Genomic DNA, 72,089 nt, shown 5'->3' with positions numbered 1-72,089 from the left:
ATATTAAGGAATATAAAATTCAAATATTTGTCCCTGGCACAATTCAAATAGAAGTTGTGCCAGCAAGCATGACTTTGACAAGAAACTGATTTTAAGAACTTCCTATTAGTTATATCTATGCAACAGCACTCAGAAATCTCTCTAACCAATTGTTAGACTTGGCATCTTTTGCTGTGTTTTCCCTGTTTTTTTGCTTTCTGACCTCCTAGTTTTGACTCTGTTTTTGCTGGTGTAATGATTGTGCACACTTTTCTCACTGCTGACCAGTGGTAAAATGCAAGTGCTCCTGTGGTAAAATGTGTTATGGATTGGTGATTCCAGGACTGGCTTATTTGATTATTGTGTCAGTCCATAGTAAAGGGTACTGCGCATGCCAGGGCCCATAAATCAAATGCTGTTGGTTGGCTGCAACACGGGATTGTGCCACCCACGCAAACAGCCCGTAAAGTGTAACTTTGGCCTGCCATTGCGGAGCCTGTGTGCAGTCTGGGGCTGCCATGTCAACTTGGCAAGTGCACCCACTTGCCAGTCCCTAAACTTTCCCATTCCTACATGTTAGTCACCACTAAGGTAGGCCCAAGGTACCCCTGTGGGCAGGGTGCATTGTATGTGAAAGGTAGGACATGCTCTGGTGTGTGTGGCATGTCCTGGTAGTGAATTCAATTTCCAGCCACTTTCATTTTCCACTATTGCAAGGCCTCTGTTTCCATAGGCCAGTATGGGCAGTTTGAATATAACAGCTTATAATCCTAACTGAGCCAGGGAAAATTTTAGAAAAACGAATTCCGTATGCCTGAACTTGGAATGATAAAATACATATTTTAGTGAAGTTGGTTTTAATATTCTGTGTTTGAAAATACCACTTTTAGAAAGTAGTTATTTTCCTGCCTAACCATCCAGCCTGCCACTGCTAGGTTGTGTGTTGCAGGTCTGGTTTGTGAGTGACAGGGCGGGGGTGGCTCCAGGAGGCAGGGTGAGTCAGCACTAGGCTGAATAGACCTATCTGCATTGGGAGTGGTGGGAGGAGCAGCACTTGGACCTGAATAGGGCTGTGCCTGCCTTCCACAATGCTGGCTCCACCTCCTGTGGTGCGTCTGATGACCCTAGCCCACAATGACAAAGGAAGAAGTTGTGCACTGGCAGAATGCACCCAGAACTGGTTTGGATTAGGTACAGACACTCTCTGCCTTCAGAGGCCAACACCACACCTCGATCCTGGTTTCACCAACGACTCCTACTGATGCCGCCACCAAACCACTACTCGCACTGCGACCTGTGGGCACCACACTCTGCACCACCTCGCTTCAAGACGACGCCTTGGTATCCCTGATGCCGCCGCTCCATGCCAGAATCAAAGCCGCTGCTTGCACCGTGGTCGAGGGCACTGCTCGTAAAGTTGCACAATGCACTGCCCTCATCCCGCACCGCAGCCTTGGCCTACCAACGGTGGTGCCATCGACTCCAGTTCGCCAGACGATGACAGCGCTTCAGCAACAATTACGCTGCTCCTTGCACCACGGCCTGCCAGCACCGCGATGAGCACCCCATTCACTTTGGACCATGACCCTAGTCTCACCGACGACACCATCTGATGCTGCCACAAACCGCTGCTCACACTGCAATCTGAGGGCACCTCACGCCGCACCGCTGCACTTCGCACACCAGCACCCGACGCCTGCCGATGCCAGCACTCCTAACTTCAACAAAGAGGAGTTTGACCTGCAACGTGTGTGACTTCGAGGGCCCAGACGACTCCTGCTCCAACATCCCGAGCCGACGCCTGCAGACGCCGTGCTTTTGGAAGCTCAACAAGAGGTTGCCGAAACACTGCATTTCTAAAAGGTACTGTTTGCGGGTCTTCCCGACACCGTAGTTGGCCTGCGATGCCACAATCAGCCAGAACTGTTTGGATATGTTTGCTCACAATGCTGTGATAGCCCCGGACTGAGCTATCGACATTAAGGAACCGTTTTTCTAGGTTATATTGATAACTGAAGATTTTTAAGTAGTGTATTGTGGATTTTTATCATTTTTGATCTTGTCTTAAGTATATAAAAATATTGGATATTTTTCTAAACTGGTAGGGTGTCCTTTTTTAGTACTTACCCTGTATTACTGTTGGTTATGTGCAAATGCTTTACACACTGCCTCTAAGATAGGCTACCAAGGAGGAGAGCAGGGCTTTTATTAGGAGCATAACTCCTGTATCCTGACTAGGAAGAAGGGTCCCTAGATAGACAAAGGTGCAAGCCCTTACCAACTAGAGACCCCCATTTCTAACACCAATCTTCAGTATCTGCAAACTTTCACTGACTTTACTGCAAGCATTTGCTTTTAAACTGAGTTTTAACAAGAATATAAGTCTCTCTACCTGTAACAACCTGATTACCCGGGATTGGAGGAAGGACAAGATAGCACCAGAGACCAGACTCCAATCAGCAAATGGTGTCCAATTGTATTTATTGGATAAACGTAATGAGAAGAAAGGATAAATTAAGTAAACCAATAGTAGCAAGTTATTAGGTAATAATAGTCACAACTGAGAAGAAAGAAATAGCCAAGGTCAATGATATCCATTAGCAGCCGTGCTCCCTTAGTCCTTCATGGGCTCACACCATCCTCCGCATGTACACCAATCCCGGTGTTCACCAACGGAGAGCACCATGCTAAGTAACAGCCGAAAATGCCGTTCGAATGCTGCTAATGGTGGAGGGTATCTTTGGGTCTGCTGCTGTGCCTGGGGAAGCTCTTACTTGGTATGCAAGAAACTTGGGAATGTCCAGCCGGATACTCAAGCACGCATTTCGTGCCTTTGATGAAGGGAGCAGCCGCTCGACCTTCTATACTTAGAGCAAGGCACAGAGTACCTGTACACGCTCCCGTGTATTTATCTTTCTTCTTAGCAGAGACGCGGAAAACACCTCCGTGGTGTGCGTCTCTGCTTCTGCCACGCTAGGGAACAAGACAAAGAATGGAATTAGTGCGGGCAAAGAGCAGCCGCTATATCATGCCTCAGTAATCCGCTGTTCCTGTCTGCAACGATACACTGTAGATGCGGGGGAGACGCGGCAAACACCTCCGTGGTGTGCGTCTCCTCCGAAGTATACAATCAAGCGTGTCTGACTAACACATTAACGAGCAGTCGCTCGTAGTTACCTCGCTCCTTAAATCGGGTCCGCTGCGGCCAAAGAACGCCTCGATTCCTCTCCCTAAGGCTGCAGACAAGGTCGGCATGGATCTCAATATCCGACGCCAAGTCTTTGCCGAGAACGCTATTTGAAGGCATTTCCCGGTCCGCGCTTAGCTCGCTAAGCATGCTGGTCATTGTAGTTCCTGGTACATGGCAACTCCGCTCCTCATATGCTGAATCGTGGTAACCTTAGCATAGTGCACAAGTGTGGAGGGGAAACATGACACTACCTCACAAAACCTCATACATTTATACTTTATATTCTAAATGTATTTCTTAAGGAACATGCTACCACTCCTGTCGGAGCTATTTTCTTCTCCCAAAAGTTGTTGACACTAAATTATCATTCATATGCACTCTTTTTCTGGACTGGGGTCTTTGTATGAGTCCCAAAGGATGATGGCCCTTTAACAGAGATAAACCAAGTCAAATCAATCTTACACCAGACAAGGTTCAAAGTTAAAACCATACAGGTGTATTTAGACTTTGAAATCCTTACAGACAGCAAAAACAGTTAGTAGTTCAAATGAAATTGTCAAATAAAGTCACTATTCTAGTTAAATAGCCAGAACAAGATACATTCTAACACAAGGCAAAATAATGGAAAGTTATTCCTAATATAATGTCAAATAAAAATCTGACAAAGAGACTGCTCATTATCAAATCAAGGTGCAATCTTGGCTCACTTCCCAAAACAGCATGTTGTATAGTCTTTCAAATAGAGGAATTTTATAGTGAGTACAGTGTGACACAAAGTTTATATCACAATATCCACTGATATAACAGAAAGGTATAACACAAATCACATCACATGTAAAACGACTTCTGCCTAATACTAATGAATAATTCTGTACTATGTACTATGCCACAAGAAAGAAAAGAAAGACATCTCTGAAATTACATACACAACCTCTGTTAGCTAGAGGAAGCAGCCTTGAAAAGATACCGATGAGCTGCTCACCTTCATCTAGGACATCAGATACAACAAAAAGAGTACAGTAAAATTAATTTAAATAATGACATTTTCCAAAATGCTGAAGGACACTTTTTTAACTAGAGCTGCCCAGACATAGAAATGAGAAAGCACAATTATTTAAAAATCGTTAAAGTAAACACATGCAAGTAATTTGGAGACCTATTCCTGGCAACCCAAAAACGTTGTTATGTTGTTATGTCAAATACATTTCAAATATATTATTTAGGTTTACTATCCATGCTATCTAAGCAGACTTTATTTGCTAGCTCCAAAATCACTCTCACAACATTTCCCTCTGATTATTTAAATCATCACAAATCATACTACTTAAAACAATGCATTAATCATTCTCCAATATACTTATTTCATCAAACACTCTGGATTTAAAAACGTGCATTAAAATGTTGTCCTTTTTCTGTTTTCTGATTGTCATCATCTCTTCCTTCTTGCACTGACAATTTGATCTATTCCGACATTATATATTATAAATATTTAAACAACTTTAATGTGAGAAGTAGACCAAATATACATAACAAAAAGATAGGGGTTAGAATTTTAAGCATCATACTTTCACCCACATCAACAAATCAATCCCTTTATTTTCCAATCAACTATGAACCAACTCTTTCCCACATACAAATATCTTCAAGAGCTTTTGAGCTCAAGCCAAATATTTGTCATTAACAAATTGCTTAGTGATTTTATTAGCTTGATATTATCAGGCACAAGCGTGCAACACTGCTGGACTTTTATTACATAGCACACCATCTTCATTCAAAAGAAGAATATCTAATGCAAGCCTGTTTAGTATAATCATAGCATGTATGCCAACCATCTTTTCGAACATTTGTGTTAGTTTCTCAGCAATATTATTTGCTAAACAATTAGCTAAAGTATACAACTTTCAAAACTTCACATCTTTCAAAGCAACAACAATAGGAGGAAAACACACACCAAAATATCAAAATTCGTGGTTCACTCTTCTACGAGTAATTTTACTCATTTCATTCACATGATACATTCTAGAGAAAAGTAAATTTGTCTTCCCACAGGCATAATAATAAAGTAGTCTACGCATAGGTTCTTTACCCTTCATATATTCATCATGCACGTAACTCCTTTCTTTTTCTATTCATTTCCTATGGTAGAATGCATATTTGATGTTCTGAATCTGTCTTCAGCTTCTGCTTGCAACACAATCTTTTTCATTTCACCCATATTTCTACAAATTTTCACTCTTTCCTCTTTGAACTTTTCAATAAAAATGTGTTCTACATTAGTCAATCTACACACATTCCTTTCATAAATGTTGTTATCCTTTATGTTACTTGTTGTTTTTGGTCAAATGTCATCTATAATAACTTCCCAATTTTAACTAGATTTTACATATGAAATATTTACAATTACCTCCAAGAAATTTTGACCATGTTGAATCTACATGAAGTCACTACATGACAAACTATAGGAGATTCAAAGTTGACTGTAAGTCGCCCCCCTGAAGCAGATGTTTACAAGTACCCACAGATGTAGCAGTTTGTTGCGTACATTATAATAAGCCATGAATTTAACAAAATGGCATGCGTATGCTCACTTAAATTACTCTTAGAAACATATCTGTGATCTAATCTTTTATCTCTAGAAGCATTGTTATTTTTGTAAGCATTTTATATAGAGCTAACTCGCCCTGAAGCTAACAGAGAACTTTATGTGAGCACCAGTTGCACTACAGATGGACACATTCATTTTGTTAGGCACAGGGAGATGAAGTAATTTGCATAAAATCACAGGATGTGAGCGTTGCTGCCAAGATTTGAATCCGGTCACCCTCTTTGAAGCCAACTGCTCTATCCATGAGGTTACATCCTCACCCCATAATATGCGATTCAATTTTAGATTTAGCAGAAACCTGTCCAAATGAGGTATGAAGGCTAACTAAGTTGCATTTGAAAATTACCAATACAAAAAATATGAAAATTATTCTTAGTTCGAAACAATAGATCTAATCAATTATGGCCATACTATTTCTATTAACACAAAAAACAAAAATCTAAACTACTAGGTATAGCAAAAAAATATTAAAGAACTTCTAAGTTTTCAAATGGTATTATGTCACTAATGATTAGCTCAGTTCAAGATAAATAAGAAACCTACTATCGTCCACTAGATATCTAAGGTACAAAATAAAAATCTTCTTTGATTGTGAGGAATCCGAATCTAAGTAAGGAAATAATGTAGGCAGTTTTAAAATTTCAAAAATTCCAACTTCAACTTCATCATTCTATCAAACACTACCATACAATCATCGACAGTGGAACACTATAAGAACTAGCACCTAACCTTCTATCCCCTATACAAAAGAATGTTTAACAAAACAGAAGCAAACGGTGCACCACTTATTGAACATTAACACAAACGTTATGAGGTCTGTGTCCAAGGTGGCTCTTCAAATCTTCCTTTATTTATTCATAGTTAGTTTAAACATATCAAGTAGAGTAGAAGAGTCAACGTGTTTAGTCCAAAGAGATGGACTTCGTCAGGGCATATGCAAGGCACTTGCAACCTATCACATGAGGGTGTCCATGGTACATAAGAAGGACCACCATATGGAAATAGAAAATTCTGTAATCAGTCTATTTAGTCTGGATAAAACAATACTATGTATTAAAGGTACAAACCGGACTCCAAAGATGTCCAAGTAAAAGCAAATTCTTATGGTCACACGCATATGGGATGGGCCAAACCAGGAGTAATCAAGCGTTCCACACCAAAGTAAGTGTTGGGAGCCGCAACAAAGTCTTGCCTCCTTTCGCTGTGTCATGGGGATATTATTTCCTTTTTCATTTTACAACAGGTACTTAGAGGTACTTTTAAAACATTCTGATGGTCTTTCCTGTTAAACCTTTTGATCTGATTCAATCATAGTCTACATGCCCAGGCTGGTGCTGGATACAGCTTATTTGGTACTCCATTTCTTGTAGATCTACTACAAGATCTACTACTACTACTACTAGTACTACTGGCTGTCTGTCACTCAAATCTGCTTCTCTTTTTCTTTCTCTTGTTGTGGCCCTTCTTCAATTTTTTCTAGTCTTTGATCATACTTTGATAATCCTTTTCTCCCTCTAATACTCTCAGGACATTCATCTTGGATGTAGCTTTCATCTTTGGGCTCACTATGATGAATGTTGCATCTTCACTGGATGCTTGATCTCTGTGGTTTTGACTGGAACAGCTAGAATTACTTTAAGTTAATTGAACGTTTGCCTTCTGATTTTCTTGAGTTTGAAAAGTTGGATATGTGCTTGTTCTTCTTTTTCTTCCTGTTACACAATCTGATCTTCTTGTTTTCAGTCCCCACTGTATCTATGTAGATACATGTCACAGACTTGACTTTGAACCTGTAAGTCAATGGTAGAGTGTAACCACTTCTTCATCTGCAGTCTTCACTCGTTTTGCATCATAGGCTTAGATCCACAGTGCCTAGTCTGCACACTCACAGCAATATCCGTCTCAGTATAACCTCACAGCAATATCCGTCTCAGTATAACATGTTCAGGTCCAAGCCACCTCAGCTCTAGGCAGCTCTTTAAGCTCAAGCTTTGGTAACTATGACATAGTGCTGGCAGGCTTGACTTCAGAAAATGTGTAAAGCATTTAGAAGTATCAAAACTGTTTCAAAGTCAAAAACACAACACAATAAAAATCATACTCTAATTTGTAAAAATAGAGAATATTTAAATGAATAATATGACACCAAAAAAAAGGTGAATGTGAGATATGAATTTTTTAAATTGTACATAAAAATAGGGCTAAAAAGTGCAAAGATCTTAACTCATGCCCCTAGTTGCGGTAGACTTGGGACAAAGGTAAGGTTTAGGCTAATCACGATGGCCGAATACAGAAGTCAGGTTTGTCCCTGTTGGAAGTTTTACCTTATAACTTAGTCTCTGAAATGGAAATCCAAAAATCCTTAGTCGGGCAAGGCAGTAGGTTATGACTGAGATGGATTCCACTAGACAGGATAACCATTGGACGAAGTCCCGGTAAAGCTGGTGACTTTTGGCAGTAAAACTTCAAGCAAGTGAAGCTCCAAATTTGTGCCCAGGGACAGTCCCTCATCTGCCGGATACTTTTATTACCTTCGGCCGGTGAAGATTTCGGACCTAGGGCCTGATTAGGATCTTTGTGGACAGGTGGAGAGTGTTACTCCATCGCAAATGTGACAGATGTCCTGTTCGCCCTATTACAATTCCATTACATCCTATGGAACTTGTAATACGGCGGACAGTATATCATTCACATTTGTGAAGGAGAATCCCATCTGGCAAGTTTGTAATCATGCTCTTAATCCCTTTTTTGGAGATTGGATGTTTCAAGTGGGGTAAGGCTACATGCTGTAGTCAAACTGGGCTCCAAGAGGCTGAGTAACTTCTCTGTATTGTCCTATTGAAACAGGTTTGCTGCTGCGGACAAGCTCAGAGCAGAAGTATTCTGAATGCTTTGCCCAGCTCCAATACACCTTCATCAGATTGCCTTGTCAGCTTTGCCCCAGTCTCAAGTCTGTTCTTAAGACAAAGAATCCTTGAACAAATCTCTAAGTTCCAGATTTTAAGGTTAGGCAGGAGGAATACACACTGACTCGTATCTAGTGATCCTAGGGCCTCCGGTGCACCACTCAGATGTCAGGACTCCAGTAGAAAACACCAGTGGGGTCCAGGGCACGTACAGCTGGAACTGATCAGGTTCTTCAGGAAAGTGGGCTTCATGAGGCTTTTTTGTCCCTGAATCTTAACATGAGGTCAGCCAACTGAGCCTTGTAGTCCACTTCTTGCTCCTGTGCACAAGCAGAAGCTGGTCCAGCCCTTAAGTGTGGAAACTATGATGCCATATTTATGCCCAGTAAAAGTCTGTTGGTGGGGATAAATCTTGGCCATTCCTTAACCAATCTGGTATATGTTCACAGGGTATACCCTACCCATTTGTGCAGCACTTCCTGTGTGTTTTACTGGAAACTGTCCCAAAGCGCCCCCATCTACCTTAGAGCAACATGGCATAACATTTCTTCTCCTTTACAGTGCTCCCTGTGCTGCACAGGTGTGACAATGATAATGGGCAAACCCTCCTTTTGGGTGACTCAAAACCAGATCTGAGGGAAGTGCCACTCCCACTGGGATTAGTGCCTAGCTGGCTAGCAGGTCAATAAAATGGGCAGGTCCAGGTGTGAGCTACATCTGCCTGTCATACGGTAGGAATCCTTTAAAGTTAATTAATAGCATGGGAACAAGTCAGATGGCCATCCTGTCAAGGGAAGGTTAGCCCTTCTTCATTTGTCTCAGCTCTGGGAGCCAGTTTACACCTAATCAAGGAGCCATTCAGCTCCTGGGCAACAGTGAACACTGGCTGAAAAGCTCATTAAACTTAGAGTCCCTGGGTACACTTTTTACCTAATATTAGAGACTTATAGGTAAGTTAACTAAGTCAATTAGGTGTATACCAATTTGACATGTTTTAAGGGTTGCAATACATACACTCAGCACTGAACAGCAGTCTCTCAGTGCACCGTGACAAAAAACAGCAACACAATCTAGAAAAAAATGAAGGGTGACCACGTAAAAATGGTATTTTCCTACAAGTACCGTTGTCTCTCTCAACAACACCTGAAGCTTCTGGTGAAGAACTACCGTGAAACATATCTTACTTAAGTGCTGTATGTATGATTTTCATGAATTCACTTTTAAGGTGACCGTCCCTATCTGACTTTAAAGAAGTAAGTAAACCAAATCTCGGGATCACTTTCATCAACAAGAGCTTAGCTACAGTTAAGCTATCACACCTTCAATTTATGCAGACTTCTACCCACCTGGAAAAAAGACAGACAATAATCAGGATATCTCAGAGCCCATTACATAGAGGCATTTCCACAAAGTCAATCTGTAATCTCGAGAAAGGGCCTTCTGCGTGTCTAATGTCTCTAAAAGTATCATGTGTCTTTTTTACAACTCCTGAAAAGTAATACAAAACTGAAACAAGCTTTCAGCTACAGCTCTGAAATGAGGATTAAACCAAGACGTTTTTTAAAGCATCTCCTCTCATCCAACATGTGTGAGTCCATGCATATATTTGGCAATTTGATTCAAAATACTGTTTAGTCCAAAACATCTTTTATAAGTTGATCTCCACATACCATTGTCATCTTTAGTACAACCTGCTGTAGTCCACTGTTTTGTTTCATCCTTCAGGGTCATTGCTCTGCAGATTTTTCAGTTCCTCCAAAGTCTAAACTAATGTAGACAAAAAAACAATTGATGTCTTTCTATTCAGAATTATAGTCTTCATTTGATCATAATATATCAAATGCAAATTTATACACCTTTTGGTTGCTAGAGGTAACTATATCATCCCCACTCTTATGTGCAGCGTATTTTGGAACAGTAACTTCCATTGGTAGCTGCAATGCATTTACCAAGCCCAAATTGCATGGCCCTTTTTTTAACAGTGTGCCACAGAAGGCCAAGAAAATCCTTTGTGACCACAGCTGCCCAAATTCATGGACCACTCCAAAATCATACTGATTATAGGTGTAGATTTTAACACTTAAACCTTAGGACACAGGCATCCTCTAGTGAAATAAATAATTCTGCAACTCGCACTGAAGAAACAATATACACGTATGATGCTTCAACAATGTATGTTGTTGTGCTACCCTCATATGCTGTTCCCAATATTTCTTGATGGTCTCTCAGACGAGAACTATCCACAAATAGAATTAAATCATCTAATTCAAGTGGTAACCCTGAATATCTTGTCTTGGTGTGGTACACAATTCTGTTATAGCAATGCAGTCATGATCACAATTATTGTCTCCGTCATCAGTATCTTCTCCATCATGCACTGGTGAAAGTTTGGCTGGATGCACAGCATTGCAATTTGTAATTTAAATGTTCTGATGTTCAAGAATATTTTGTTCATGCATTGTTAGGTAACTGTTTGTCGGTAAACAGTCAAAATATCGATTTTTTAATTTCGACTTACACTTATATCGAGTTGCTAATATCGATGGGACAGAATATTGATGTCCAGAATATCGATGGCCAGAATATCGACACTAAGGTAAGTAATATCGAAATTACTTATATCGATAGCATATATATCGATGTAAGTAATTTCGATTTACTAATATGTGTTAGAAATTTTAGTTAAGTATTTAAATTAATTGTTATAATATGTGTTTAATATGGTTTTATAAATAAAAAATATATAAAAGTAAATAATATGTTTTACTACCAGAGCGGGTTGTGGGTTTTTAGGGGAATAGGGTGGGAAGTAATTTATTTGTAATTAAATAATTGTTTTTTAATGATTAATTTATTTTGCAATGAAATATTAATTGGCAATGAATTATTTTAATTAATTAATTGATTAATTAATTGATAATTTATGTATATTTTTAAGTAAATTATATGTTTTACTACTGGAGTGGTTTGTGGGTTTATAGGGGAATAGGGTGGGAAGTAATTTATTTGTAATTAAATAATTATTTTTTAATGATTAATTTATTTTGGAATTCAATATTAATTGGCAATGAATTATTTTCATTGATTAATTGATTAATTAATTATTTGATAATTTATGTATTTTTTTAAGTAAATTATATGTTTTACTACTGGAGCGGGTTGTGGGTTTATAGGGGAATAGGGTGGGAAGTAATTTATTTGTAATGAAAAAATAATTTTTTAATGATTAATTTGTTTTGCTATGAAATATTAATTAGTGGAAAACAACTACGGGGAGGCTCTGATCAGCAAGGCTGAGCCGGAATATCAATGAACAAAAGAAGGTGCCAGTGCTGATGTGAATAATATTCAAACAACTAATGACCAAAACAGAACTCGAAAAAATCAAGAACGGGATTAACTATTTAATAGTTTTTTTATTTTAACAAATTTTTAGAAAAGGCGGAAATTCTCAAATTTTTCATTTACAAAAGGACACATGAAACTAGGGGAAGTGTTTGGTGTTCATCAATCATACAATATTACATGCATATCACATACATTCGAGACACATTCGTACCACTCAGGGACAGGGGAAGTGTGGGGCACAAATAGCAATAAAATCTGTACACTAAGATATACTACAAAATCAACTAAGCAATAGGCCACTGTCTGCGGACACAATTTACAGAAAAAATGACAAAAAACAATCACTGTATACTGTAAAATCCTAATATGGTCTACAAACAAAACTTTTTAATAGTAGAGCTCGGTATTGTACTAGCGACTAAGGAAAACCTATAAACTCTTGTCGCTCTCGCAGACACCGTGTGGCAGGGGCCTACGCGTTTCGAATCCCACTGACTTTCCTGGGATTCTCTTCAGGGCCTTATGTAGTATCTGAATAAAAAAAAAAAGGATAAGACAAAAATACAAAAATTACAAACAGAAAAGGTTGTTTTTTAAGTAATCAAGAGACCACACATCAGTGAACCTGGCACAGTGAAGTTCCATATCTCTATTGTCTTACTGGTGGAGACGAATCCAACTTAGAATGGAACGTGGGGGCACAATACAGTTGTCTTTATATCTATAAGTGTAAAGGCATATGTTTAGAATAACCTCCTGGAGAGTAGTAAAAAGCGGGGTTTAAGCACAATCTACGGGCCTACTTGCCTGGTGTCCTTGCTTTGTAGGCCTTCGTCCTAGGAACTGAGGATAATGGAAACGCAAGCTGAAAACCGGAGCTGAGCTCGGAGTTTTTCTGTTGGAAAAATGATACTTTTTAGATTCGGCTCCTATTTGTAACCCAGCAATTGGTCTGCATTTAAAATCAAGCTTACCATCGGCACAAGGTAGCCTTGGTTTTCAAGCTTCAAACCGGAGTACGATAGTTTGTACAGTCGTTCTATAAAGTAGAGAAAACGACGATTATAGGGGCACATAAAATGCCGTGTTTTAGTGTAAAACAGCTGTTGAATCGTTGTTACCTAAGCCGGTCTGAAGATGGACCATAGAGCAGTTTATCAATTCCTTACAGATGCAGGAAGTTAGCAATCTAAAGGAAAAGAAGCGATAACAAGATCGGTTGGTTAAAAAGTCAAACGACTAAGTATTTCTAAAAAGTAGCCGTCACCTAACTCTGCTTACCGCTAACTGTAACCAAGGTATGGTATAGTCAAGGGTCCGAAGTTTACTTTTGCCTATGCCTGGGAAAGTAAATAGAAAGTGGTATAAATACAGGCACATCAGTTACCATAAACTGGAGCTTACTATAAGCAAAAGCGCTTACCGCCTGGTGCATGTATTATCACTTCCGGCAAGCACTGGATTAACACGCTGGTGAAAACTTAATTTAAGTCCGGCCTGCAAAGAAGCAAGCGGAGTCTTAGAGATATAAAGTACAAATGACAAAGGATCAAGAGCAAGAGAAGTTTGGACTTACTCGTAAAGTTAGCCGGCAGCCGCCGGTCAACTGGCGTTGTGGAAGGTACTAATCTCTAGCGCATGCGTGTCGCAGATCCTAGGTTACTGCTCTCTGACCTATATAGGGTCGAGAGGCGCGCTTTAGCGGCGAATGAAAAAGCCTGGGCTGGATTTCGGCACATTACGCAGCTGAACTTTGCGGAACCTGCCGTCAACATCTACACCGACCCACCTGGTGAGGTAATCGAAAGGTTGCTACACCAGGGAGGATCGCAGGAGGAATGGTATTGCGGATTTAACAAGAAAAGTATCCATGGTTATAATGAAGTTCTCACAGTTTAAAAATTTCACTCAGTTCATTAAGACCAGATGTGGTCGTGTCGAATTTAACAATAAGATATGCCTCCCTTTTAGACAGTTGTAAGTTCATGTCCCCCCCACGGGGATCCTTTTCAATCCTAATCTTATGCTGCATTTGTGTCCAATGTTGCACCAATGGTGCGTTCTCAGTTTTATGTCTCAGTCTTGATTTATGTTGTGAAATGCGTTGCCGCACTTCTTGGCTGGTTTTTCCTATATACAAAAGTAGACAGGCGCATATTATGCCATATACAACATATTTGCTTTTACAATTGCTGAATGAATTGTGTTTCCACGATATTCCATTATGTTGGAAAAGGGAGCCTTCCAATGTGGACTCACAACACAGACAACTACCACATTTGTGGTGTCCCGTCACCGGAGGCATTCCCATCATTTGTCACAGTGTGGGCGGTTTAGATGTTGGCAAGGCCGCACGTACGATGTGGTTGGCAATGTTATTTTCCTTCTTGAATGCGAACAGGGGCAGCTCTTGAAGGCTGTCATCCAAGTTGTTCACTAGATGCCAATTTTGCTTAATAATTTTTTTGAGCTGATTGGCGTTGGGGCAGAAAGTTGTCACGCATACCTGTCGTTTCAAGTCGGGTTTCTCTTTACGTTCTAGAAGGGTTTCACGCGGGGTCCACTGGGCTCGCTTTTTGCAATTTTTTACTAGCTTTTCAGGGTAGCCTCTATCGCAAAGCTTAGATAATAATTTCTCTGAGTGTAGGTGGAAATCCTCATTGTACGTGCAGTTTCGGCGAACCCGCAGAAACTGCCCGTAGGGGAGATTTTCCTTGAGGCTACGGGGATGGTTGCTGTTAAACATCAAAGATTTATTGCGGTCAGTGGGTTTGGTAAACAGCGTGGTGGCTAACTTACCTTCTCTCGGAAAGACCTCGACATCCAAAAAAGAAACTTTACTCATGGACTGAGTTAGGCTGAATTTTATGTCAGCTGTCCTGGAGTTTAGCCATTGATAGAACAGGGACAAGGTGTTACTGTCTCCTGTCCATATCATGAACACATCGTCAATAAATCGGAGCCAAGTTCCGATGTATTGATGGAATGGGTTGTTGTTATGTATAAAGGTATCCTCATACAGGGACATAAAGAGCACCGCTAATTCGGGCGCAAAGGGGCAGCCCATTGCTACACCTTTCACTTGGAAGAAGAACTCCTTGTTAAAACTAAAGTAATTCTTCTTCAAGGCAAATGTAGCGAGGTCGAGTAAGAATTTAGTAGGTACTCGCACTGGGCGGGGTCTTGAATCCAAAAAATGGGACAATACAGCAATCGCCTCGTCCTGAGGAATCTGTGTGTACAAGGATGTCACATCTAAGGTGACCAAGATATCCCGATGTTCACAAAAATCAATCTTGGACAATTTGTTAATAAAGTCTGTGGTGTCCTGCAAGTAAGATATCACCTGGCACATAAATTCCTTCAAGAAACAGTCTACGTATTTTGAAATAGGCTCAAGCAGAGAACCACATCCTGCCACGATGGGTCTGCCTGGCGGATGGTTATCATCTTTGTGAATTTTAGGTAATACGTAGAACACCGGAGTCTCGGGGTGTTTGGTCTTAAGATATTCCAGTTCTTTAAAGAACTGGAATAATTATTATAATTGATTAATAGAATAATTAATTGATAATTTATGTATATTTTTAACTAAATTATATGTTTTACTACTGGAGCGGGTTGTGGGTTTATAGGGGAATAGGGTGGGAAGTAATTTAATTGTAATATTAATTAATTTTGGGTAAAGGAGTATTTTTAGGGTTCAGGGTCAGTTTTCAGTTTTTGGGTAAAGGGGTATTTTTAGGGTTCAGGGTCAGTTTTCAGTTTTTGGGTAAAGGGGTATTTTTAGGGTGCAGGGTCAGTTTTCAGTTTTTGGGTAAAGGGGTATTTTTGGGGTTCAGGGTCAGTTTTCAGTTTTTGGGTAAAGGGGTATTTTTAGGGTTCAGGGTCAGTTTTTAGTTTTTGGGTAAAGGGGTCTTTTACGGGTTCAGGGTCAGTTTTCAGTTTTTGGGTAAAGGGGTATTTTTAGGGTTCAGGGTCAGTTTTCAGTTTTTGGGTAAAGGGGTATTTTTAGGGTTCAGGGTCAGTTTTCAGTTTTTGGGTAAAGGGGTATTTTTTGGGTTCAGGGTCAGTTTTCAGTTCTTGGGTAAAGGGGTATTTTTTGTGTTCAGGGTCAGTTTTCAGTTTTTGGGTAAAGGGGTATTTTTAGGGTTCAGGGTCAGTTTTAGGTTTTTGGGTAAAGGGGTATTTTTAGGGTTCAGGGTCAGTTTTCCCTACTGTTGCACCCACTGGAGTGGGATTAGTAATTATTGTTAAGTAATTATATATTATATATGATTTTTAATTATTATTTTTTAATTAAATATGTATTATTATTTTTTTTAACATTATTACATATATTTAAATATGTTTAAGTAATTAATAAGTATTATTTACAGTATTTTTTATGTTATTTTAAATTTAAAAAAATCGATATATTTAACAACGATATTTTTAACATCGATATTATGTTTTCGATATTTTGGTACTTACCATGTTGTACATAGGGCGTCGATATTTTTGCTATCGATATAATTACGCCGATATTTGTGTAGGTCGAAATTCTGTCTGTCGAAATTCTGTCATAGATCCCTGTTTGTCAGATGCTGAGTTTGAGACAAGTCAGCCAAATCTCAACCAAATGAGGTACTGAAACAGTAAGTGTATAACCCTTCACAATCCCTTCTCTTTGCTGAATAGCAAGCCATTTTGCAGCAATACTTATCAAATAGCAAAGAAGTGCAGCAGCTACTGGATTTAATGTACCAGAAATAATAGCTATAGGCTACTTTGCTCCTCCTTGTTGCTGAGTGATTACAGAAAGTTAAAATCAATCTTAATCATGAGAAAATAAATTAAAATATTTTTGGTAATTAGGAATTCCAAGAGTGAATGCACATAGGGTTTATGCCTGGACTCAAGGAAGAGCATTTATTGGTCCATGGCCCCCATCACTCACATCAGTCTTAGTAAGCCTCTACAAAGGTTTTGCAATCAGAGAAATATTTGGAATTCACTGATGAGCATTCATTTCATTAGGTCACATTAGGTAATTAGCAGCACATTTCTAAGTTAACCACATTGTTTTTAAACAAGTATCTATATTTCATGATCATTAACTGTTTCTATGCTCTCTTTATCTATGTTTTTCACATGTTTAAGTTTCAGAACATGTCTGCATGCTTTTATGATGCAATAAAAGATCGCATGTTTTTGTCATCATTTCATTTTGCACATTTTGATAAACTTATTGTCATATGGCCGAGATACCCGCCACCCCCTCTCAACACAATCCCCAAAGGAGGGAAACCGGAGACAGTTCTTGAGTTTTTGGAAGTGGGATGGAGTGACCATCCCAGCCGTATTTATTAAAACAAAATTTAAAACATTAAACGTTTCATGTTATGTACAATTTCATTACCATATTGCGATGTTTGGCTAACCTTAACAGATTCTCTAATACAGAGGTTCTCCTAGCCGAACTAGCATCCTACAAAACATTTCTTGACATATTGAAATTGTACAACCTAACGTTTAAGGGCCAACGGCAAGGTCATAACCGGTGTCAAGATCCCTAACCAGACTTACCCCTCCCACTTGGGCTGGGCGACAGCACGGAGGCGTACCTCAAGTGCAACTATTACCAATTTCCCTTGACTTGACGGGGGCACCTAAAGACTCGACGCCAGTTAAAGGTCGTTCGAATACTCGTGTGAGGTATCTAGAAGGTACCGTAGACCTTATCCCAACCCCACACAACTTACCGCATCTGCCGTCGCAGATGTCACTGGCCCCGGGAAATTCCCCAGGAGGGGGCTGTAACCCCTCCTACAAAGGAAGGGGCCTTGACCGCCTTTCCTTTACTTCCGGCGACCCATCCTTAGAAGGGACCGCCTCCCCATTGAGGGGCCAATGGCCACCTCTCCCGAGCGCTCCCATCCGTGTTGGGTGACGCCCACTCATAGGGATCTACTAATTAGTGCTCACCGATCATGACCTTACCGCCTACCAAATAAATACGACAGTGCTAACTAAAACTCAGAATACATTGGCCACTATGACCGACAGGGCATGCATAAAATTCAACACTAAATCTGAATCTCTTCAATGGTAAAACGTACTCAAACAGACCATTCTTTATTAACTCAATATCAACATGATACTCCAACCTGGAAACGAAAACACAAGCAAAATTAATCAACTTTATTAAAAACAACTGGCTGTCTTCAGGGGCTGGTGGGTGGGTCAAAATTGGCTCTTCGTTCTGTCCCGAGCTCACGTGCAGCGAGGAGGTGCAGCTTCAGAGCACAAGAACAAGAGGATGTCTTCTGGTCTTGCGTCCCTTTTTATCCGTCTTCAGGGCGGGCGTATACCCGCCCCTGCCTGCCCCGAGGGCGTGGCTGGCTGCGTCAGTGTCTAGGCCAGCCCACTCTAGGGCGGGAACAGGCGCGCCCCGGCTACGCCGCTTCGGGCATACCAGCCGAGACGCGCCTCCCGCCCAAAAATGGCTTCCCGGGGGGATCGAGGCACTCAGCCATACGTTCGGGGGGACCAAGTTGGTCGCCCCTTTCCATATGGCCGAGATACCCGCCACCCCCTCTCAACACAATCCCCAAAGGAGGGAAACCGGAGACAGTTCTTGAGTTTTTGGAAGTGGGATGGAGTGACCATCCCGGCCGTATTTATTAAAACAAAATTTAAAACATTAAACGTTTCATGTTATGTACAATTTCATTACCATATTGCGATGTTTGGCTAACCTTAACAGATTCTCTAATACAGAGGTTCTCCTAGCCGAACTAGCATCCTACAAAACATTTCTTGACATATTGAAATTGTACAACCTAACGTTTAAGGGCCAACGGCAAGGTCATAACCGGTGTCAAGATCCCTAACCAGACTTACCCCTCCCACTTGGGCTGGGCGACAGCACGGAGGCGTACCTCAAGTGCAACTATTACCAATTTCCCTTGACTTGACGGGGGCACCTAAAGACTCGACGCCAGTTAAAGGTCGTTCGAATACTCGTGTGAGGTATCTAGAAGGTACCGTAGACCTTATCCCAACCCCACACAACTTACCGCATCTGCCGTCGCAGATGTCACTGGCCCCGGGAAATTCCCCAGGAGGGGGCTGTAACCCCTCCTACAAAGGAAGGGGCCTTGACCGCCTTTCCTTTACTTCCGGCGACCCATCCTTAGAAGGGACCGCCTCCCCATTGAGGGGCCAATGGCCACCTCTCCCGAGCGCTCCCATCCGTGTTGGGTGACGCCCACTCATAGGGATGTACTAATTAGTGCTCACCGATCATGACCTTACCGCCACAGGCCCGGATAGTTGACCGGCTATCCGGGCCCCCCACAAAACTCCTAGCTAAAGGTCATGTTTCAACGTTTTTAACCATGCTAAGAAGTCTCCTATGAGTAACTCATTCCCCACCCGAGACAAATGCACACCATCCCCTAGATACATACTGTCATCATTAATACAACCGTGCGAGATAGAATGCAATGTCCTGGAACGAAACAACCGACTCACTTTGTTATTAAGTTTTCTAACAGAATGGTTCAAAGCAGGAATCGAAACAGCCCCCCGCCACACTTTTCGTGGGATCATATGAGACCACCCAATTATGCACCCCGGAACTTTCCTCGCCCACCAACTTACAGTGGAAAGCATTGCCTCCAGGAGAAGTCGTCTACCGGTGGTGACCAAATCATTGCCCCCTAAATGTACTATGACTATAGACGGCGGTGACCTCGTCCGCCCTAACAAACCCTCAAAGAATGCCTGAAACTGGTCAATACAGAGACCGCCCCTTCCGTAGAAGGACATTCTGTACCCGTATTCCCCAGCTACGTGAATCATGTCACCTGCTTCGAATACGTCTGCGGCACGCCTCACGTATGAGTGGCCCACGACCCACACCTCCTTTCTCACAGCCGGTGATGTCTGACCGCTGGCCTGGTGTTGGGTCGACTGCATAGTCCGCCCCGCCTCGAAGGCTTGCGTAACTGAAAACCAAACAAAAGACAAGAAGCGTGAGTACATTATTACAGCTTCACAACATGTGCAACCGCACATACCTCTTATAACAATTGGAGGACCAACGCCCCACTCGTTTTACTTGTTCCACATTAAGACCCCTGGCTGTAGCTTCAGTGGCAGCCCCTATCCGAAAGGAATGGGTCCCAAACTCACCCGGGTCCAAGCCCGCTGCGGTAATTGACATCGCGAGCACCCGCTGAAACTGAAACTTCGTCAGTGGGGTGGCGTCCGCGTGTCTCAACAATGTCCCCCCCCATGATGCCACCCTTCGTGCTAGGTAATCTTCTAAACACTTCACCGGACACATGGAGGACCCTGGAATCCTGCGAATGACTATGCAGTCCCCCACCCCACCTTGATCGGTTTTTGACTTGACAAAGGATACAGTCATCGTCTCACCCCTGATCTGAACGTGTTCCCGGCACAGACCCCCCACCACATCCCGCTTGCTCCTTGCTACCAGCTCACTTATCCTCATTGCCCCGTGAAATGCAAGCGTAAAAGCAGCTCGGAACAAACAGGCCTCGAACTGAGACGAGCATGTGGCGGGGAGTGTGGCCAGCAACTGGGACAACCTATCCAGACCTATCGGGCGCCTCTCATCTACTTTGCGACCCTCAAGGCGTTGCCACCCACGCAGCGCTTTCTGTACCACAAAAGACGCTGTCGGGTCCTGGATATTATGAGCCCTGGCAACAAAGGAAATGGCAGCACGATGCCTCTGGGCTGTAGCCACCGACTTCCCAGCCTTACGCAAGGACATCAGAAAATGTACTACCCAATCCTCATGCCCCCAAAGCCCCCCTCTCTCAGTCCCCAAAAAGGCTAAATAAGCCCGAAACGCCCCTTCGTATGCCTTCCTCGTCCTTGGTGCTAGACTCTCTCCCACGAGGTAACGAAGTTCGGGGCACCGAGAGACCAGAGAGCTTCGGGAAAGGGTGCTGGCTCTGGGTCCGCTGAGGGAAGGAAACCCGAGAAAGCCTGCATTTGAAAACGAGACAGTGCATCAGCAGCCTGATTCATCACCCCTGGGACATGTTTTGCTCTGAATACCACGTTCAGTTGCATACACAGTAAGACAATTTCTTTAAGCAGCCTTAAAATCATTTTACAACGTGCTGCCTGACTATTGATGCATTCTACAACGGTCATATTGTCAGACCAAAATATGACAGAGTGATTTTTGAATCCATCGGGCCAGGTTCTGAGGGCCACCAAAATGGGAAACAGTTCAAGGAAAGCAATATTACTCGTCAGCCCCTCTTCATGCCACCATGTTGGCCACCTTTGTGCCGACCATTTTGTGCCGAAGATGGCGCCGAAACCCATGCTTCCCGCTGAATCCGTCCATAGACCCAGCTCTTCAGAGGACAAGGCCGGTTTGTTCCAGACGACTCGACCATTGAAATCCGCCAAAAATGCTAACCAAATACGCATGTCTTGGCGGACCTCGGCCGATAATCTCGTGCGATGATGACCCTCTTTTAGGCCGACCATCGCCTGGGCAATTGAACGGGAGAAGGGGCGGGCCATCGGGATCACCCTTAGGGCAAAATTCAACTTCCCCACCAATTGCTGCAATTGATGCAGCGTAACTTTAGATGCAGTAATACACATTTGCAGGGCTGCCCTGAATTTCGACACTTTGGCAGCTGGTAAACGAAAACAACCCTCACTAGAGTCCAACTCAATCCCGAGAAACTCGAGGCAAGTCGTGGGACCCACAGTTTTACCTGGTGCCAATGGCACGCCAAATTGATTCATTAAAACACAAAAGTCAGTCAAGGCCCGGGCACATTCATCATCCCCAGCGGCCCCAAGGAACAGAAAGTCATCGAGGTAATGCATCACATTTCGAAAACCCGTTTTCTTCGTGTAAACCCATTGTAGAAAACTACTGAATTTCTCGAAATATGCACAAGATATAGAGCACCCCATCGGCATACACCTATCCATGTAATACGAACCTTGAAACATGAATCCCAAAAGACGTTGGTCTTCCGGGTATACCGGGAGCAAACGGAACGCTGACTCGATATCTGATTTCGCCATCAGCGTCCCGGGCCCCAGGCGATTCAAAATGGCTACGGCCTCATCGAATGATGCGTACCGCACCGAACATATCTCTGGATCAATTGCATCGTTCACAGAAAGGCCATGAGGAGCTGATAAATTGTGAATCAATCGAAACTCACCTGGGTCCTTCTTGGGGACCACCCCTAAAGGAGAACAAACAAAATTCGGTACCGGGGGAACTCTAAACGGGCCGGCAACCCGACCTCGGGTAACCTCTTTCCGGATCTTATCCTGTACTACAGTCGTATGCTGCAAGACGGAAAGTTGGTTTTTGCACGTCCCGACACCCTGAAAGTTCCCCACCGGGATGCGGAAACCATATGAAAAACCGTTTCGTAGCACCCCAGCAGAAGTACGATCTGGGTATTCGCTGAGCCAGGGAATCATCGCCAGGGTATCAATCGGGGTTGGTAAAGGCGCCCCTCGGACTATATTAGACCTGTTTGGCGCCTCCTCTACCCCCATTTTCACCCGATTTGGCTCTGCACGAGGACTCAGGATGGGGTGCCCCACAACCACTACATTCGTGTTTGAATTTACAAGATCCCGGGGGCCTAGTACATTTACTTCTGTTGAAATTGAAACAGAAACCCCTCTTCCCTGTATTGCCGGCGGGTCTCGGGTAATCGTCTGTACCCGTACCCGACCGAAAGGGCGTCCCCCCATTTTGGCGGGAGGACTCACCAACAGTACTCCCCACCAACGGCACTTTCAACATCCCCGACTCTTTCATTTTATTCCATGTCAAAGAATCGTAACAGTCCCAGGTTAAACTTTTGTTATGCTCCATCGCTTTCCTGAAAAGGTTGTCATAACAGAACCATTGGTTACCTTGGTGCGATGTCGAATACCCCATAATTCGTGACTGATATACTGGAAATTCAGGGAGCAATTCAGGCCTACGTTCCCCCAAAATTGACGTAAAAATTCCCCAAGCATTACCCCAGTTGCCAATATTCTCATTCACTTTAAAGGCGGCCATTTTGGCGCGCCAAACACTCGGATGCATCAGATCCTTTTGACCCTTAACAGTTTCGACCTCATAGTGATCAACGAGCAGGGAGAAAATGTTTACGTATTCCCCCGCCCAAATCTTTTCCTTTATTGCCAAAGGAACATGTTGCCCCAATTTTTCTCTACGAGAGGGTGTTGACTCATCCCTTGCGATCGGCAATGGCCGCTTACCTGCACCGGACGCTACTTCCGCCCCTCGTGGCTTGTCTATCACCGCATCCGGCGCGGGCACCTTGGCTGCATCACGTTTCTCGCGCAACTGTTTCATGAGTGCTTGCGCTTCGGCAGCCGTGGCGCCCTCGGTACTGTCCCCCAACCACGCTGCTAGCTGTGCCGCCAACTCGGGAGGCATACCCTCAGCGGATGTCGGGGTGACTACGACCGGAATCGGGTTCCCTTCCTGCGGTACCGGGGCCGGTACCGGGGCTGGCGGTTCGAGCGGGGAACAGGGAACCGGGACGTCTCCCCCGACCGGCCCCCTTCTCGGCCTCTTAGGCCTCCCTCCGGCCGGTGGACGCCCCGATCCCTCCTCGCGTCTCGCCCCGCCAACTGCTTCTTTATCTCGGACATTTCCTTCATGAGAACCCGAACCATCTGGTCAGTCGACATTCTCTTCGCGCCTTTCTTGGGCATCTTTCAAACGAAGTATCTAGAAGACAAAAAGAAAGATTAAAACGCTCAAAATTGGCTCTTCGTTCTGTCCCGAGCTCACGTGCAGCGAGGAGGTGCAGCTTCAGAGCACAAGAACAAGAGGATGTCTTCTGGTCTTGCGTCCCTTTTTATCCGTCTTCAGGGCGGGCGTATACCCGCCCCTGCCTGCCCCGAGGGCGTAGCTGGCTGCGTCAGTGTCTAGGCCAGCCCACTCTAGGGCGGGAACAGGCGCGCCCCGGCTACGCCGCTTCAGGCATACCAGCCGAGACGCGCCTCCCGCCCAAAAATGGCTTCCCGGGGGGATCGAGGCACTCAGCCATACGTTCGGGGGGACCAAGTTGGTCGCCCCTTTCCATAAATCATGTCTAATAGTGAGAATTGATAGAGGCAACAGTTTTTAAACTCTTACGCTCCATCACACTTCATGAACATTTTCTGCTAAATGGTTCAACAGTGCACTTATGTCTAGCTTACAAGCTTCTTTCAATCTGAATGTGAACATCACCAGTATTGCACCAGCACTGAATTGTAGGGTATTTTCAAACTTTCTGAATCTTTATTTAGATTTTGAGAGAGCATTTATTTACTTTCTATATATCTGTGGGATCCTACACCAGCCCATTGCTTTATTTAAATATCTGAACTTAAAGTGATACTCACTATCCTCATGCAAAGAATGAAGAAACATGCTTGACACAATCAATAATTCTAACCACTCTGAATTTGTGGAAATTTGTAGCAAAAAGACAGCAGGATTCAATACCACATGACAACATGAGATTACAATATTGATGCTTTTGGGGATGTTTTGTATGATGCCCCATTTTTCATGTTGTTTATTTCAAGCACATTAATGCTGAGCTGCATGTACTTCCTAGAACTTCTTTTAAAATACTTAGCTCAATCATCTTTTCATTGACAGATGCCATCCCTCCCCCTGCTTCATGAGTAAGTGTGTACTATGGAGTAAGAGGATATACAGCATTTGTTTTTTACTGTACTCTCTAGGGGTTTTGCACTTTTCATTATTGCAATTTATTTTCCTGTAAAATCCCAAAACTCCTCATGCCACATGTTATGAACTGATAATCATTTTCTATTGAACCATTTTTTACAGGGACTTTTGCTAACACCTTATTAGAGTAAGCTCGGATGATTTTTCATTACCACTGTGTAATGAAATATCCCTGTTTTTTGAGAGCAAAATCAACACGATTTACGATAAAATCCTGAAGACCACCAGTACCAACTGTGGAAACCCTGTCCCCTTGGCACCGCAACAAAATAAACTATCACCCTTACTTTCCTTCCCCCCAGTGTCCAACACCAATCTCCCTCCCCTAACTAACCACATAAAATCCGGCTCCCCTAATGATCTCATACCAGCGAAAATGATGGCCCCTCTAAACTCCCTCTTAGGTCCATCCATACAAGCTATCATAAATCAATCCCTTAGTGAAGGACAGGTACCTACTGAATGGAAACAAGCAGTAGTCAATCCTATTGGGAAAAACACCACACTGACTTGGTCTGACCTATCAAACCTCAGACCCATTTCCCTCCTACCCTACCTCAGTAAACTCACAGAGAAGCATGTCAACACTCACCTGTCGAAATATATCGAAGCAGCGGAAGGCCTGGACCCATCTCAATCCGGTTTTAGGCCTAATCACAGCACTGAATCAGCCCTCCTCTCCGTGACCGACAACATCAGGATGTCACTGGACAGGGGGGAATCCGTGATTCTAGTGCTGTTAGATTTATCCGCTGCTTTCGACACGGTATCACATGAACTTCTCCTCGAAAGTCTGAGTGATGCGGGAGTAGGAGGAACGGCTCTCTCATGGCTGCAAAGCTTTCTCTCTGGCCGCACCCAAGGGGTCAGACTGGGCTCCCACTCTTCTCCATCAAGAGTGCTAACTAAGGGTGTGCCACAGGGCTCATGCCTTAGCCCTACGCTTTTTAACATTTATGTAGCCCCCTTAGCAAACATGATAAGATCCTTCGGATTCACTCCGGGGTCATACGTTGATGACACCCAACTTCTGTTTCCCTTTCAAACTCTCACGCCCGCCATTCTATCATCATTTGCCAATGGGATGAGAACAGTAGCACACTGGATGGCAAAAAATTTTCTTCAATGCAACGTGACCAAAACCGAGGTCATGTTGTTTGGAGGGGCGACTCATCTCTGGTCACCAGAATGGTGGCCTTTGGAGCTAGGCCCTGTCCCTAACCCTAAACCTGTAGCAAAAAACCTTGGCGTCAAATTAGACCAGGCACTCCTGCTCAAAGAGCACACCACACAAGTGGCAGGTGCCTGCCTCCATGTGGTGGGGCTTTTAAGACGAGTCTTTCCATTTCTGCCGGACAACCACAGAAAGACCCTGATTCAAACTCTAATTATAGGCAGAATGGACTACTGCAACGGACTATACCTGTCGGCGAATGAAGAACAACTAGATAAACTCCAGGTTGTCCAAAATACAGCAGCTAGACTGGCCCTCAATGCCCCCCCCAGAACGCCATCCCGCCCTTTACTTCGCCAACTTCATTGGCTTCCTGTAAAGCAGCGCATCAAATTTAAAATCTGTAACATTATACACAGATGCTTGTATGGTACCAGCCCCAAATATCTAAGAGAAAAATTTGTACCATACAACCATAGACGCACACTTCGCTCTAGTAACCATCTGCTGCTACAGGTCCCAAAGATAAGAAGAGCTAGACAGGGAGGCCGAGCCCTGTCCTACAAAGGGCCCGTACTCTGGAACTCCCTACCCACTGAACTGAAACAGATCAGGAATTTAGTATTATTCAGGAAAAAATTGAAAACTTACCTTTTCACCAGGCCATAGTTTTTCATCCTCCTTCCTCAGCTTCAACTCACAAAGTAATCTGCCCTACATTGCAAGCAACAGCGCAGAGATATCCCTTCGGGAATTGACTCAGGCGCTTTATAAGCAAATAAATAAATAAATAGGAATATGGCTGTTACTAAAGCATACATTCTGGCCACCTTTTCCAGAGAGGGGTAGATTGGGAATCTAACTGTTGAAATGGTAGCATCCATACCCACAAAAAATTATACTGGGTGGCTATTCACCTCTCCATTTACATATGGATCACTCTGGTTTATCTCTAGGATACCACCTGGCATACCATCGGCCCCCCGCTCATTCATTGTGCCTGACTAGGTTCAGTAGGAATTCCGACTGTAGCTGCAAGAAACAGATCTGGATTAAATATCTAACTGTGCAAACACTGTATCTACTGCTTTTCCCATAAAATGGATTAGTGTGATTTCTATATAATGGCATCAACATGTTACATACCTTAAATCGGTGTCAGTATTTAAAATGAGAACAAAATATATTATACCTTTGATGAAGTTTAACAGAAACATGAAATGTTTTTTGTTTTTTTAGCTGTGGGCTTAATGTGGTCTATTGAAATACTCAATGCCTCTGGGGAAGAATTGTGGCATAGCAGCCAGGGTTGGTGATTTTGCATCAGGTGAACCAGTTTGGAATCACACCACTTGTTTGACATCCTGTGAGTCTAGCCAAATCAATTCATTTTCCTGTGCCTTAAAAAAAAAAGACTTTGTGTAATGCAGTCTGTGACAGTATTACATAAAGTACCCCGGCATGCAACATGCATATGCACCTGCATTCTATACTCTCTGGGCCACTTTGATATTACTGAAGGGGTCATAGCTAATACACATAGCGCTGGTGCTATCCTAAGGGGAGTCTCCTCATTTTGGATAGCAGCAGCATTTTGCACCTTCGCCCAAAGAGGCCATTAGAGGAAGGCTATCTGTGCGCCACAAAAAGGTGGTAGAAAGTCAGTCTGGCCCCGAGGGTACCTCTGTGGAAGGGGGAGAAGGGGCAACATACAAGAGATTCCAGACCTCTCTCTGCAGGCGACTGCATTCCCTCACTGTACTTGCATCCTGTGTCCCTCTTCATTGTGCAGTCCGGGTATTACTTGCATTGAGAAAAAGTGGACTGGCTGCTTCTGTCAGCTGGTTCTTCTTTCACTGATGCCTTGTCCCCAGAGCAGCACAATTTTGTTACTGCCTTGGGATTAGCACATTATCAGTGATAGAGTGCACTGTCCCTTTTTGTCCCATGGCCCACCTTTAACTAAGTGCACCAGACACAAACTGGGACAAAAATATTAAAACTTGGCTTTTTATACATTAGGAAGGGCCTGACACTTAGGGGAGCTATCATTTCAGCGCCAGGACACCGCTCGGTAACAGCGCGCTTTATAAATGCTATAAATAAATAAATAAATAAATAAATAAATGGACAGTGTTTCCTTAGTGTAGCATGGTCCTTTGTGTGTATGTAAAGTGCTCTAATGCTATTGGGGATAGTTTGTGCCATATAACACTGCAATAAATGAATAAGTAAGCTGAGCAGAGATGAGACTAACGCACATTTCACTATTGAAAACTTACCTTAAATCATATGATAATGATGACATTAATTGAGGCATAGACTAGTTAGTTTTATACTTTGCGTCGGTTGATTTATGCAATAGTAGATGTCGTAGCCTTACCGCCAGAGCTGCAGACTTTGGAGTTGGAGTACCAAGATCGAATCTGCGCTCAACATCTTCTGGTTTCCTTAATCTCCCCGGTGCCTAAAAATATGAACGTGACTTTACGTAATGCAACTACTTCTCATGTGAAGAGCTCCAATATCTTCTGGTCGAGTTTCCTCTATATGAAACTACAAAAACGAGATTGTGTCTGCGTATAATGCCTAGCACATTAGCCCCTCCGACAAGTGAGTCTTCAAAGTATGACATTATTAAAAGCAATGCAAATGAATATCTTAAAATAAACCTATTAGTATGCAAGCTGCGCGGACACTTTTTGTCTCCATTTATTAAATCTATTTTCTTCTGTTACAAAGAATAATAAAAATGTGAAATGCAGCTGTTTAACACATCATCTTCTTTACGACTAAAAAAGTTTCAGAGAATCTTAACATTATATTCACTTCACATCAATAAAGTAGAGGCATAGAAGGACGGGAAGGTGACATTAGCAATTTATTTCTTTGGAAGTACAGGAAGAAAGGTAGCAGACTTGGAGGAGGAAAAAATGCAAAACGCATCTACAGCAATACAATGGTGGCAAGTGATATTGAGGAATGCAGATGGAAATGAGGTTTGCAGATGCGGGAGGGACATAATGAAGACATCTGGAACTTATCTTTGCAGGGGGACTATGAATCTTAAACGTTAATCAGGGCATAATTGGCAATTATCTTCAGTTTGGAAATTGCCATATTCTGCATGTCCATCATGTGGAATGTGACTGGAATATGCTCTCTGTAGCTGCGCCTGACAATAACAAGAATTCAAGAGGTATAATGCGCCATTTCCAGCCTTGAAAAGACAATGGAGGCTGATGGCGATCTTTCGGCGGACCATACAATCAGCGTCTTTGTCCTTTGTTTTAAGGTTACCGAACTCCTGGGCTTATTTTATTCAGATCTGGCGACATTGATGAATAGATAGTCATGCAAATGTAAGGGCAATAAGGTTTTATTTGCAAGGATTTGTACTTTCAGCAGTTGGCAGTGAGCAATTTCAATGAAAGTTATGGCACCCATAGGAGCATAAATAGGTATTTGTAACAATTAAATGTGATTGGATAAGACATTTGAGTGGGCATTATTTTGAGCAGCCGATGACGGATCACAGCTGGAACATTGTTGATCAGTTTTCCAAGTTACCTCATAATCACTTTATTAACATGTTTTGGTAACATGTATAAGATATCAAGTAAAAAAAAGTGTTATCATTTTTTTTTTGCAATTATAGGTAGACAGTTATTCCACTTTACATTCTGGCTATAGCTTGGCTTTTTGTCATTATCTTATGACTGCTACCAAGTAAACACTGGTCTTGAAAAAGACCACATGTTAGTTGTGCAAAAGATTTGTGTGGGCTCAAAATGCGTCATTTTCAAAATAACTGGCGTTGAGACCACAAAATACAGAGTCAAAATAGACAAATGTTACTTTTCGAGTGGGAAAAGTATTTCTAATTCAAAAAGTTACCTTTACTGCCCCTTGCAAATCGGAGTTGCCCATCATAATGGAATGTATGAATAATTTGCAACCACAGTGGCACACATGGTATTGGTAGAACAGCAATCTGTGAACGCAGGACGAAGCCATTTGTAGAGCCAGTGTAGAGTTTTAGAAGTTTGTATGGAGTGTACTGGTATCAAATATTGGACGGGGTGATAGTGAAATACATATATTCGCAATTAAGTGTGTCCTTGTGAATAATGGTGATACCCCATGCACAGTTAAGTTGTCTTCCAGACAGTTCCGATGATCTTTTACTGAGGAGATACTCGGTTACCAGATAATAAGATTTCTTATTTTAACATGTAAAGAGTGAGAGCAAAGGGGGCACGTGGAAGGTTTATTGCATGATAGACATCTGGAAATGGTTTGCCTGAAAACTCATTTTTAATTAAGATACTGTGCATATTAATTGTTCTATGAGTAGATGGACAAGACATGGATTTACTGGGTGCTGTGGGTGGATCTCAGGGGGAAATAATTTAATCGTTGAACGCCACTAGTGACCTGAAGTGACTGATAACCACAAATACCATGAGAAGGAACCTCCCACCAGTCCTTTGAAGGGAATTGAAAGAGAGTGCAGCTAATCACAAGACATAATACGAGCAGACCCCTTCTATGCCGGAACCACAGCCAAACTACAGAAAAGACTCCAATGCATACAGAACGCTTCTGCACAACTCATCCTGGACATCCCCCTACATAGCCACATCTCTGCCCACCTGAGAGACCTGCACTGGCTCCCCATCAGCAAAAGGATCACATTCAGGCTCCTCACCCATGCTCACAAGGCTCTCCACGACATGGGCCCCAAATACCTTAACAAGTGCCTCACGTTCTACACACCCACCCGTCAGCTCCGATCCGCCAGCCTCGCCCTCGCCACCGTCCCGCGGATTCGCAGAACCACCACCGGAGGGAGATCCTTCTCCTACCTGGCTGCCAAGACATGGAACTCCCTCCCCACCCACCTACGACTGACCCAGGACCATCTCTCCTTCAGGAAGCAACTCAATACCTGGCTCTTCGAGCAGTAGCAGCACCCCCCCCACCTCTCCCAGCGCCTTGAGACCCTTGCGGGTGAGTAGCGCACTCTATAAATATGCCTGATGATTGAGACCCCAGGCTCCATTGAGTTATTTATGGAGGTTGGCTCAATCAGCATCCCCATCCGCACTTATGGCGGATGGGGATGCCCAGACGTGGGTCCCAGGCACTCCACACCACTGGAGTCAAGCTAGCCGGGCTGATGAGAGGTGTTACCTCGAAACCGGTCCGGTCCTCGGATGCTTGATTCCATTCTGGGAAGGACATGGCTTTTGTAGTTCGGACTGGACTGTTCCCATGGGGTAACAGGGTCAGAGCTGATTTGCATATCGCCATTGTCTAACCCAGGGTGGTGTGGAGTGCAAAAAAACGATGGATTCGGGCCCAGATCTTTTGACTGGGGGAATGTGTGACATTGATCCACATTCGGTCCATCACTTGTTGTTTTTGCAATTGCCGCCCTAAGTGCGCTGGGGATGCCCAGACGTGGGTCCCAGGCACTCCACACCACTTGAAGTCAAGCTAGCCGGGCTGATGAGAGGTGTTACCTCGAAACCGGTCCGGTCCTCGGATGCTTGATTCCGTTCTGGGAAGGACATGGCTTTTGTAGTTCGGACTGGACTGTTCCCATGGGGCAACAGGGTCAGAGCTGATTTGCATATCACCATTGTTTAACCCAGGGTGGTGTGGAGTGCAAAAAAACGATGGATTCGGGCTTAGATCTTTTGACTGGGGGAATGTGTGACATTGATCCACATTCGGTCCATCACTTGTTGTTTTTGCAATTGCCGCCCTAAGTGCGCTGGGGATGCCCAGACGTGGGTCCCAGGCACTCCACACCACTTGGAGTCAAGCTAGCCGGGCTGATGAGAGGTGTTACCTCGAAACCGGTCCGGTCCTCGGATGCTTGATTCCGTTCTGGGAAGGACATGGCTTTTGTAGTTCGGACTGGACTGTTCCCATGGGGCAACAGGGTCAGAGCTGATTTGCATATCGCCATTGTTTAACCCAGGGTGGTGTGGAGTGCAAAAAAACGATGGATTCGGGCTTAGATCTTTTGACTGGGGGAATGTGTGACATTGATCCACATTCGGTCCATCACTTGTTGTTTTTGCAATTGCCGCCCTAAGTGCGCTGGGGATGCCCAGACGTGGGTCCCAGGCACTCCACACCACTTGGAGTCAAGCTAGCCGGGCTGATGAGAGGTGTTACCTCGAAACCGGTCCGGTCCTCGGATGCTTGATTTCGTTCTGGGAAGGACATGGCTTTTGTAGTTCGGACTGGACTGTTCCCATGGGGCAACAGGGTCAGAGCTGATTTGCATATCGCCATTGTCTAACCCAGGGTGGTGTGGAGTGCAAAAAAACGATGGATTCGGGCCCAGATCTTTTGACTGGGGGAATGTGTGACATTGATCCACATTTGGTCCATCACTTGTTGTTTTTGCAATTGCCGCCCTAAGTGCGCTGGGGATGCCCAGACGTGGGTCCCAGGCACTCCACACCACTTGAAGTCAAGCTAGCCGGGCTGATGAGAGGTGTTACCTCGAAACCGGTCCGGTCCTCGGATGCTTGATTCCGATCTGGGAAGGACATGGCTTTTGTAGTTCGGACTGGACTGTTCCCATGGGGCAACAGGGTCAGAGCTGATTTGCATATCGCCATTGTTTAACCCAGGGTGGTGTGGAGTGCAAAAAAACGATGGATTCGGGCTTAGATCTTTTGACTGGGGGAATGTGTGACATTGATCCACATTCGGTCCATCACTTGTTGTTTTTGCAATTGCCGCCCTAAGTGCGCTGGGGATGCCCAGACGTGGGTCCCAGGCACTCCACACCACTTGGAGTCAAGCTAGCCGGGCTGATGAGAGGTGTTACCTCAAAACCGGTCCGGTCCTCGGATGCTTGATTCCGTTCTGGGAAGGACATGGCTTTTGTAGTTCGGACTGGACTGTTCCCATGGGGCAACAGGGTCAGAGCTGATTTGCATATCGCCATTGTCTAACCCAGGGTGGTGTGGAGTGCAAAAAAACGATGGATTCGGGCCCAGATCTTTTGACTGGGGGAATGTGTGACATTGATCCACATTCGGTCCATCACTTGTTGTTTTTGCAATTGCCGCCCTAAGTGCGCTGGGGATGCCCAGACGTGGGTCCCAGGCACTCCACACCACTTCGAGTCAAGCTAGCCGGGCTGATGAGAGGTGTTACCTCGAAACCGGTCCGGTCCTCGGATGCTTGATTCCGTTCTGGGAAGGACATGGCTTTTGGAGTTCGGACTGGACTGTTCCCATGGGGCAACAGGGTCAGAGCTGATTTGCATATCGCCATTGTCTAACCCAGGGTGGTGTGGAGTGCAAAAAAACGATGGATTCGGGCCCAGATCTTTTAACTGGGGGAATGTGTGACATTGATCCACATTCGGTCCATCACTTGTTGTTTTTGCATGTTGGAGTAGCAGCACGTTAGACGACACAAACAAGGGAGAATTAGGCAAATAATAGAAGTCAAGTGAGTAACAGGAAGGCAAACACATTTTGGAGAGATACATTATGTGCGAACACATTTGAACGTGCATTGTCATATTGACCAGTAGGTGGGTTTGTGGCAATTTGTATGTGCCGTAGCATTCGCGCTCCTTAGAAGCATTCTCGTTGGCTTTTGGTATACATTAGTATTCAATATTCTTCAGCAGTACTGTTGATTCCTATTCTGTGGCTCCGAATCAAAATATTACTTATAATACTCATTCTGGATTTAGCGGGCGCAATGCCATTGAAACATGAGAGGAGGTGTACCTTAAAATGACCACCACTCTGGATTCAGAAGCATTTCCTATATTTGCTGTAGAGAAGAGGTCACAGATGCTGTGATGTTAAAACGTGTCATTGCTTACATCCATCTTCAAATGAGGGGGCATTCCAAGGCTGATGAGGCTCAGGGGATACTGTAGAAGAGGCTGGCGCTCATTACATTGTTGAAGGAAGTGGCCTGATCAGGGTCACCCGGGTCACTCACGACCACCTCTCAGCCTTCCATTCCAAATGAAGAGTCGGTCAGACAGTAGAGAATACAAACCAATATCTGTTTATTTGGATACACGCAGAGTGGCGCCCAGTCTGCCCAGTCGCTTCGGAGTGCTGCAAAGGGACTGACATCGGCAAACATAAAGATACTGTCAGGCACTGAACCAATGCGCCTACAGGGACTTCTGACTACAGACTACATCTCCCAGATTTCCTGCTGGTTCTGTGGGAGGAGCAATACCTATACTACCCAGCAGGAGCGCACACAGAAGGTGCGCGTAATTCTTTTTGTCTGGCGAGTCTCAGCTCATCTTCTGGGATTCTTGTTCGTGCCTGGGAAGTTCTTCAGTTTCTACTCGTGTGGCCTGTCCTGGAAACTTTCACCATGCTGATGTAAGTGGGGTGATTATTGGAACAGCCGGTTACGGAGATCCGCGCTGAGAGTGTCGTCGCTCCTTTGAACTTTCCGTCACGCTGACGAAAGCGCTGCTGATCGGAGAATCGTGCTAGTAAAGCACAACTGAAGTCGGAGCATTCCCACTGTGGAAGAGCCTCTCATTTGTAACTATTGGTTGCCGTAGCTGCACTGAGGTAAGCGATGCTGATTTGAAAAATGTGCTAGTGAGGCACAACTGAAGGTTCGGTTATTTGGGACTGTTGGTTGCTTTGACCTCGCTGAGGAAAGTGTTCGGCAATTACTTTGTTCATGGTTATCTGGGCAGTAGGACACCCCCTGCTTCTTCCACGCTGAGGTAAGCGCTGTTGGTATAGTGGAGGAAGTTGCTGACCTGGGTTCTCACTTTGGGCTGGAAGGAAAACCTATTCTCGTTCTTTGCTTTGCCCTTTTTCCCCCAACGGAGAATGTTAGCTTTCCCAGAACTTTGAGTACCTATTTCATAATTAATTTAATCATCTTGCCCGGAACACAAATCATTACCTGTGGATTGTTCAAACTTGTCCTACTTCAATTCCCTGTCTCTATGAACTCAACATGGGTGAGGGAGGCATCCTTGAACTGATGAAGGAATGTGACTCAAGTGCATGAAAGAGTTTATCTGAGATATGTATGGATCAGTATATAATATTTCTTGGTTGATGGCAGGTATGAGTGGATGTCTAATGTTTCTTGCCTTCTTGTTGTAGAGTTGCAACTGAGGTCTTGGAGAGAAGTATCTCTAAATGAATCTATGGATATACTGGAGTACAGATATCTTTCCCATCAAGTCGACAGGTACTAGTCTGACCTAGTGAGAATATATGAGAATAGGCTTGAATTTACATTGTGCTAAACATGTACTCTTTTGTTACAGGTATCCCTATCCCTGCTGTTCCTTTCCTAATTCCTTCCGTCCTCTGATTGCCTTACTACTCTGTGTTATAGTATCCAGAGTTTGGGACATCGGGAGGTGGACCACTTTGTGCATCATCCGGAACATAAGGAATACCCGTGGATCTTACAGATACATTATGCACATTTCAGAACCAATGAAGGCACACCCACAATGGAATTTTACAAGCAGATACAGATAAATAATGAAGTACAGTGGATAAGTTTTGATTCTGTGGCTGTGCACATATTTTCTAATTCTCAAGGTTACTCTACCCGTGCCCGCCACTAGACAAATGGGAGAATGCCTCTATCTAAAGGGAAAGGTATGCGCTAATAGGAACAGTATATTTATTAGTGATACAAAACCTAGACCTGGTGAAACATAACCTAACAGAGGCCTTTTCTTGGAAATAGAGGGGTATGAGTTACAGTTATAACACAAAATGGCGCTGGCATAGAAAATGGCGCCAAAAATGCTAACATACATAGAACAATGCACAAACATGAATTTTCAATTCTAACATTGTGAAAAGGGATAGACCTGTGCTGTAGGATCTTAGCCAGGAGTTGTTGTGTTCTATCTAGGACCCCAATCAATATTGTGATCTCGTGCCCCTATATGGCTATAATCAATACATATCCCTATAATGGCATAACGATCAGAGCCATATTTCAGTAAACTCGTCTCTGCAGCTCATTACAGTACATGACAGAGCAGAAGCCACTTCCTCAGATTCCTAGATAACACACTGAGGGCCCGATGTAGGTCGGTCGGTAACGGCCGAAAATCGGTATTTTCGGCCGTTACCGACCGGTATTCAAGAATTGGCATGTAGGGGCACAATTTTACAGAATCGGTAAATTTACCGATTCAGTAAATTTACCGATTCTGTAAATCTCAGATGTAGGTGGGACTCTTCTGAGTCCCAAAGGCCCTACAAAATCGGTATTTGACCACACAATCCTATTGTGTGGTAAAATACTGAATTCAGGTGTGCATGCACACCTAGCCATGTGACAGACAGACATGCCCTTAGGGCATGTCTGTGTGCTACATGGCGCACAAGCCTATTTGTGGGGTGCCAGAGGGTGTCAAAGTGACACCCCCTGCACCCTTGCAAAATTCGGTATTTACCGATTCTGTAAATACAGAATCGGTATTTCCCATTGATTCCTATGGGCTTCAATGCCCATAGGAATCAATGGGAAATACCGATTCTGTATTTACAGAATCGGTAAATACCGATTGTTACAGATTTGGTATTTCCACATCTGGAAATACCTACATATCCACCCTTTAGATTTACCGATTTTTAATTACCGAATCGGTAAAATTCGGTAATTAAAAATCGGTAAATCTAATTTACCTACATCTGGCCCTTAGTTCTTTCGACAGCTCAAACCCCCCAGCACCTGGGAAAGCCCTGCTTGCTTTGTTTTGATTAGTAATAGAACTCTTGCAAGCACTGTAAGAATGACCAGTTCTTAGTGACATCTTTATTGACGTCTTATGTCCAAAACCTTACGTCAAACTCTGCACCTTTCAGGTATAAATAATACCAACGTTGCCTTAAGCAAACACGGTGGTGGTGAATACAGGAGCAGAACAGCTGTCCCTTGCAGAGAGCCCAGCAGATGCGAGAAGCCCACGGACGCTGCCCCTCCTCCTTGACGCGCTGAGAAAGACGCTGTCTTTTCTCCTGCTGAGAAAATCCAGCTCCGGCGTTTCCAGCCTACCCTTGCGGGTAACTGGAATATCGAGTCCTGAGAGGAGATACCAGACCTCCAACATTCTATTCCAGAGGTACGGTGCTGACTAAACCCTTAGAGAGAATTCTTGAAGCAAACCCTTGGCAAAACTAAAAACTAAACTAAAACTGCTACTTACTTACTCCCTCCCATGTATTAGGCTTAGGTCTGGTACACTGGGGTAGGCGCAGTTAGAAGCACCAGTTGAGGATGTTAGCTAGTGTATATATGAATGTATATATTTTATTCATTTGAACTATCTTATGGCTAAGAAACCATATCAATGCTTTTACAGTATTATTTCGTAATACTACTTTTACTGTACGCACTTTTTATAATAACAAGTCTTGCAATTGTGGCAATTCATTTCTCTTGCATGAGAAGGAATCCTGCTCAATAAATAATATATTTTACTGAAGAACGCCCGTCTCGTTATTCTCTGCATACTGGTGAAAGTAATTCTGCACAACTGACTGAATGAAATAGCTGTCTATTGTTTCACACCACTCTAGAGATTGACTCTTATTCTGAGGAGTAAAGTTGTCATGTTAATGTGGTTGTTGGAAAACGGAATCCCTTCTTGTCTGAGCCAGGGAAGCTGATCACTTCCTATTCAGTCGAGAAAGTTTCCAGTGACCTGTGAGCTAGCTGGTACAAACCCAATTAAGTCTAGTATAGTCAGTAGAGACCAAGAAGACCGCAGTCCTACGTCTACACTGCTGTTTATGTTATTCCAATGCGCAGGGCCTATAGGGAAAATAGGAACTACACTACATGGCGCCCAACATTTGGTAAGGCGATAAAACTAACGCAAGACGTTAGAGTAACTCAGTCGTGCTTTTTCACACAGACCCTTTCTCCTGTAAATACTCCAATAGACGTCTGGAGTGGGTGAAAGGTTAAAATCCGCCCAAACTTAGTAGGAAGAGATTCCTATGTAAAGCTTTTGGTTTATTCCAAGTTGAAGGATACAGTGTTCCAAAATATTGTGCACCTAATCTTTGTCTCCTTGAAACCTGATCTGCAACAAAAGACCTTCCTGACAGTAAAATGCCAGGAGAAGACGGGAACAACGGGACCACTGATGCCGCAGTAAATGCGACTCAGCAGGAATCCGATGAAACAGGGATTTATCCACCGGGTGCAAATATCATCCCGGCAAACATAAGAAAAACTATAACGTTAAAACTTATAGAAAACGGACTGACCTCACGAGGTGGTACCGTCATTTTCGTGATAGAGGCACACGAATATCGGCAGACGGAGGTATTCTATTCATGGATAAACTTTCCAGCGGCAAACGCTACAACACACGAATTCCACTATTACAACAAAGAGGAACCACCGGATGAGTACGCTCCTTTCGAGGAGATTGAAATCCCATTAAAATACCAAGAGCAACTGCTCTGGTTTAAAGGCGCCCTAAAACACAATGATCACATTACCAGGCTCGGTCCACTAGGTAGACCAGGAGCAACGTGGCCGGTTCTAGCCAGCTGCACACCACATCCGGACATTGAAAAAATGTCAAAAGAAGAACTTTTAGCACAGCTAAAATTACTGATTAAAATACCTAGACAGTTAGTCCAATATGTAATGCGGACTGCAACAGTCCAAACAGCTGTTAATATTCCACAGCTGACCCCTCATCAGGGGAACACAAATAAAATTACACCACAGAACATACAATCATGTCTTGGAAAAACACCCATAAAACGGGAACAAATCCCTTTCTGGTTAGCACAGAAATTTACTCAAATAGAGGCAGTATTCCCAAATACTACCCCTATTGAGAAACACAGAATTCTGACTATCTGCCTTCCAATGGGGGTCCCACCACACGTGGAGGACTGTGACACTTGGGGTACAGTCTTTGCTTCCATTTACACAAAAACACATGGTGTTCCCTCCATGGCGGTAATACCAGATGTTATAAAACAAATTCAGAATGAATACGGTCCAGAACCTGATTTAACTCTTGGTATGAAATTACTGAAAGACTTCAAGCAGGTCTCGGCTATATTACTAGCCAACATAAAAGGAGAAGCAGCATCTGTGGCGATCCGCCAGAAATTTAAAGAAACAGATATAACAGATCAACCAATTGAGCTCGCCAGAATCATAGAAAAATGCTATGAGGAACTAGGTAGAGATAGTTTAGGTGGGAAACCAGTAAAACCCCAACTACTCGAAAATCCTGAAAAATTATGTATTAAAAATAATCAAAATACTTCAAAGAGAAATTGGGATGGAAATAAACAGTCCACTCCCAAGGAAAAAGGTTTCCAGCCCAGAGGAAGGTCTCCTCGACGGAGGGAAAGAAATCCTCGAGAACACCAGTCTCCCCAGAGGGAGCACTCTGAAAAAAGATACAACCTTAGAAATAGGGATAACTTGAAAAAACCTGATAGATATCAAAATATTGATACACGTCCCTCTTGATCTCTTTCGCAGAAATCGGAAAGAAGAGGTCGGTCAGACCCAGGAGAGCGCACCAAGTCCAAAGACAAGGAACCTGCTCAAAGTAAAAAGTTACAATTTCCAAGAAAGAAGGTAGCCCGTATTAGAGTAATCGAACATGCCGAGAATACTGAGGACACAGCTGAAAAACGGAGAGTGGGCACAGACAATGCTAGACAGTGCAGCAGAAATCAGCATAGCTCGCAAGATCCTGATGAGTCATCTGGAGACAGTGGACACGAATGAATACATTCAGGTAGAAACTGCAGACACCAGAGTTAGCGAACCTCATAAGATATACGAAATTACACTGCGTATAGAGGGAGATAAGACTAGAAAAATAAGGGGTCTATTTTGGGATAACCTCTCAAAAGGCTATGACATCCTGTTAGCTGAGAAAGATTGGCCCCCCGAGTTTGTCATGGAGTGCCCTCGTGGCAAGAAATGATTATGCCTACCTTCTCAAATCACATTCCAATTCACACTAAATATGTATATGCAAGGAAATGGGCAGTAGCCCAGGCACCAGCATTATATAAAAATCATGTAGGATGGTATAAGGACTCTCCTCCTCACAAAATCCAGTTAAAATGTCAACCTACTGCACAAAGGCAGTACCCTATTAAGCAAGAAGCTAAAAAAACAGGTCAGGGAGATTTTAGATTAACTTGAATACCAGGGGGTGATTGAAACATGCACCTCTCAAATGAACAATCCTTTGTTTCCTGTCTCCAAACCAGACGATTCGTATCGTCTAGTCCTGGATTACAGACACCTTAACTCGTGTTGCAAAACCTTTGCGGTACAGAACTCGCACAGTGCGGGACTGATGAATAACATAATTCGGAAAAAATACAAAACAACATGAGACATATCTAATGGGTTCTTTTGTCAAAATATTGCACCAGAAAGCAGGTACTTGACCGCTTTCTCAATAATGGGGTCACAGAAAAATTTCTGTAGGCTCCCACAGGGGTTCAAGAATAGCCCGGGATTATTTTCATCCAGAGTAACAGAGTTACTACAAATATATGATGAGGAGGCATTATCTTATGTCGAGGACATCTATCTCACAGACGACGACTTGGAGATTCACTTGAAAAGGGTGAACACCATAATACTTGGGTTCGCAGCAGAGGGTTACAAATTCAACTTTAAAAAGTCAAGAATTGCCCATCTGACAGTCTTATTTTTAGGATACGAATTATCAAGTGAAGGAAAAAGCCGAGCGGACAACTTCTTAGAGAAGTGCGCTGTACTCCAAGCACCAAAAACGCTGAAGAACTTACACTCGATTCTAGGCTTCCTGAATTTCGGAAGAACTTACATACTAAACTACGCAGAGAGGATTAAACCTCTCTACGAATTAATTAAACCTGATGTTAAACCAATCAACTGGACTCAAAAACACACAGAAATTTTGAGATCACTGCACACAGACATGTTAGCAAAATCAAAATTAGAAACACGTGACAACACACGCAACCTTGTAATCCGAATCATCCCAGGAAGATGCGGATTCACATACCTGACCTCTAATGAGGGAGAAACGGTACCAATAGCTTACAAATCTCATTTGTACACACAAGCAGAAAAAACATTCAGTCTCACAGAAAATACTGTGAAGGCAGTGCAAACTGCTATAGCGAAAGAAAGAGAATTAGCACAGGGAAAAAGGATCACTGTTCTCACAGCAGAATCCGCCTTCGAGGCACTATTCAGCCCAGTAAACCTGCCTACAGTATCACTGTATCCGAAATGGATACAGTGGGAAAATTCTCTTGCTGCAGAAGACGTGAAATACTATTTTGCCCGCACATGAAAAAACTGAATGATTTAAATTATGAAAAAGAATATCCTCTGCCAATCGAAATTCTCCCTCTAGAACAGTACTCCTGTATAATCTATACAGACAGATTTGTACAATATTACAATGTAGAAAATAAATCATACGATGCAGCCTGCGTGATTGTTAAAGGTCGCTGGCTCTGCCGTAAATTCAGTCCGAAAATAACAAAAACTGAATCACTAAGAAAATGTTCGGCTCTGCGAGCTGAAATCAGATCTTTAAAGATGGCGCTTGAAAATGCCGAACGTGAATTCCCGACACTAATCGTGTGCGATTCGCATTTTTGCGTCAACTTCTACAATAATGATTTGCATAACTGGATTCAAAATGATTACAAAGATGACACAGGTGCCACAATCAAGCATAAGATGCTTTGGAAACAAGTAGTTCTTTTACAGAAAGAACTACAAAAGACTCACGTGATACACACTCTGAGTCATCAACGTGATGGCGTTCACGTTGCAGGGAATTCATTGGCTAATAAAGCCATAGCGGAAGCCAGTAAACCGGCTTCCGTAGCCACAAAAAAGCGTTCAGAAAAATACATAGACGGGGAAACCATGCTGGCAGTAAAAACATCATTAAAAGGTGACTGTGCAGCACTACCGGTGAACTACCCACTCAATTATACATACGTAATTGATGCAAACTCTGTTCCTTTTGCTCTAATCCCTGGAGTGGGGGATAGGGTAATTCCAAACACGAACCGGAGAAAGTTATTAATAGCAGACGCACACATGGGTGAAGGTCCAAGGCACAAACAGATGAAGGAATCCCTGACTGAATTACAAGCAGTATACTGGTGGCCGGGGATGAGCCTGCAACTTTATAAATTTGTAAAGAGCTGTCCAGACTGCGACAGAGACCGCAGTAACGAGTCAAGCGGAGTAATGCCATGGCCTTATATGAGTGTAGCATAGAGTTATCTACACATGCAATCCAGCGTCCTATTAATTGTTTAAGACTACATTCACTATAAAGATGTGGCCCCAGCGCTCGGCTGACGCCAAAACTGTTATAAAAGATCTGCAAGTCTTTATCGGCACATACGCAATTGCCATGCTCCATTCTGACCAGGGTCCTGCTTTCTGCTCTCGAGCTTATAAGGAGGCAATGACCAGCATGGGCATTGGATTGCGATTCTCTTGTCCATTCCATCCTGAGGGAAACAGTGTAGTGGAAAGAGAAAAACGAGATATAAAGCAATCTATAACAGCGAAGGTATTAGGTTCGGGTGATGGGTGGGTCAAACATTTAACAAGTGTCCAACGTAGTCTTAATAATTTGCCAAGAAATTCTCTACAAGGTTTCAGCCCGTACGAACTATTGTTCGGAACTAGAATGTATGTTCAGGACCTTGATAGTCAGGCTTCAGTGGTAAAAGATGAAAATAAAGACTTTGACATCAAAGATCGTTTGGCTGTTTTACAGGACTTAAATGAAACAAGAAAATCCTTAAGAAACATAAAGCTAAAGCAACAGCCATCTACCACTGAAGACACACCACCTGTCCCAGCAAGATCTGTCTGGATTCCAAAGATTGGGGATCTGGTCAGGGAAAAAAAAGCGGTGAAGAAGGAATTTGGGCCTTCTTACAGAAAAGCAGTACCTGTCTTAAGTATCAACGGAACAAGATCAGTAGTACTACCGCCCCTTGCTGGTAAAAAGGAGAACCGAGTTGTATCAATCGACCTGGTAAAACCGCAATCATGTGGCCTATAATAAATAGCAGGCCCAGTGGATTCCCAAGAAGTAACAGAATACCCAAATTAGCAACAATCCAAGAGGTTCAAACTGAAAGACTAATCACATTTGATAAACCTGCAGTGCACAAAGAAGGAGTATGCAACAATGCCATGGAACTCGTGCCTCTTAGAACTCAAATTGAATCAGTTCCTCGTGAAACACCAGTCTACAATGATGTGGCATCAGAATGTACTAATGAAAATCAAATAGGAAATACTATTCCTACAATCGACAGAACTGCCTCTGGCTACTTCATCAATTTCGATAACTTTTCAGAAGATCAAAACGACCCTGAAGTGACGCCAGAAACAAAGACTTTTAAAGAAAAAGCAACAGAACTCTTTCATCAACTCAAAGAAACCTATCTTATTTCTCCATGGGTAGAATTATGGATTGGGTTAGGTCTATTTTTCCTCCTACTTTGGCTCATCATGATACTTTGTTTGGGAAAATTCATTGAGGGAAAATACAGTTCAATGGACACAGAAAGTCAGAACATCAACTTAGTTCTGTAACCACACAGATCATCCCACGTGAAGAAAAGAGAACTATCATCAGTGAATGTCACAGCCATTCCCATACCCGGCGGGGTAGTTTGGGACAAGACTGACTATGAAATATATGGCCCGGTCGAGATCTTGAAATATCCTCACCAGTTCAAGGTTTCATTAAGTGACTTTGTAAAACGAAGTACATTCTCTGATGATTGGGATTTTGAAAGTATAAATAATATGATGTCGGTTTTAGTGTTGTCAGCAAAATTTACAGAACATGATTATTTGCAAGGTTCATCTAATTATGAACAGATGTACTGTTTTTCACATTACGCAGACCACTTTTTACATAAATCTGCTCAATCTAGAAATGTTTTTAAATATAACCAATGGGAACATTGTGCTACTCCACCAAAAAGCAGTTCAAAAACGTTTTATGAGAAATTCCAATACTTCTCAGGGTATAACACAAGTAATGCAGAAACATTTTATTATAAACTGTTGGATAAGACAGGGTCGAAAACCATGCAGACAAATACTAAATTGATATATTCAGAAGCATTTTATGAAAAAATGATTACATTTGGTTTTGATTTCTGGAAAAACAACATTGAAACAAAAACAATCTGGGGTACAAAAGATTGGCAGGTACAAGGCCTAGAAGCATTATTTCGAGCCTGCATGATTTCAGACCAAATAATGTTCTTAAATGACACAATTCACCAAACAACCTGTCTTGGCCTAGCTAAGATTAAGGACCTAAACAAACCGTCTATTCCAAAGCCAATACCTGATAATGCTACCACAGATATTGAAATAGACGTATACCAAATTTTACATCAAAACAGAACACATCCTGATTGGAAAAAGTGGTTAATCTGGCAAGAATGACCACAGCTGTTGTGGCTTGGTGCCAGGGAAAGCATATCTCGTAAGCGTGACTTCCATGGTAACTTGCTGTATGCAAGCATTGTTTCCAAACGGCCCTGGAGATTCCGAGACTCCGATTTGGCCTCCTTTGAATATCTCTTCTATACAAATTGATACTTTAAGCAGAATGAAGTCTGTGCTTTTGCAGACAACAGTGCCCATCACGTCATCAAAAGAGACGTATGATCTCCAAGTTGCAAGGACAACATCGGAGATACATGAACTTTTATCAACAAATTGCCCTGTGCATTTCACAGAAATGCTCAGCCAAATCCTAAATATGTCGGATGCCATTGGTATCTCAAACGTATTTAAGACAATTTTTTCGGGACTGTTAACACCATTCAAAGCAGTCCTGGGCATTATTCCAAATTTTGTCCATTCGGTCTTTGGCGGCCTACCACTACTTTTGGGACTCGTAGCAGGCCTTTTATTTTTGACCCTTCTGCTCCGATATGGCAAGCCAAAAGACAGACATGACTCCGGCAAGGATGGAAGAAACGATTCTAGCAATATGCTACCGGGACCGCATAACTAAGGTCCTTGGATTGGCCCGGCTGAGAGATCTGAATATGACCTGGTTTCTTTCATTCAGACCTATATGGCAGACCTGCATCTTACCTGTGCTTCGATGTATGATATGCGGAGAAGAATGCGTGTTAGACACCTGTCTTGCACTACCATCAGCAGTACCAATGGATATCAATACTTTGCTAAGTCCTGTAACGGCTCACGCATCATGTTGTCCCCAGCGGCTACCAATCCTGATGACGGCATTCGTTGAGACTCCTGCGCTACGACTAGGTGGCGGCAGTGAAGCAATAAATGAAAGCAGCATCACCCAGGTATGACCTTCTGTGAGCATTGCTGACCCAGACATCGATGATAGCAATCATTCTCACAACTGCCAGGTTACTGCACTATCGAACCTGGTAGAACTGTCACCTGAATATGTAGACCTATTCTTTGAGAGCCTGTCTGATATGATGTTCTCCCCTGAACAAAAACAATAACTTTTGGAAAAGAATCCGGCTCACAGCGTTCCCATGAACTCTGAATTCGGCCTTCAGTTTTGATAAACATAAACTCCTGAAAAGCGTTTGGAACTCTATTTTTCCCGCTCGCCATGAAACATCTTTTTGAATCAGACATTTTTTCAAAATATTTACCTTTTGTCTGGCACAAATACTTTTGCTTAAAGTAGAACTATTCATAAAGAACAGAGCTTCTATTTTTAGTGGATCTAGAGACAAAAACTTTACCTCAGCCTCTAGCACATTTTACAGCAATTGTATTTATATGTGATGAAATAGTCTCGCCCTTCTTTTCTGTATTAGGAGACATTTCATGTGTAATTTTTCGCAAAATCGTTCAAGCTGATTACATATGCAATAATTTTGAATGATTGCTATGCTTGAAAACGTACAGTACCTATATTCTCATGTATTTCATATACGCCATTTCAAATGCAATATGTATTTTTGGGTGGGTAGGAATACACGCGCATCTTATTGCTTTAGTTTTTAGTAATTTGATGGACATAAATTTGTGGAGTGGGTGTCGTGTTCTATCTAGGACCCCGATCAATATTGTGATCTTGTGCCCCTATACGGCTATAATCAATACATATCCCTATAATGGCATAACGATCGGAGCCATATTTCAGTAACTCGTCTCTGCAGCTCATTACAGTACATGACACAACAGAAGCCACTTCCTCAGATTCCTAGATAACACACCGAGTTCTTTCGACAGCTCAAACACCCCAGCAACCTGGGAAAGCCCCGCTTGCTTTGTTTTGATTAGTAATAGAACTCTTGCAAGCACTGTAAGAACGACCAGTTCTTAGTGACATCTTTATTGACGTCTTATGTCCAAAAACGTACGTCAAACTCAGCACCTTTTAGGTATAAATAATACCAACGTTGCCTTAAGCAAACACAGTGGTATTGAATACAGGAGCAGAACAGCTGTCCCTTGCAGAGAGCCCAGCAAGTGCGAGAAGCCCACGGACGCTGCCCCTCCTCCTTGATGCGCTGATAAAGACGCTGTTTTTTCTCCTGCCGAGAAAATCTAGCTCCGGCGTTTCCAGCCTACCCTTGCAGGTAACTGGAATATCGAGTCCTGAGAGGAGATACCAGACCTCAAACATTCTATTCCAGAGGTACGGTGCTGACTAAACCCTTAGAGAGAATTCTTGAAGCAAACCCTTGGCAAAACCAAAAACTAAACTAAAACTGCTACTTACTTACTCCCTCCCACGTATTAGGCTTAGGTCAGGTACACTGGGGTAGGCGTAGTTAGAAGCACCAGTAGAGGACGTTAGCTAATGTATATATGAATGTATATATTTTATTCATTTTAACTATCTTATGACTAAGAAACCATATCAATGTTTTTACAGTATTATTTCGTAATACTACTTTTACTGTACGCACTTTTTATAATAACAAGTCTTGCAATTGTGGCAATTCATTTCTCTTGCATGAGAAGGAAGACTGCTCAATAAATATTATCTTTTATTGAAGAACGCCCGTCTCTCTATTCTCTGCATACTGGTGAAAGTAATTCTGCACAACTGACTGAGTGAAATAGCTGTCTATTGTTTTACACGACTCTAGAGATTGACTCTTATTCTGAGGAGCAAAGTTGTCATGTTAATGCGGTTGTTGGAAAACTGAATCCCTTCTTGTCTGAGCCAGGGAAGCTGATCACTTCCTATTCAGTCAAGAAAGTTTCCAGTGACCTCTGAGCTAGCTGGTACAAACCCAATTAAGTCTAACATAGTCAGTAGAGACCTAGAAGACCGCAGTCCTACGTCTACACTGCTGTTTATGTTATTCCAATGCGCTTGGCCTATAGGGAAAATCGGAACTACAATACAGAGTGAGTTCACTGCACAAATGAACTTTGAATCCCAAGTGTCACTGGTTGAGAAAAACATGCACAAAGGGATCCACCCTTCTTGTGATTGTGGGAAAATGGAACCTGATAATAATTTGCATCTTCACTGTCCATCTTAATGTGGTGATACATTTGCTTAGATTGGAACTGACTGGAGTGTTTTGCTTTATTTTAATTGCAAAATATCTCTTTTGTTATGCCAGGGACATCAACACAATTTAGACTGAAAAAATAGTACACAATTGCCCCTTTGTCAGAATTTAGACTAACATAATTTTCAGACTATCAGAGATCTAGGATAATCATATCAATCAAAAATAACAACATAACCCTATTAACCATGTAGTATAAAACTACACTGCAAACCTGAATGTGGTATAAAACCCTACAAACTGTGCAGAACCTCACACCTCTCATTTAGCAAGATTGCAGGTCTGATTGAATTTGTCTTTTGAACTGATATATTACATCACTGTGTAAATAAATGCAGCCTTGAGTAGAGAAAATATATTTGTAGAGAAACACAGGTTGTGTGTTTATAAAATGCCTTCTGGTGTGACTATGTTCTGTATGGATAACTGGTGAGGGTGGTAAGGAAGGCAATAGTGTCTAAAACCGTACTTCATTTTTGAGTGTGTGGGTATATGTGTGTGTGTGTTTGCATGAGGAGTTAAAGCATGATAGGTATGTATTTTCAGTGATGAGTGAGTCAGTGTGTGATAGAATGCATTTAATTTACAAAAGGGTGGATTTAGAGTTTGGTGTATATGGGACATTCATCATAAGGTAAGATATCCGATCCTGCCTATTTTGAATATTAAGATGTCTTTACTCTCTAACTAGGGCAGACAGGACAGCTGTTGATTATTGGCAGATGTTCTCCATCCGCCAAACAATATGGGACATATTCACATAGCTAAATTTGTGAATTTATTTTTTCTACGTTAGTCAAGAATTAAAGGGATTCTTGGCAGTTCTACATGTATCTACAAGTGTAGATTTGTCTGCCACATTTGTAAATCCCATTCAAGGAATGACAAGTGGGTTTTCCAAAGCATGGGTGTGTTGGAAGTTTGGGAATGCCTAAGAAAATATATGATTGTAGGCATTCCCACGCTTCCTTACTACCGCTTTCTGCCCTGTAAACGGCCAGAGAATTCCAACACATGTCTGAACTAAGCCCCCTTCCAGGAAGGGAAGTGGAGCTGTCATCTACTGATTCACAGAGGAGTTTGAGAAAAGCCTTTGTTCTGGGCAAAAATGTTTTTCCCACAGAGGAAATAGTAAAAGTGTGCATTTGCAGAGGAGGGTGCTAATCCCACTTTGCAGAAAATTATATGGAGAATTCTGTAGAGGTGAAAAGTCATATGATTTCCTTAGAAGAATGTTGGAAGTCTGCATATGTCATAGCTGTTCAGATGTCCAGAATGTTTTTGAATCCCAAAGGGAGTAACTAGGTACTCACACTAAGGTGAAAATTGACAGGTTAATATTTTCTAGTATTCATGTATACCAAGCCCTAAATTACGTGCACAGTGTTTGTGTCAAATGAGTATGACTGTGCACAGAGGTTTGTGAAAACAGGTAGAGAGAAATTTGTTTCATGGGGTTTATGTATTTCTGGGGATTGATAAAATGTGGATGGCTATCCAGAGCTATTCGATTTCTGAGAACTTTATATTCTTGTTAAATTTATATTTTCCTAATATATGTATACATGTTTGTGCTGTTAAAGGATATTTGAAGTATTGGTACGAGTATGTGTGTTTTAGATTGTGTGAGAGTCTTCTTTAATATTTTCTGTATTTGAACATTTATATTTTGCTAATGACTGTAATGGTTTGACTGCCAACACCTGTTTTTATTTAGTGTTTCGTTGTTACTCCCTTTATATTTTCACATACTTATATGCTTGTACACAAAGTCATACTCATGGAAATAAACACTTTAGGGCAGATTTACTAACCTTTCACACAATGCAACACAGAAAGGCAACTTGTTGTGCTGCACTGCGTGAAAAGGAGAGTGTAGAAAGATTCCATATCTACTAAGATATGGTGCACTTTAGCACTCTCATAGTGCTGTCGGACTTCAGGTAGTCTAGCGCTTATACAGGCACCCTTGTGCCATTGTGAAAGTGTGCCTGCATTTCGGGCAGGATTGTTTTTGGGCAGGAAGGGATACCTGCTTAGAGGCATATTCCTTTTTCAATGTATGCTGCAGGATGCAGCACACTTGGAAAGTAGAAGAAAAATGAAGAAATTAAGTTATTTTTCCTTGTTATACTTCTCTCAGGTAGGAGTACAATTTTTGGTGCAAACCCATATTACTAACTTTAATAAATCTGTGTATGCATCAAATTCCACGGGCAGACACTCCTCAAAAATGGAATGCCTCCCTGGCTCAAAGTAATGCAAAGCAGAACTATGTTCTGAGATGCATTACTTTTTTTTCACTAAGGCAAGCAAATTGAGTTTTGGGATGCTTAGTAAATACCAAAATTTGAAGAATGGGGGAGTCAGGTCCTGGGACGTGGGGCTAGCTGGACCATTAATAAACTAAGAATACAGATTGCCAACCACACACTTACTTTAATCCTCTGTTTTTGAGGGAACAAACCAAGAGAAACTTCCTGGTTCGTCTAGGTATATCACTATAACCCTTTTATTTTTGATTTTTAATCTTTTTTTCTTTTGATGTTTGAAAAAGACACCTTATTGTTTTTTCTTTTGCTCAATAAATGCTTATTTACAACTTACAGTTATTTACAATTCACAATTATTTACAACACAAAAACATACACATAACTGGTTGCATATACAAAGTAATTTGCTTTGATATATATACACTTAGATATTCAAAATATGAAGACAAAATCATTCATAATTACGTAAAGACAAGAGTCAAAAGTATAAACTCGAAATTTAGACTAGACAATTGATGGCAATATTAAATCAGTGGACTACAATTTGATGTAGTAAGCTCAAAAAAGAAGAAATAGACTTTAAATTAATTCATTCAGTCTATTCAACAAATAAATGTCTAATCTTTTTTCGCCAACGCGTTTAGAATCCGGTATGTCAACTCTACGGATTCTCATCAGGGCTCTGCCTTATTACGGTGTATCTGCAAGTGTATAAAGCAAAGCTTGTTTTAGCTACATTTAGAATAATTGTTTCAGCTTCCAACTGCACTTAGACCATGTTCCTCTTTTAGGCGCTTGAAAGTACAGACAGAGAGAGAAAGGCACCCGATGCTCTACTCGGAAATACCTGTTCCGAATGACTCCTTGCTTAAGCTGTTCGTGTTATGTTTGGATACAGCAGTAAACGTTCTTTAACAATGCGGGCAACACTTCCGAAGTCCTTAATAGTCACACTTGTTTTACCTAAAGCAAATAACATTGTTTTACTAGACTTTGGGGGGTACATTTAAACGGGCAGTTTTAACCTGTGTTGTCTCTGGACTTACTTCAACACGCTGCAACTCGGCGTCTGGCTCGCAGTCACTGGGTTTGGCAGCCATGTTGTAACGTGGTTTTAAACCTACTATAGTCCACTCGCGTCGCGGCCATCTTAGAGTGGGGTGGCTAGAGAAGGCTATCCATTTGGATGTGGGCAGAAGGTGAATTTCAATCACGTTTTACCATATGCGCATTTTGACATCGACCCTTTTATATGAATACACTGTACTGGATGTAGTTTAGACTCTAGATAGTTCAGATAGCGAATTAAGTCCGCTTAGTGCAATGTTAAACTTCAGTTCAGATATGCCTCTTTTTTCAGTAGAAGTTTATCTTGGTCAATGGGTCTCGACTGTTATTGTTCCAGCGCCTAAAACAAGTGTTTTATTATTTTCAGGCAGTAAGTGAAATACAAGACTGAAAAAAAGTCATATCAGCAAAAACGAAGGATCATGTAAACGATCCAGTAAGGTATGTCAGTAACACATGTGCCACTGTTCTGCTCAAACAAAATTAGATAAAATAGGTCATGATACCTATACTTATTTTTAGATTTCGAAAAGATAAGAAACTCAGTCAGGACCAACACTTTACCCCTGACCGGCGATGGCTGGTTCAACAGGTAATAAGAGGAACATGGTCTAAGTGCAGTTGGAAGCTGAAACAATTATTCTAAATGTAGCTAAAACAAGCTTTGCTTTATACACTTGCAGATACACCGTAATAAGGCAGAGCCCTGATGAGAATCCGTAGAGTTGACATACCGGATTCGAAACACGTTGGCGAAAAAAGATTAGACATTTATTTGTTGAATAGACTGAATGAATTAATTTAAAGTCTATTTCTTCTTTTTTGAGCTTACTACATCAAATTGTAGTCCACTGATTTAATATTGCCATCAATTGTCTAGTCTAAATTTCGAGTTTATACTTTTGACTCTTGTCTTTACGTAATTATGAATGATTTTGTCTTCATATTTTGAATATCTAAGTGTATATATATCAAAGCAAATTACTTTGTATATACAACCAGTTATGTGTATTTTTTTGTGTTGTAAATAATTGTGAATTGTAAATAACTGTAAGTTGTAAATAAGCATTTATTGAGCAAAATAGAAAACAATAAGGTGTCTTTTTCAAACATCAAAACAAAAAAAGATTAAAAATCAAAAATAAAAGGGTTATAGTGATATACCCGGACGAACCAGGAAGTTTCTCTTGGTTTGTTCCCTCAAAAACAGAGGATTAAAGTAAGTGTGCGGTTGGCAATCTGTATTCTTAGTTTAGTAAATCCCAAAAGGCATTTGGATGTTGCCTGCTTTGTGCGCCTTTCCAGTATCTGGCGATGACCTTCCTCGGCCGTTGCCGGATGTTTGCCGGGCTTTGTGTATCTATCTGGATCGGGCTACTCCTTTTTGAAAGTCCAACTTCCTGTTTGTGTCTTTTGGGGTTTCCTCTTGTGGGGAGAAGGCCTCTTCTTCTTCCATTGGTTGTTGGCTGAAGCAGGTCATTGTGTTGGCCTACTCACTTTCTGGTTCCCCTCCTCAGGCGGATGTGCAGAGGTGTTCTATTTGGGGCATGATGGCCTCCTGGGCTGAGGTTTGGGGAGTTACCCTGTTTGAGATCTTTAAAGCTGCAACATCAGCTTCCTCTAATACTTTGTGCGGCATTATCGGATCCATAATTTGCTGGGGAGTGCTGCTATTTTGGGTCGGGGTGCTGCTGGCTGTGTGCTTATGATTCTTTCTTTTTTGTACCAATAAATCACTGGATGTTGCTGTCTGCCTTGTGTCCTTGTGGTTTGTTGTTGATGAATGCCAGTGTTTTGCTTGGGTTTTCTCACTTATTGATGAATGGGACAAGGAGGGAGCAGGAGGTAATGCCCTATTACTTACCGTAATCTTCATTACTCCCGGTCCCGTTCTCCTCGTCCGATTCATTACTACCCTCTCTCTCTCCCAGACATGCTGTACTTCATTGTGTGGCTTGGTAGTTCAGAGGGAATGCTGGCTAAGTACGCAAATAGACTCCCAGTGGGAGGGTGTGGGACAGGCCCAGCATTCCTTCGTTCTTTCTTTTCTGTTGGAGAGATAGGATTATCTCACTTGTGGATGAATGAGATGAGGACAACTTGACCCAGAGTGATGAAAATTACTAGTAAGTAAGAGGGCATTACTGAATCTGTTTGCCACATATTTGCCACAATTGTAAAAAATGCAAAAAATATAATCTGATCAGAAGAGAAAAAACAAAGAATCATCTCCACGTTAATTGACAGACACCTAATGAAGTACTACAAAGGTGTCTAGAAATCTTACAACGCTAAAAATTTGCAACTAGGAAAGAAGTTTACTCATTTTAATAAAAACAATTGTAGAACTATACTATGACAACAGAAAATCTGTGAATAGAAAGCAAATGAACAGCTTTCATAAACCAAATGATAAAAAATGCTAAACAAAAAGCAAAATCTGCTGCAGCCTGTGCATAGCAGGGGTTGATAATGTCAACAATGATGTAATTATAGAAGTCAGTTGTGATGCCATCAATGATGCCATGTATGGTGTAATAAGGAGAAGGGGGCATTGTGAGTTACGGTTTGCACCATGAAGCATTAACTAGCAAATTTGTGTTTTTGCTCATTTGAAGCAAAACAAGAATGAATGAATGAATGAATGAAACTGCACTTGTATAGCGCTATCTACCCAGAGGCCTCGTAGCGCTTATGACTGAAAGCTTACATTGCGCGGGCTCAGGGCTGATCAGCAGGATCTAACATACAAGTGAGTTTTCAGGGCTTTCCTGAAGGACAGATGATTAGTTGTTCCTTGAAGGGATAGAGGGAGGGTGTTCCAGAGCTTAGCCGCAGTGTGAGAAAAGGAGCGGCCTCCCCAGCGGGCTTTCCTGACTCTGATGGAGGTAGCCAGCTGGAGGGTACTAGATCGGAGGGAGCGGGACGGGACATAGGGAGTGACCAAGGGCTGTAAAATTGCAGGGCTGATGCGATGGAGGGCTTTGTGTAAAATACACATGGCCTTGAATTGTACTCTAGCCGCTATGGGGAGCCAGTGGAGCTCCCTTAGGGCATTCCTTGCTGACTGCCAGCGCGGAAGATTGTAGAGTAGACGGGCCGCACTGTTTTGGGTGACTTGGAGCTTCTGGGTGGCAAAGGAGGGGGCTCCCATATAGAGGACGTTCCCGTAGTCCAGGCGAGATAGTATAAGAGCCTGGACCAGGATCCTCCTTGCCTGGAATGGAAGCAGAGGGAGCACCTTCCTCAACATCCTCAAGTGTGTGTGTGTGTGTGTGCGCGTGCGTGTGCAGCACCAAAATATAAATCATCCATAAATGTTTTATCGGATTGTCTAAAGAATGAATATATAGCAGAGAGAAATGTCAGAGTACTGATAAAAAGGTGGACTATTACAGTAATTAATAGGCACTGCTTTAAGTATAAAACGTCCCTGAATCTATATCTCCATGAGTGTAAAAAGTCGCTCTGTATTTCTATTTTGTATTCTGTACTTTAAAGTCCAAATGTAGCACCGTGGATTCAAGCAGCTTATTGACAATCTAAAAATGGCAGGTGTTGTTTTTTTTCTTCTCCATTGCAGAACGCTACTGCTCTTAGAAACGTAATTCATCAGAAAAATAAAATGAATTTGATGGGCTCAGCCCTTCGTCTTCAGTAATTCATATCACAGACCTGTCTCCTGCATTGAAAAACATTGTGAATTCTGTTCCAAGGCACTAAGACTCAGTGACCATGAACGATGGAGTAATCCTTCTGCTGTTCATGCAGGGTGGCTCTGGCTGAACAACATAATAAGAAAAAAGAAAGGTTTATTACACTTGCTTGCAATCTGCGGTCTGCTATTTTTACTTTCAGATACTTTCAGATACTCTGAACCAGCCAGCTAGCCACAAACTATAAGGTGGAAAGGGTTTGCCCTTGTATAAATCGCTTCTAAAAAAATCCTACAATGGTGACTTCACAGGGTAGCCTACAATGAATATACTTTTCCTAACATACTAAAATTCCGATCCACTCTTGCAAACCAGTGTCCATGTGTTTGTTATAAGGGCTACAGAACAACAATATGCATGTTTGCCATGTTTTAAGTACGGCAGAACTTGTGTGCTAGAGAAAATGTCTCAGATAATTGGGCGGCCCCTTTTGGATCCTGGGTCATACGGGCACATATTTTGGCCTAGTGGAATATGAAGGGTATTTTATCTCATTACCCTGCATTTACCCAACGAAAATCAGACAATCCCATTCCTCCTGTGCCCGCCCAATATTACCATTGACATCATAGCGGTAAAAAGACTGCCAAGAGGTGGCCAACAGTTAGAGAATTAACGGACGGCACTGGAACACAGCACAGAGGGCGAAGGACCACCCCAGGAATCCCTTGCATGCATCTGGAGTTGCACACTGCACTCGGTGCAGAGGGTTCTCACTCTGTGCCAGGGCTGGAGTCGGGGTACCATGAGGGTGGACAGCGTCCCCCCACTTATTTTACCAGGAGTTTAATTACTGGAGCAAATGGAGCCACACATTCACTCTTTGGCCTCTCTGGGGCGAGATCGGAGCTCATTCAGAACGCTGCTCATGCGCTGGCTTCTCTGATGCAATCGCATCTAAGGGGTGAGCGAAGGGTGGCAATGAGTCTGATGGTGCATGCCACCTTTTGCGACGTCACTTCCTGTCGTGATGTCAGCTTCCCCCCACTTCATTTTTTAGGACTTGTGCCCTGCTCTGTGCCCTCTTTGATCACAGGACGGACTCTCTGCAGTGAAAGTCAGAAGAGATCAGGTGTTCTAGGTCTCCCTTCTCTCTGTGGCAGTTCCAGCACGTGTCATATTGAAAGTGTTATCTGGCCCCCTGCGCACTGGGCGGTAAGGTCAAGTCAAGTCAAGTCAAGTCAAGTCAAAGGATTTGTATAGCGCGCTACATACCCAGAGGGTCTCAAGGCGCTTGAAGAAGGGTGGGGAGTTACTTGTCGAATATCCACGTTTTGAGTTGCTTTCTGAATGCTAGGTGGTTCTGAGTAAGGCGAAGGTGAGTGGGAAGTGAGTTCCAAGTTTTAGCTGCTAGGTAGGAGAAGGATCTACCTCCCATGGTGGTTTTGTTGATGCGAGGTATAGTGGCAAGGGCTTGGTTGGAGGATCGTAGCTGGCGGGAAGGGGTGTAGAAGGATAGTCGTGTGTTGAGGCATTCGGGACCGATTTCGTAGAGTGCTTTGTGTGCGTGAGTTAGGAGCCGGAAAGTGATCCTCTTATTGACGGGGAGCCAGTGGAGGTTTTTCAGGTGATCAGAGATGTGTTCTTTACGCGGGATGTCTAATATGAGCCTGGCTGAGGCGTTCTGGATGCGTTGTAGTTTTTTCTGGAGTTTTGCGGTGGTGCCGGCGTAGAGGGTGTTTCCGTAGTCCAGTCGGCTCGTGACCAGAGCGTGGGTGACTGTTTTTCTAGTTTCGGTAGGGATCCAGCGAAATGTTTTTTTGAGCATGCGAAGAATGTTGAAGCAAGATGAGGAAACGGCGTTGACTTGTCTGTTCATCGAGAGTGAGGAATCCAGGATGACACCCAGGTTCCGTGCGTGGTCCGTCGGGATGGGTGCTTTTCCAAGGGCCTCTGGCCACCAAGAGTCGTCCCAGGCGGAGGGGGAGGTACCTAAGATGAGGACTTCTGTTTTGTCTGAGTTCAGTTTCAGACGGCTGTACTTCATCCATTCGGCTACTTCTTTCATTCCTTCGTGTAGGTTGGTTTCTAGCGGTTAGCTTACATCCCCTCTTTCGCGGATGTTGAAGAGATAGGAAGAAAAGAAAGAAGGAAGAAGAGGCCCTAGGGGGTCGGGGGGGGGGGGAATGTTGGGTGGTGCAGATCTGTCAGAAGATATTCTTTGATAGTAATAGCGTGCGGTCTTTTTATGGGGGTTTTAGGGTGATCAGGTGTTTGTCCAGAGCGCTCCACATGTCCCCTCCAGAGTGGTGGCATGGCGATTGGTACGTAGCTATATTATCTGCCCCTCTTAAGAAGGTGATCCAGTTGAGCCAGCCTTTGAAGGTGGCCTTCCCGGTGTCCTTCCAATTCGTGAGGATTGTTTTCACTGCGCCCCATGTAACAATAGGATTGTTGATACTTACACGGCATTACCCTCATTGTATCGAAAATAAGACATCAACACTGTACTGTATATAAATTCCTGTTTAATAAAAATTGTGAAATAAAAAAAAGAACAGTGGTTTGAATCCACGACCCATCTTTCAGTGCTGCACCATCCCCAGCCAATGCCGTTCAGTTGTGCTGCGCCTGTCTGCACCTAGTGCCCTCAACAGGCATACCAATATGCAATTTAAGGAAAGGGGTTTTCTAAAGTGAACGAATGGCTAGAACATTTAAGGAATATTCATGTTCACCTTTAGAATTTGTAATGGTTTGGCCTCAATTGTAAGAGAGTCATGTAGGCATCAATGGGTAAAAAGACTTCCATAGTGTTATTCGGGCTCATATTTACGCCACAGTGACTAATTGCTATAGGATCTGCTTTCTGTGTACTGAGCTCCAAGCTATCCTTTTCGTCTTGGATGATTGAAAATTGTGTCTTCTTGTTTTCTAAGATCACTTTTTTCTTTAAATCTGTATTCCTTTTTAAAAGGTAACCCCGCGATTACATAGGTTTGCTCAAATAACTTAGATATCACAGAGGTTTTATATTCTCTTGTGCCGATGCTTTTTTGATAAATATGCATTCGATCCTCAAGGAATCATAACTTAAAAAGGAAATGTAATTACTTAGCAGTTAGGCATCACTCCATTGATGACACAACAACCAGCGCCTAAATACGGTGGAAACAACATGAAAAAAACCTCATCTAAAATAAACATACATACATAAACCACATGTCGTAATTGTAAAAAGGTGCGTCCTCGAATTCTTTCTTCACTATCATACCAGGGACCTAATTGCGCACAGTGCTAGGGGCTGCAGCAGTAATGTTTGCCTGTTTCTGTTGACTTGACCTCTTATGGAAATTAGTGTGATTCTATGGGAGACAGAAAATAAATATTTAAAAAAATACTAAAGGCACACTATACGTGAGCAGATTAAACAAAATGTGCATTTTTCATTTTTTAATTCTCAAAGAGAACTTTGACATGTACAAAATAAGATGTTTGCTGCAAACTCTTTTAAAAAAAGGCATTTATGCTCTCAGGAGCATACCAAGAGTGGTGACAGATGTTGAATTATTTACATCCTTTATTCACAGAGCGACACACTTTTCTGAAGGAGAGGGGACTATATGTATGGTGCAACCCCTTTACGACCAAATCCCGCAATCTAAGTGTAGGAGTACATTAGGGCTTGCCCCGAGGCCGCCTTTGTTTAATGTTTACCTCACTCCCTTGGCTACCCTGGCAGAATATTTAGGGGCACCATCGTGTCATATACAGATGACATCAAGCTGTTATTCTCTCGCAAGAATAGCATGCCCTTCCCAGGCAACAAAATCCGCAACTGCCACTCTGTGGTGTTCGGGTGGCTGTCCATGAACCAAATTAGATGTAATGCTATGAAGACAGAGCTGCTTTTTTTGGTTCAGATCCTGAGACACCCTGGCAGCCTCTCTGGCCATCAGATGCCCCCCCCCCCCCCCCACTAACCAAAAGTCTGGTGTTGAGAAACCTGAAATTTAAATTTGGTGATTAACTGCTATATCACTCCCAAGTAAATTCAGTGGCGGGCAGTTCTTTTGCCCTTCGCCGACTTCTCTGGAAGTTTCTCTTTTTATTGTCCTTTAGGGCTAGACAACAAGTAATCAGTTGGCTTTCATGGTAGGAGAACATGGACATCCTGAAAAGGAATCATACATCTCGTGTTCAGGACTTGTAGGGAGTCCCCAGTATTGTATTCTTTACACTACCAGTCTTTGCAAAAGCCTACGTCTCGTCTCACATCCTCAAAGCCCACCATGGGGAAGATCTCAATATCTAGGCATAATGCCCAACATGCTGGAGGTAGGGAAGAAGACTGTGGCTTAGTATAGAAATCTATTTAGGGGTCAAAGAATAGAGGGGATCATTTATAGTTTGGGGATGAGGGATATCCACCAAAATGCGGCTGACGTTCTTTCCACCCTCTTAACGACTAACCCAAATGTAAATGCTCTACATGTACATTTGTGTACACCTAAAAAGGGCTGTAGGGACATCCACCAATTTTCAGGGAATATCTTGAATCTGCCAAACTCGAACCTCGAAATAATAATCACAGTTGATGCTGAAAAGCAAGTTGTCCTGAAAGTGTTACAGAGCTCATCACCTGGACCACTGCATCAACTCTACAAATATCACTTTTTTTTTTAATCAGCATCATCTGCATTCTCCAGTATGTACAATACAATGGGCAAGCATCCCTGGAATCTTCACGTGATGCCTAAAATTGTGGATGCGTCAGTCACTGCAGACAGAAATGTATACCTCTTGGAAAGGATTTCATTTCTTGCCTCAGTAACTCATAAGGAGCCTTGCCAAAATTATTTTGATATTCACTGCCCCATTCTATGAATGACATACACACAGACATACAGATAGTAATGTACCTAGTTCCCTTCCTTGGAAAAGGAATTCACTTAGCCATTCATGACTTACAAAGCAGCCGTTTTACTAATGCACTAAATTTTGAACTTCTGGGTACTACTGTAACAGTCATTGTGAGAGAACAGGCATTCACGCACATATAAGCGCACATGCACACTCATGCGCATCGATACGCACATGCAGACACTCTGCATAAGCACTTAATATGTATTTGCAAAAGCTCACCTTGACCCTAAGGGTATTGTGCCACTGAATAAAGGATGTTTATTGTTACTCAACTTAACAGAACCCATTTTATCAGCCTCAGAAGCATAAAAGGCTGATTGAAGCTTGTGAGATTCAAACACACATGTCTGCACACACAGGAGGTGCACAACACACGGTTGTAGAGACATACACACAATCATGTGAACGTATGCACATTTGCACGCACTTTGGCACAGGCACTTAAGATGCACACATTTGTTGCACACAAAGAACATGTATTCACAAAACCGCACATTTACCTCAACTCAGTGGGACTCATTTTATTGACCTCAGAAACTAGAAAGGCTGAGTGAAGCTTCTGAGATTCAAACACAGATTTCTACATATATATATAGGACCCTATTATGGCTACCCCAGTCCATCAGACCACTGTAGCCATGATGGCGTTGCAGGCACCTCATTACAACTTGGGTGGTCGGACTAGATTAGCACCAACGCAACCACCAGGGATCATTGATCCCTGGTGGTTTTGAGGTGGTCTTAATGCCACAATATGCTTGGTGGTACGCTGCGGCCTAAGGGGCCAGGACACATGGTGTGCCCCTGTCTGCACACACACTCTGTACCATCAGGGCATAGACTTGACAGCACATGCCCTACAGGAACCTGCAGTGGCATTCCTATTGAGGGTGTCTTCCACAGCTCTCGTATGAGCCTTTAAACAGGAACTGATGTGGACCAGCCACCGCAGGACCACCCGACCTGGATTCCAATCCGGTGGGCGCTCTAATTATGGCTTTGGCATGTGGTAGCAGGGCGCTAGCGTGGGGGCCCTCTCCCGAACCACCATAGTAAAAATAAGTCCCATCATTATGTGTAAAAGTGTGCATACCTACTCATGAGCACACTGTAATGCACACAAACTCAAGCTCCCACTCACAGTGTCAGACTGGGACAGAAAATCCCCGGGAGACCAGAATAAAAGGGGTCCCAATTAGTTAATTATATAGCTAGTAAAGTGGACCTTGTTTGGAAATTGAGGCAGTTTTAAACACACTGTGTACGTATTTTCCATGGTATAGAAGGCTGCGTGGATTTGAGCTTTCTGCAGGCCATGTATTTTTTAATATAAGGGGAAAACAACAGTAAAAACCATCCACACAGGACATAAAACCAACCCACAACAGCCAAAAACCCATGCCTATGCACTGACCTCTCATAACAGCCAATGGGATACTGCCTGATTGCTCTATATGCCAGTCTGACCCTGCAAACCAACCTGCGCACACACATGATTTCATGAGTGCATTTTCCCATCTGCACCCACACTCTCATGTGCATTAACACGGTCACAGGCACAAGCACACATGCACAAACAATCATGGACACACAGTCATGCGCCCCTATACTCACACAGGCAGATGCCCACACTCATGTGCAAAGACACTCATGCACATTCACATGAAAACACACTAACACGAACTAATTTTCACACACATACAAACAACATAAAATATTTGTTTACTTGCTGTATTAGAGATACGTTTTCTGTGACAACAGAGCAGCATCTATATCCCTAGGCACAAACAGGCAAGCCGTGCACCCCACTGCTTGAAAGCGGGAGGGTACTCGGGTATTCTGGAGATCAGAATTAATGTAGGAAGAAAAGAGCAGGATGGATGACTCATCCAAAGACTCCTTAGATTGGGATTCGAAAAAAGTCTGTCTATTTCATTCTGTCTGCCAGAGGAAAGCAGCTCCCATGAAAGGAAGAAGAAAACCCATCAGGCACATACATATGTCCGTGACTCCGATAACCTAGGTGAATTACATGGGGCCAATGTGACAGGGGCCTGTCCATGCACAGTGCTGATTTCAAACAACACCTGCGCCCTTCCCTGAGACCTTTCCCAACATCGTACTCTGCAATAGTTGAACAGACACCCTGCAAATATCAGACCCTACCAGTCAGCCATCTGGGGCATGTTAATTTCGAGGGGGGTTGCATCCCACAACCCCCTGATGCTATACCTCGGCTTCAAGCTCATTAGTGCTTGGGTGTAGATTTAGTTTATCACATGTACCTTAGGGACCTTGATGTGTGTGAGTTTTTTAAAACCTTTGAATGTCAGTACATTCACATGTTTCATAATGGTCAATGGATGGCGGCCTACTCACATCAGAAAACAACTGCAATCATGCTCCCAAAGCTCATGGGAACAAAGGCATGACAAAGCATCTGGCTTGCTCAGCTCTATTTTCTGATGAAGTAAAACTGCAAGCGCGATCTCAGCATTTATGCTCAGTGCATGACCCACCATCTCTGCACAAGTCCCTATTTAAAATATGAACCAGCAGATTTGTAAATTGTGGCCTCTCATTTGCTAAATGAAGCTTGCCTTTTTTGAACATAGGAGACTAACATTTGTCAAAAAGACCTAAAGTGTCCTTTCTATGGGCTATTATCAGCGAGTGCTCCAGCCTCATATTCCATGTGGTTGGTTAGGGTAGAAGAGTTAAGTCAGTAAAGCAAAGTAATGTTTAGACTTATGTCTAAAAATAGAACTGAAACGGAATGTAAAATCTTACTATTTTTGCTACTTTTAGGGGTGCTATCTGCAGAATTACCTCCAAAATTCTTTTGGTAAATCACCCTAATTTCATAGCACTTTCTCCAAAAAATCAGAGGTAGGGTGGACTGGATGTGATGGACATCTAGGTATTCAGGATCATATTATCTTCTTTCCTTGATAAACCTTTATTGTATAATTTTGGGCAAGCTGTTGCCAAATAGAGTGCTTCAGGTTGTACTGCAGCTGAACCACACATACAAAAGTGTTTTAACTTTGTAGAGAATATAAGGGATAAAGTACTCGCTTCCCTCCATTAGTCACTTGGAGTTCCATAACCATTTGAAGGAATGAGGCCGAAGGCCGATTTCCATATAAGGTGATGGAACTCTGAGGTGACTTGAAATATCCTTATCATATACACCAGGTGGTACTTTATTCCATATAATTCATGGTCACAAACCACTTAAAACCCTGGTGCGTAGCTCTTTCATATGAAAGAGCGAGCATGTTTGTAAACATGAAGAATAAAAATAATGTCTCTAATACAAAATTAAACACATAAAAAACTGTTAGATAAGATTTGCAAACAAATAGTACAATACAGTTCTATATAAGTCAGTTAAAAAAAAAAAAGCTACATTAGCTCGGAACATTTAGAAACATGCAGAGAGATTCTAGCTTTTCTCTATCTAAGGAGTGCAAAAAATAAACATATTCTTTCTGCTTGTCATAGTAAGATATTAAAATAGAGCAGAAGAAAGAAAAGCAATGTTCCATTAGTTGCTTTGAACAGCTTCTTTATTTATGCTCCATGACCTGACCAGCTTTTCACTTTGGCTGGTGGCAGCAGGTATTTTTACGTCATGACTCAACTGTAATAACCTTACAATAGTCGGGTGCTGACTTCTTTTTTTTTTATAACCGGTGACTTGCCATATCAGAAATCTTCAATTATGGTAAGTACGGTACTGGTAAGTACGGTTAAAATTACTTTTCAGGAACAGTAGAGAGCTGAAAGATGCAGCACAGAGGTCTCTCCTGATATCAGGTGAGTAAATAGGAATTCTTAGTTGGGCTGATTTTAGAGAACTTTTTAAAGTGTGGCTCACTGCTTAAAGGAGGCAGACCTGGAAGCAGACGTCAACCCAGGACCAGGGTTCAATTCCCGGCTCGGCGGGGTCTTGAGTCCTAAAATGTCCATGGACTCGACAATTCTCGCTCCGGTGCCTACTCGATTCACGGGTTCACACTCAGCGACTCTGGGCAATAGCTTGCATAATCTCCACAATGGCCCCTCGCGGCGGGATGCCTGGCTTTCACCTTGCGGATACCCTGCCGGGGTTATCTCACAGGGGAATACCAGGATGGGTTCCCTAAGCAAGCGCTTAGAGACCAGTTGGTGATTTGCGCTATATAAATTCCTGTACATTTACATTTACATTTACACTTAGAAGAATTTCCAAGTGAACCCAATCAATGTTAGCCTATGGAAAGAAATTCAGTTTACTGTAAGTATGGTTAGAATTACTTTTCAGGATCAGTAGTGGGCTGAAAGATGCAGCACTGAGGTCTCTCCTGATATCAGGTGAGTAAATCGGAATTCGTAGTACGGCTGATTTTAGAGGAATTTTTTTAAGTTCCAAAACTCCACACTTAGAAAAATTTCCAAATGAAACCAATCAATGTTAACCTATGGAAGGATATTCAAGTTACTGGTAAGTATGGTTAAAATTACTTTTCAGGAACAGTAGAGAGCTGAAAGATTCAGAACAGAGGTCTCTCCTGATATCAGGTGAGTAAATAAGAATTCTTAGTTCGGCTGATTTTAGAGAACTTTTTAAAGTTCCAAAACTCCACACTTAAAAGAATTTCCAAGTGAACCCAATCAATGTTAGCCTACGGAAGGAAATTCAATTTACTGTAAGTATGGTTAAAATTACTTTTCAGGATCAGTAGTGGGCTAAATATGCAGCACTGAGGTCTCTCCTGATATCAGTTGAGTAAATCGGAATTCGTAATTCTGCTCATTTTAGAGGAATTTTTTTAAGTTCGAAAACTCCGAACTTAGAAAAATTTCCAAGTGAAACCAGTCAATGTTAGCCTATAGAAGGAAATTCAAGTTACTGGTAAGTACGGTTAAAATTACTTTTCAGGAACAGTAGTGAGCTGAAAGATGTGTGAGTCAATCGGAATTCGTAGTTCTTAAGATTTTAGAGATTTTTTTTAAGTTGCAAAACTCCACACTTAGAAGAATTTCCAAGTGAAACCATGTAATGTTATCCTATGGAATTAAATTCAATTTACTGTAAGTATGGTTAGAATTACTTTTCAGGATCAGTAGTGGGCTTAAAGATGCAGCACTGAGGTCTCTCCTGATAACAGGTGAGTAAATCGGAATTTGCAGTTTGGCTGATTTTAGAGGAATTTTTTAAAGTTCCAAAACTCCACACTTTGAAACATTTCCAAGTGAAACCAGTCAATGTTAGCTTATGGAAGGAAATTCAAGTTACTGTAACTACGATTAGAATTATTTTTCAGGATCAGTAGTGGGCTGAAAGATGCAGATCCAAGAACCTATTTATATCTAATTACCCCATTTTTTCCCTTTCCCTTTTCCTTTTTTTTTAACTTTAGAATACACATGAGAACTCTCCAACTTATCATGCTTTTTTCCCCCAAAAGGAGTATGTACATAACAAAATACCTATTTAGATCTAATTACCCCTTCATTTGGGTAAAAAAAATCAACTTCTTCTGGGGTACTGAAATTATGCATCTTATTCCTCCACATCACTTTTAGTAATGCAGGAAATTTCACTTGGACCTGTGCTCCCTTCTCCTTAACTCGGGCATTTTGGATCCGAGCTCCCATTGCCTTTGCACTGTTCTTTTTCCTACATCCGAGCAAATTTTTAATTCACTGAGTCAAATTGAAGTGCCGTCACTGTTAGGGCCCATCCCAGAACCAGTTCCTTAATTGCATAGGTGTGAAAATGAATCACCATTTTTCTGGGAGCTTTTGTATCCGGATGTAATTTAAAAGGGTCTCTATGAACCCTCTGGATTTCTTGCTCCAAATCGATATCCAGTCTATCTTTCAAAACTCCCTCCCTAAGGAGTTTACAGACAAATGCCTTAATATCACCCAGACCCCGCACACAATTCAGCGGAAGACATGACTGACTTCATCAGCCCTCACGCCCTCCCCTCTGAGGACTACATTCTACTGGGAGACCTCAACTTCCACCTGGAAAAGAACAACGACAGCAACACCACCACCATTTTGGACAACTTCGCCAATCTCGGACTCAAACAACTTGTTGACACCCCCTCCCACTATGCTGGGCACACGCTCGGCCCAATCTTCACCTCCAGCAAGCACATCTCCTTTAATCACACCACAACTCTCCATTGGACGTACCACAGCTGCGTTCACTTCAACTTCAAAAAGACTACGACCCACAACCACCCACAACCAATTCCCCAGAGAAACTGGAACAAAATTACCACCGACCAGCTCTTCACATCGCTTCACCAAAACCCTCCTGCAAAATCATCGGACCCAAACCAAGCAGCCACCAACCTCACACAATGGATCACCCACAGCGCTGACGAATTAGCACCCTTGAAAAACCATCAAATCTAGCAAGGCAGCAAAAAAGCCCCCTGGTTTAATGATAACCTTAAGAAATCCAAGAAGATCTGTCGCACCCTCGAGAAAGCCTGCCAAAAAAACCCAACCACTGACAACCTGGCCACCTTCAAGAACGCCACCCGCAAACACCACCAACTGATCCGATCCACCAAGAAATCAGCATTCAAGGATCGACTCGACAACAACGTCCACAACAGCAAAGAACTATTCAACATCGTCAAAGAGTTCACCAACCCCACCGCCGGCACCAACGACATCACTCCCTCCCAAGATCTCTGCGACTCTCTAGCCTCGTTCTTCCACAACAAAATCGCCGACATACATAACAGCTTTGGAGACCAGTCCACCCCACCCACCTCTGAACTAAAACCCCCCTCCAACAACCTTTGCGCCTGGAACCCAATCACCACTGAAGACACCATCCGCCTGATGAACTCCATCCACTCAGGATCGCCAACCGACCCTTGTCCCCACCACATTTTCAACAAAGCAGACTCCATTATCGCACCCCACCTCCTAGACGTCATCAACTGCTCCCTCAACTCCGCTACCTTCCCGGAAAGCTGGAAACATGCCGAACTGAGCGCCCTCCTGAAGAAACCCACAGCAGACCCCACTGAACTTAAGAACTACCGGCCCATTTCGCTCCTCCCATTCCCCACCAAAGTCATTGAGAAAGCCGTCAACAGTCAACTCGCCGCCTTCCTCGAATCCAACAAATCCCTCGACCCTTCACAGTCCGGCTTCCGAGCCAAACACAGCACCGAGACCGCCCTCATCGCAGCAACAGACGACATTCGAACTCTACTGGACAACGGAGAAACAGCTGCCCTCATCCTACTTGACCTCTCCGCAGCCTTCGAAACAGTCTGTCATAGCACCCTTATACAACGCCTCAGCAACGTCGGAATACAAGGGAAAGCATTGGACTGGATAATCTTGTTCCTCGCCGGAAGAACCCAGAGAGTCCGCCTCCCCCATTTTAGATCAGAGGCCACCGAAGTCATCTGTGGCGTACCCCAAGGATCTTCCCTCAGTCCCACCCTCTTCAATGTATAAATGAGTCCCCTCGCATCCATTGCGCGCCAACACAACCTCAACATTATCTCCTACGCAGACAACACCCAGCTGATCCTCTCCCTCACCAAAGACCCAAACACCGCCAAAACCAACCTACACGAAGGGATGAAAGAAGTAGCCGAGTGGATGAAGAACAGCCGTTTAAAACTGAACTCGGACAAAACGGAAGTCCTCATCTTAGGATCATCCCCCTCCGCCTGGGACGACTCATGGTGGCCACCGGCTCTGGGAACCGCACCCATACCAACGGACCACGCACGTAACCTGGGCTTCATTCTGGACTCCTCCCTCACGATGACCAGACACGTCAACGCCGTCTCATCATCATGCTTCAACATCCTACGTATGCTCAAAAAAATCTTCAGTTGGATCCCCACCGAAACAAGAAAGACGGTCACCCATGCACTGGTCACAAGCCGACTGGACTACAGAAGCACCCTTTACACCGGAACCACAGCCAGACTACAGAAAAACTCCAACGCATCCAAAACGCCTCAGCCAGACTCATCCTAGACATCCCCCGCCAAGCTCACATTTTCGGTCACCTGAAAGACCTCCACTGGCTCCCCGTCAACAAGAGAATAACGTTCTGCCTCCTCACCCACGCACACAAAGCCCTCTACGACCTAGGACCCGAGTACCTCAACACGCGCCTGTCCTTTTACACCCCCACCCACCAACTTCGATCGTCCAATCAAGCCCTCGCCGCAATTCCGCGCATCCAAAGATCCACCATGGGGAGGAAGATCCTTCTCCTACTTAGCGGCCAAGACCTGGAATTCTCTCCCCACCCACCTCTGCCTTACACAGATCCACCTCTCCTTCAGAAAACAACAAAAAACCTGGATATTTGATAAGTAAAGCTCCCCCCTCCCTCAAGCGCCTTGAGACCCTCTGGGTGAGTAGTGCGCTATACAAATTTAAACTTGACTTGACTGTCTCTCATAACCCTCTGGTATTTTAAGGATTCTCAGATTGTTTCTTCTTGATTGCATCTCAAGTCTTTCCATGTCCTCCTGCAGAGTTCTATTTCGAGCTTTTAGTGTCTCTAAGTCTTTTGTATTTCCTTACACAATTTCAGAGAGGACTTTAACCTCAGATTCAAGGATCCCAGTTCGCATACCAATATCGTCCATTTTTGCCTCCAGGGTCTCACACTTCTCATGTATCCCTCTCTGGTTTGCCTCTGAAATCTCAAATTGTGAGAGTAAATCACGCCTTAAGGACTGAAACACTGACTCTAATGTGTCTGACCTCCGTCTGCCCTCCATCCCTCGTAACTCCTTAACAGTAGCTCCCTTTGCATTATCTGAGACGCTGTTATTGTAACTGACTTCAATAGGTGTAGACACTAATAGCACTGGTGAAGTAGTAGGAGGCTTTTCAATCTTTGGGAGTTATCTCCAGCACTAGCCGGTTCAGCAGTGATAGAGGGGCCCACCCTTTTCTCAATTTCGGTATCAAGCCTTAAAGGAGAGAAACAATTTTCCATAGAGATCAAAGGAAGACTCTGCTGGAGAGCGAGTGTCTGTCCCTCGGAGATAACCGCCTGCTGCATAATTTTAAAATAACATTTTAATGAAGGGGTAGTTTTGAGAGATGGACGTATTACCTTGGCCACCTTTCATTTTTTAGTGTCTCCGGGTTTGGTGGGATTTTTCTTTCATGGGGTAGTTGGGAACACACCTCCTGCAATCCTCTCCACATCTACTAGTTTATCCTTATTTTTGGCCTCAATATGAGAACGCAGCTGGTATCTGTTTTTTTTGTGGGAAGTTGCCACTAAGCATGGGCGTATTTTGCGAATCTGGCGTTCGCGAATTTTGCGAATTTGCGAACTCGCAATCCGCAAAATCCACGAATTCTCGCAATTTTTTTTTTTTGTGTTCGCAAGGATTTCTGCCAGTTCGCAAGAATTTTTGCCAGTTCGCGAGGGATTTGTACCAGTTCGCAATTGCGAACTTACATGTCGGCTCACAACGGTCACGATTATGTTGATTTTACGTCTGGTTCATCATCACAGGTTCCCAGCACCCTCTGTTTCACCCCTTCCATCCTCTGTTTCACCCATGCCACCCTCTGGTACATCAAAGCCACCCTCTGCTTCATCATCACTGTAGATTATGGGGGGAAAAAGCAAGCACACCTGCTGCTTCAACTGACATGAATTAATTTGGGGTTGATTTATTCATGTGTCACTGTTTTAAAATTCCAGTCTGGCACCTGCTTCCTTATCTGTAATTTGCTTTCTGTTGCAGTGCTATTTTTTTTTCCAGGGCCTTTGTGGCCTACTTGTAGCTATTCTATGAGCCTGCTGTGAGGGTCAGAGCAGGGTCATACAATTGTTGCAACTAGCAACTGAACTCTGGAGGGGCCCTTGTCAGGATGCACTACAGGGAATGGTTACTAATGATGAGTTTGAACTTTTGAACCTGCTGAATGCTTTCACTATTGCAAAACTCGTTTTTTCTGCAGAATATCATTACAGCAACTGTAATGTCCCAAACAAGCTTATATGAGAAAGTTGATTTCTAATCCAAAAGTTATCCAAAGAAAATCAAAAGGCCTCAAATCCAAAAAAGTGCAGGCAAATGTCAACCTGAGGAGTTATTCTGATAAAAATCATCATTTTCAGAAGGTCTATGCTGCTTGCTAGTAGATTTCTTGTGCAGAATTGCAATTTTTGTAATTTCGCGAGTGCGAGATTGTTGCTGCCCGCCACACCTACATGTTTGCAATTGCGAACTTACACCGCACGCCGCAAAATTGTATCACCAAGAAAAAAAAATACGCTGCGGATTGCGAATTTACCGAAAATCCGCAAAATCCGCGAGCGGAACGGATTTTCCGCCCATGCTTAGTTGCCACCCCCCAAACCTCCAGGAAAAGCAAACTTGCTGTTATCAACTCGTTCACCCACTGTTGTACCCTCAGGGAGGCCAGAAATGGGACCCGAATGGGAGACAAGAAGATCTTTATTCATGGGCCAAACTTCACCCCCGCCGGCCTCCCATCTTACCAGTTCGCGATGGAGCCGATCAGGAGTCATGCATTGTGAAGCCTCTCAGAAGGGAAACCACACGCCGTTTCACCGCACCATCTCTGCCTTCCGAGCCTCAGAAGTTAATCCTGGCATCCGCGGCTTGAATCTTCAGCCACAACCTGGTTCTGCGACCTCCGAACCCGACGTACACCTCCGGCTCCGGCTCTGGCTCCGCCTCCAGCCCCATTCACGCTACCCTCTGCCAGGCCAAGGAGAAATAGAAACCGGCTCACGGCACCACAATTGTCGGTAAGTAAAACACAAAAAGAAACAATTAGAATTGGGGTGATATCTTTTGTTTTAGCAAGCTGCGTCCTTCTTACCATAAGAATGACATTAAAACTGTTCTTTCTTTCTGCATCCTTGAATTTTGCCTTGCGGCCTCGGGAGCTCCCGCGACCGGCATCAGCCATGTTCCTCCCCCCTTTCTCCGTGAAAAAGAGGTCCGTTCCACCAAGTCTTTATTCACTCGAGGTCAATAAAAGAAGCCCTGGTGATGTTTGTTAACTTTCAAAAGCACCTAGAGGCTCCCTCACAGATGAACTGTACAACAGATATCTCTGTTCTGGATGTGCACTGAAGTTTGATAGGTACAGTTTGCACAATTCAAGTTTTTGGAGTAGAGGAGAATTGCTTAACAGGCACAGTTCTCTTGAGCTCGCATCCAGAATATAACGGACTCGCTAAAACACATTTTGTAGTTTATATTCTGAGAAAGCTGTATTACCTCATCAAGGAATGTGGTAATACCACTCTCTGCGCAAGTTCTGCGTGGCTTTTTAGCAAACGCCAACAACTAGTGCTAACTCTACACCTTTAAAAGCTAAAAACATGCAAGTTCTTTCTCATATAAATAATCTTCTGGTAATAGTTACATTACAAAATCGCTACCAGCCTGACCTACTGAGGGCCTTACACAGATGTTGAGTGTGTGCTCAGCTGCCACATTGGTGATGTTTTCCAAATGTGGTCTGTGGCTTGTCCCTTCCTAGTACAAAGCGTGGTGTGTGTTAGTGCACTGAACTTGGCCCTTCCTGGTCATATATGATAAATGTAGTTGGTCTAGCACAGGTGCAATGTCAAGCTATATATATCCACCTCCAGTGGCGGCTGGTGACATTTGAAAGTGGCGAGGCGAAAAATAATTTGCATACTGCACTGTTGCGAGCGAGCAAGCCCGAAAAACATAAGAGAGGAAAAATGGTGCATTTTCAAGCAAATTTGAGAAAGCAGGAAGGTTAATAAAGCAATTGCGAAAGTGCAGTTAGGCTCAGCTTGAAGGGAAAGGATGAGAGCGGTGTGTTGCCAGTGAAATTTCAGGATGAGCTGAGCAGTGGAATCGGCGTGAAAGGGAAGGGAACCATATGAGAGGGATTGGCACAGTCGGGGTAGTAAAATTATAATAAAAGTGAGATAATAATAATGAAGGTCAGGGCATGGCTGAGAAGGCAGAGGAAGACGGCCGTGCAAGGAAGCAAGAAGCATGGCAGGGAGGTGGACTGAAGGGCAGTTAGTGATGGGCAGAGCAAGATAGTGACGGTGGGCAGTAAAGGCCACTGAAGAGCTGTGCAGACAGAACAGTGAAAGGCAGGATAGTTTAGGACAGTGAAGGGTAGGGCATTAAGGGACTGTCAAAGGGTAGTGTGCTGTTGAGACTTGTAGGCAGCAGAATTGAGGGCTTGTGCTTTAGTTTATACGAGAAGGACAGGGCAACAAACCGGAAAGCCTTAAATGAAGACAAGAGAAATGAGTCAAACTGCTGGGGACAGGTGCAGGAGGTGTACTAACAGTACTGTTATTGGGCAGAGACATCTGTTCTCAATATCTATAGGGGCAAATGATAAATGAGCAGGCCCTGTCCGTTTAAACAAAGCTACAGTTTCTGGTAACACAAGAGAAAGCGTTTGCACTTCCTTGCTGCAAAAATGGATTTGCTCAAAGAAAGCAATAATTCCGGTTAGAAAGGAGATTCTACTACTCTCTTCTACCTGGAGTTTTCACCAGGACAATC

The sequence above is a fragment of the Lissotriton vulgaris genome, chromosome 7 (assembly GCF_964263255.1).
Source record: "Lissotriton vulgaris chromosome 7, aLisVul1.2, whole genome shotgun sequence".
Taxonomy (NCBI): domain Eukaryota; kingdom Metazoa; phylum Chordata; class Amphibia; order Caudata; family Salamandridae; genus Lissotriton; species Lissotriton vulgaris.
This window is presented reverse-complemented; position numbering follows the sequence as displayed.